This window comes from Oreochromis aureus, linkage group 5 (assembly GCF_013358895.1).
Source record: "Oreochromis aureus strain Israel breed Guangdong linkage group 5, ZZ_aureus, whole genome shotgun sequence".
Lineage (NCBI taxonomy): Eukaryota > Metazoa > Chordata > Actinopteri > Cichliformes > Cichlidae > Oreochromis > Oreochromis aureus.
Window position 1 is genome coordinate 9,498,956 of NC_052946.1, and position 60,948 is coordinate 9,559,903.

At 40.9% G+C, this 60,948-nt stretch overlaps 2 protein-coding genes across 4 annotated transcripts; both read left to right on the forward strand.

Moving 5' to 3' along the window:
- The first annotated feature begins 26,532 nt into the window (after positions 1–26,532).
- On the forward strand, positions 26,533–40,155 carry lrrn1 (leucine rich repeat neuronal 1). Of its 3 annotated transcripts, none has more exons than XM_031731912.2 (2): positions 26,533–26,870; positions 37,037–40,155. In XM_031731912.2, exon 2 carries the CDS (start codon positions 37,179–37,181, stop codon positions 39,330–39,332), a length of 2,154 nt encoding a protein of 717 aa, XP_031587772.1. In that variant the 5' UTR covers positions 26,533–26,870; positions 37,037–37,178; the 3' UTR covers positions 39,333–40,155. The 3 variants fall into 3 exon arrangements, with proteins under 3 accessions (XP_031587772.1, XP_039468710.1, XP_039468711.1); XM_039612776.1 differs by lacking the exon at positions 26,533–26,870 and adding an exon at positions 27,470–27,606; XM_039612777.1 differs by lacking the exon at positions 26,533–26,870 and adding an exon at positions 35,906–36,041.
- Positions 40,156–53,365: 13,210 nt separating this feature from the next.
- Positions 53,366–58,045, forward strand: setmar (SET domain and mariner transposase fusion gene). The gene is made up of 2 exons (XM_031731780.2): positions 53,366–53,523; positions 55,736–58,045. Exons 1-2 carry the CDS (start codon positions 53,368–53,370, stop codon positions 56,531–56,533), a joined length of 954 nt encoding a protein of 317 aa, XP_031587640.2. The 5' UTR covers positions 53,366–53,367; the 3' UTR covers positions 56,534–58,045.
- The last annotated feature ends 2,903 nt before the right edge of the window (positions 58,046–60,948 follow it).

Genomic DNA, 60,948 nt, shown 5'->3' on the forward strand with positions numbered 1-60,948 from the left:
AATTTTGTTCGATACACCATTAAAGGCAGAATGAAGAATGTGAAAAAGTGCCACAGGCCTTCATAAATCATATCATTATTATGAGCGTGGGCATTTTAAAGAAGATAACAAAGGCAGAGTGGCTAAGGCTAAAGCTACCCAGACCTCAGACCCAGCCACAAGCCAGCAAGCTTGCTGCTGATCAAGGGATTAAAGCAGTTCTAAGGAAAATTATAGCGATAAGTGAGAAGGTAAAAGGGTGGATGCCCTGGAAAATTATTAAAATACCTATTAATTAATGTTATATATCTGTTACACTTTCTTCAGTTTCAGGTATTTGTACATACTTCCAGTAGCATTTCAATTTCAGCTATTTCAGAGACAGAAGAGCCTGTAAACTACTGCAGTTTGAAGCAGTCAAACTGGAATCAGCTGAGAAATTTTTAGTTTGTGGATCTCTTTCATTACTGACTTTAACACAAAACTGAAGAGGGCCTTTACTAAAAAGTGGAGGCTATGCAAAGTCCTCAAAAGAGGTGCTGAAGTGATGCCCTGTAGAAGTTCGGGACGTGGATTTCACATCACTTATGTGAGGTTAATTTAAAAGTAACAGCAGCGAGATTCCAAATCGCATCTCAGTTGCAATTCATCGCTCAGGTGTCTTAAACTCTGAGTGTTCACAAAGTGTTCTGTTTCTGTTGTAATAGCTATTCTTATATTTTTTCCTGTCACCCTTGTACTGTACTCAGAGTACACGATTCACAGATTCACAGAGCTACTAACGTGGGCGTACACGTGTAGCAGTGTAACAGCTGTCTCCTGTTTCAAGTATTACTAATATTTTCGATAAATGCCATTGTAGTCTTTCCACCCTACAACTGTAAAGCAGGCAGGTAGCTGACAATACTGTGTAAAAATATCAGTTACAAAAATAGACATTTTCCTATACATTTCAAAACCTGCAACTCTTCAAATATTATTTTGATGATCTATTTGCGTCTCTTTAGTTGGGAGCCATCATCTATTTTTGGGAGGAAGTTAATTTTATGTTTCTTTTCTCCTTCGGCTTGTGTTGGTCCCATCTCAGTTGCTCTCCTTTTATGAGAACTTTCAAAGCCATCAGTGGGGCACAAAGTGGAAGACATCATTTGAATTTCAAAGGCCTGACAGAACACATTGCCTCTATCGGCGGAGTAAAGGTCCTCTTGACAAGAAAGTGCCTTCAAAATTAATCATCCACGCTGAGAGTCCTCCTGGATGCTGCTTCCTGTGCCAGTGAGGCAAACAGCTAAAGAGATTTTTGGAGAGTACAGGAAGCAATAGCCAGACTTGATAAAAAATAGCTGAAACCCTCCCACCCTGATAGCTGCCATTCACACAGAGACTGAACATGTGTTTTTTTAAGGGGTGAGCAGCATGAGGTCAACTTGTTTTGTGAAGACGGGTCTTAAATTGTGTCATTTTCAATCCACCCCAGAGAGAAGTAAAATGACCCATGAAAACACAAAGCTGGAGCTTCTCCTTCGCCTCCAGAGCTCCTCTTTAGGAGACATACGGCACCAGCGAGCAGCAGACGGCCTCCAGTCATCATTGCTATGAGCTAATTAGCCATCACTAATGTGAAGCAGCTTCCATTTTTACTCACATTGATTTACAGAGCCTGTCTCCATTACATCACCATGGAGACAATGCAGTCTCTATAGAGTGTTGTGGGCTCTGCACACTAAATAAAACCAATGAAAGAGCTCTTATGGCTGCTTAGGAAAGTTACCTGTTGGAGAATGTCCTCATCACCAGGAAGACCTTGTTGTGAGGGTTTGTTTTGAGGACCTTGTCATATAGGTGGGTCCATAAGTATGATGCAATTTTTGTAATCTTCCATGTATACAGCAGTGCAATGGATTTGTTGGATCATCTTTTTTAATAACAAGAAAAACTTATTCTCTGATAAGGAGAACCACCGGTGAATTCTAAATATAAATAATGAGCCATTTTTGTAGCCCATCTTCAGGATGTTGTAGTTTGACCACAGTAACCAACATGAACCGTCATATTATTAAGTGCTGTCGGATCCTCGCTCAAAGCTTCTCCCTTCTCATCTTCTCCAGAACTCATTGTGTTTTTTTAGCTGAAGGAAAAGTGATTAAGGAAAGGAGGTTGGACGTGTATTTTTTTTTATATCTGACTGTGAAGTCACATGCCTATTGGCTAACAACTTGTGGTTAAAATCTCATTAACCAATGAGAATACCCTGGATAATCTTCATTTCTGATTAATAATGACAATCCCGAAACAAGGGAATAAAGCTAAAGGACAATTTCCAAAAGACAGAACTGGAAGTGTGTTTACAACCACAGGGGTCACCTCCTGCTGGCCATTAAAATATAATTCTCTTTGCAGTAACTGTCTGTGGTGTGTTTGCCAGCCACAAATGTGAAGTAACATTTGTGGCTGGCAAAGGGTCTCTTAAGACTGTGGGTAAGTTGTGGGAACTGTTCTTATCAGTGATTTATATTTAGGAAATTTTGGAAAACAGTTTAACTTATTTTTAATTCCCTCCTTCTTCTATAAATATTAGAATTTATAATAAAACTAAAATTTAACTAACAAATGACAATACATGAATGTATTCCTGACACAATTCTGAAACTATCACATGAGACTCAGACTTATAAAACACAAATCCAGCACTAGTGAACACAAAACAGATGCTACCACTCTTGCAGTGCTATTAGTAAGCTTGGATTTGTGCAGATATGCTGTAGGAAGACTTTATAACCTGCTTCAACTTAAGGCTAGCTGGAAGTGTTTAGGGAGAGGGTATAGGGCAGGAGAGGCAGAAATGTTTCTCAGTGAGCCACACTGAGTTAGATACAGTAAGTGGTAGTAAAAACTGACACAAGTCGTGATGAAATATGCTAAAATCCGTCAGTTTAGGGCCATAGCAGATTATTTTAAGAGTAAAGCCTTGTTAATAATAATCATGTATACTTTATTGATTCCCATGCGGAAATTACTCTCTCTGCATTTAACCCATTCACTCAGTGAAGCAGTGGGCAGCCGCAAATCAGGCGCCCGGGGAGCAGGGTGTAGGGACGGTACCTTGCTCAGGGGTACCTCAGGGTAGCTGTTCAGTGGATTCCAACCCCAGACCTTCCGATCATGGGGCGACCCTGCCCCTGGATACCCAAGAATGGCACGATGGTTTTACTAGTGAGCTATCCCCACACTCTTATTTTGAAATTGGCTGAAGACGATATAAGAGGCCGACGTAGCTACCATCACGTCACACACTGGTTTTCATTCTGAAGCCTCGAGATTAGCGATTTCACCATTGGCATCTTGGTTGCAAAAAAACAGGATGTGACAAGGAAGGGTCTGACTGTGAAACTTCTGATTGGCTAATGGCATCTGATTGACAACCTCTTAGCCAATGAGCATGTAGTTTCAAACCACAAATATTATATCCATTTTTAAACATTTTATGAACACGATTTTCAAAATAGACTTTCATTTTTTTATTCAGTTTGACCAAAAATGAATGACTGAGCCCATAAAGTCAGCAGGAAGGCGTTTACGGGGGTCAGGTCAAAAGGCTGTTTTCCCATTGACTTAGAAGTGTTTTTGCAACTACAGCTATCGCCATCTGGTGGCCTTCAGATGGAATACAGGTTTAAGACACTTCACCACTGGTTGCATTTATCCAACCTGGAAACTACATCAATATTTATATTATATAGCCTATTTATATTGATGTCAGGCACACAGACTGTCTTTAAAACATTAGAAATGCGCTTACAGTTTTTAGTGGTGCTGACTAATCTATGAAGCTAATCGTATGTATATGCATCCATTTTGTTCTGCTAATCATCAATTAACCTAACCCCACTTATTAACAGACTTGTTAAGAGGAAGCCAGAATACTGGGAGAGAACCCGCACAGAAAACCTCTGGCCAATAATGGATTTGAACCCAGGACCTTCTTGATGTGAGGCAACAGTCCTGTCAAAAGGTCACCTAATGGGGAATGTGTAAAAATGGCTATCTGAAGTGTAGCTGTCCATTGTATACAACAGCCTCAAAATTAAATTACTGGCCTTTATTTTGAAGCACGCTTAATCAAAACACCACAACTTTTCATGTGTAAAAAACAAACTTCATAACACATCAGTTTAGGAACTTTTTAGTTATTCCTACTTATATGTGCACAACATGCAGATTTCAATGCGCAAATTCCTCCAACTCTAAACTGACTCAGCTTCCTTCAGCTGAATCCATGGCATGTCTGGGGGGGAGGGGAATCAATCTACAGGGTCAGGGAAGGGGAGGAATGACACAGCACCCATCGCTCACCCACGCAGCATCGCTCTGCTTGTGACAGTAAACCCTGCGATGATGGGAGGAGTGTGTGACAGAATGGGGAAGAAAAGCGATAGGGTCTCTCCATCACAGCCAGGGCCCTGTCAGCACGTCTCAACTGTTTTTTTATACTCAACTTCAACTTTCTGAAATCAAGCCCCTCCCCCAGCAAAAAATAAACTACCCATTGTAAATCAGCCACGTCATCTTCTGTCTCTCTCCACCTGCAGATGTCCGTGCTAATGAGAAAGTATTTACTGTGGTAATCATTTCCACGGATAAACCTGGGCTGTCTGGTGAGATCTCACGGTGGAAGGTAAGAGAACAACGAAGAGCTGATAATTCAGACAAGCTGGAATTCTTTCTCACTGCAGCCCTCATCACCCTATCCTAAATCTAATCTAATTTCAATGAATTTTGCATTCTCACAAGTAGTGTAACTCATCTAATATGTGCAGCACCCTCTCTTTTGGGGGAGAGCAGATAATCATTTTAGAAGCACCATCATTTCATCTCTCACTTTTTCCACCCTAGTGACTTTGAGCAATATTTCAAGAATCTTAAATGCGTGGACGTGAGGGGACTCCCTATTTCAAGTGTGAACCTTTGCTTCTGCTGTTAGAACAACTTATTTTCCGCACTCTGCCAGTCAGTAGAAAAGCTGGTCTTCAACAGCAGCATCATTTTTGATATTGTGAGCCAAGGTGGATCCTTAAATTGTGATTTTAAAAAAATCATGTGAAGCACCCTGCTTAGTACGATGCAAGTGATCAGAGAGCAGTCTTTGCTTCTTAGCACTTCTCTGTTTATGGGCAGCAATCCATAAGCCCCAGCTGAATACTAAGTGGTTATCAGAGATGGTGGCAGGCTAAGGACCAGAAAGAAGCACAAGTAGCAGCTGTGTTGTGCTCTATCACGTCTCAATGAGTCACAGAGCCACTAGCTTTGACCACAAACCCAGCACTATTGGATCAGAGCGCAGTGTCTGGACATAATAATTTATTGGCCTTAACAAAGAACTATAGCTACAGTAATTAATAACACTTAAAAAGAAGTGGCTAGAATGAGCCAAACCTTAAACTACAGTTGAAATGTGACTGAATATGGGAACCTAATCATATACATTTAATCCAGATATTTTAAAACCGTTAAATCAAGTAAGAATCAAATTTGAACTGATGGTGTGAAGTCCAAATGAAAGTTATTTATATATATATATATATATATATATATATATATATATATATATATATATATATATATATATATATATATATATATATATATATATATATATATATATATATATATATATATATATATATATATATATATGTATGTAGTGCTGTCACTTTAATCTCATTAAAATGACATTAACGCTATAACCACATTAACGCGGCAAATCTCCGTTAGTGAGTTAACGCGGATCACCCCGTGCGAGGGGCTGCACGGCGCTAACAAGCTGAATTTTGTAGGACATTTGTCCCACCGTTCTTTACAATGTTGCTTCAGTTCATTGAGGTTTACTGACATTCATTTATGCACAGCCCTCTTAATTTTCCACCACAGCAGTCAAGTCCAGCTGAGGTCTGGACTTTGATCACGTTGAGTCTTTTATTTTTTCAGCCATTCTGTTAGATGAATTCATGGTCAACTCAATGCCTGCAAGATACCCGAGTACTGCAAAATAAGCCTAAATCATCACCCCTCCACCACCGTTCTTCAAATTCTGTATGAGGTGCTCGTGCTAATATGCACAGCATGGTGCTGTTTCATCTCTCCAAATGAGATTGTTCCAGAAGTCTTGTGGTTTGTTCAGATGCAACTTTGAAAACCTCAGCTCTGCTGCCATGTCCGTTTTGTCTTTTTCTAATGGTACCATCCTGATTTTTAACATTCAACATGCTAACTGAGGTCTGTAGAGTGTGAAGCGCTTGTTTGTTTTTTTACAATTTCTATGAGCGCTGGATGGTTTGAGCTTGAGGTGAATTTGTTGGGACGTCCTCTACTGGGAAGATTGTGGGGTTGTGTTAACACATACCTGAATGCTCCAGACCAACATATTGCCAAACCTCCAGCTTTTGTAGAGGTGCTCACACTTGCTGATGATCAGTTAATTAAGTGCTTTTGAACAGCAGCTCCTGGCTGCTACTTAAGGTCTTACTTCCCAATTCATTTTATTCTTTTTCACATGACTGGAAACGTCATTAGCATCTGATATTTTTAAGTTTTTCTTGACTCATTATCAACAGTCAAAATAAAATGTGACAAGAGTCTTCAATGTAACAAAATGAAATGTACGAGTGAACATGGTATCACAACAAAGACAAGAAATATGTGAAAGGTCAACAGTGAATCAAGGAACAAGATGAAATCTAAAATTGCTCAGCATATAGTGTATGTCCCATCTTTATTATATAAATCTACTCAGCACAGTTTATAGGCTTCATTCATATCTGATTGCCCATCATTAGTAGAAACCCATTTCAAATGCAAATGCATTTGATATTAGAATTCAAAAGAGTCGGTATAGTCTTACATGTCGTATGCAGATTTATTCATTTATGCTGTTTGGCTGGTGAATAGATAGATAGATAATGTATCCTTTCAAAGCAGATAACGCAACATCAGCATTACATTGGTTGCTAGGAGGAAAGTATGTGAATAGTTGAAGCAAAGAGAAGACTAAGTGGATGTAAGGTGGATTTAGGTCTCTGGGGAAATATAGAGCCTCGGGTCATAGGCTGATGAAACTAGGCTCTAATACTGATGGTCTTAGTTTGAATGGGCACAGTATGTGTTTGCAATTGGTCTTACACTCCTTCTTGTACCCTTTAGGCTTAAAATTGCCAGGTTCATAAATTAATACATTAAAGGGAAAAAAATGAATTTCTAGTTCTGTATGTGTGTTGTAATTAAATGAATATAAAGACTTTTACAGAAACACGTGCTCAGATGTTCGAGTCAGTGGTGTTTTCTGTCCAAGCATCTAGTCACATGTAAGAAAATAGCAGTTAAAATAAAAATTACATGGTGAATATTGTTTTTGTTTTTTTAAGGGATAATGAAATAAGAAAACTTAATTGTATCCTTAATGAATCAGTGCCTTTTTCCCCAAAGATTTTTGTTTAATTTCAAAAAGAGTATCTGAGAGTATGTGACCCCAGTCTCAAGTGCCTCTAATATTTTTTAAGTAGCAGTTCTGGTTTTCTAAATTTGCAAGTGTGTTGTCATCATGTCAGCGGTCTGTAAGGATAAAGAATAAAGAAAATAATCTACAAGTATTTTAGATTTCAAATGGTTTCAAGTTGCTCCGGGGCAAGGTTGACATTAGAAAGTTCAGCCCTGATGCAGCCCATTTGATGCTAAATGACATGTCTCAGTACGGCAGGCCAGTATCACACACACTGGTGGGCAATAAATGGCTGCAAGAACCTACTTATGCTGAATATTAGTTTCTAAGGCCCAGGACGCACATTTTTCATATAAAATATTATATCCAATAATATTTTTATTGATTTTATTTTTGAAAATGCTTGTTTCTGGTGATTTAAAAAAAAAAAAAAAAATTTATTCCTTACTTTTAAAATCGTAAACAATATTGCGCCTAGCTACTTAACTGAACTCCTCAGCCTGTATACCCCTAGGAGAGCCCTAAGATCATTGGGCCAACTGCTCTTGGTGCAACCTAGGTCCCGGCTGAAGACCAGAGGTGACCGTGCCTTTGCTGCACCCAACCTCTGGAACAATCTTCCAGCTGACATCTATTCAATCTTTTAAACTACAATTGAAAACTTATTTATTTAATCTAGAATTCTCGGCTAGTTAGTGTTTTATCAGGTAGTATTCTTTGTACTTTGCAATGGCACCTATATGTAATTTTAACTTATATTATTGTATTACTGCAATAATCTTCCAGTTGATAATCGCGTGTCTGAATTTATTCAATCTTTTAAATTGCGATCAATAACTTATTTATTTAACTTAGCATTGCCAATTAATTAGTGCTCTGTTTCATCTGGCAGTGCATTTTGCACTTTGCCATCAAATCCTTATGTAATTTTAAATTTATTTAAAACTGTATTATTGAGAAGCACTTTGGTGTACCTCTGGTCTTTAAATGTGCTATATAAATAAATTTGTATTGTATTGTTATATTGTATGTTGTTAAAGGAAGTTCAAATATTACCTTATTTAACGTTCACTGTATTTATCATGACTATATGTTTCCTGCACTGTTTCTACTGTGATCTGTTCACAGAGAAGAGAGAATATGAAACACATCTACTGATGTTTGCAAAATGCTCTATGATCTCTCCAGGACCACCTGTACTGATGATGCTATTTGCATTTCTTACGCTCATTTTTTATGCGATTGTGGAAGCACATGGGCCCGACATCTTGGCACCTGCCTGGAAAGCATGAGAGAAGACAGTGAATTTGCAGTGGTTTAGAATGAAGCAAACTCACACTTATGCTAAAGGGAAAAGGCAGCTGGGATTTCCCAAAAAGTAGAAACCCCAATGCTTCAATGGACCCCAGCCCAAGCTCAGATGACTTCACCAGTCAGAACACCAGTCCTTCCTGCAGGAAAAACACTGACTTTGGATTAAGAAAGTAGGACGGTCGACAGATGGGCAGCAGTTACAATATGTCCTTCCTGGAGGTAAGAAGGAGCTGACAGTGATATTATTGATTATCTTTGAGCTTACCTAGCTTCTCTCTTTGATAGAATAATTGCTATCCTGGCAGGCCTCCAGTCTGCATGGTGTCCCTGGACTGTACTGTCATTAAATACTGTATATGCCCCTTGTATGACTTTGTAACCCTGATAAGCATATGTGCGAGCAATAACTGCTCATATAACTGAGCTGCAAATCTACAGTAAGTCACTCAGCATATACTCAACGCTCCAAGCCTACTGTTTTTTTTTTGTTTTTGTTTTTTTTAACCTGTCCCGTTTGGTTCTTTTGCCATCAGAATTATTGTCTAAAGGCGAAGAAAGATGCCCAACGGATTTACTTTACCAAATTGACCATCCCAGCCTTACCGTAATGGTCCATTTGATTCACCTTTTATTGTTTATTTTATTTTCACTTGCTGAATACGGGACAGACTTAACTGGGGAAAGAAAGGGAGAAAGAAAGAGGGAAAGAAAAACAGCGGGAAGAGGGACGGGGAAAAAGGGCAAAAACCAAAACCAACAGAATAAGCAGACAAAAAAATACATATATCGATCATCTGGATCACCTGTTGAGAAAGAAAGAGAAAGCAAGCAGAAGAAAACGAGAGTAATAAACAACATCACAATGATCTATGGGAATATGACAGTAAATACTAAATATTAAACATTATTGTGCAGCACGTAAGATCGACAGCGCACAGTGTGCTTTGAGGTAAGAGCCAAAAAGGGTGTAGTTTGTGTGTGTGATCACCTGTGTGTACACCTGTGAGCTTGGACGCGCTTGGTTTTTTTTTTTTTTTTTTTTGTTTTGTTTGTTTGTTTGTTTGTTTGTTTTTAAAAGTTCCTTCATGTAATGATCTGCTAGAGGGTGTGGGGGGCCACTGCCCCGTCCTCCAGGGCATGATGCAGGTATGGAGGAGATCAAAACTCCAGACATCCAGAGGCCCCCAGAACACAAGAGACCAAGGAAGACCAACAGAGGGGCAGCCGCGCCACTATCCCAGAAAGAGCTGAGGAGAGTCCCAGATGAGGGGTCACTCAGCAGCCGCGGAGCAGAAGCCAGGGGGGGTTGCAGTGACGTGCCCGTGAGCTCCGCCGGCAGCCAGCTGTGCCTGAGTGACCGAGCCCCGGCCAAGAGGCCGAGGGCACCCGCCTCCAGTGGCCCGAGCGAGCCCCAGGCTCCAGGCCCCGATAAGCAGCCGCCAAGGAGTGAGCCGGTGTGTACCTGGGCGCCCACCCCCGGACACAGAGAACCACCAACGCACCGATGTCTGAGGGCGTCCACCACCGGCAGGGGAAGTGGTGGGGGGAGATAGGCCTCCAAACCTTGGAGGGCCTGAGATGTCCCCAGAGAGGTGGCGTCTGATACCCAACCTGACATATAGACACAGACATACAGGCACACACAGATACAAACATCCATTCCCACCCTCATGCTCTCATAGGCAATTATTCCACACTCAACCAACGTTGAGACAGACATAAAGAGACACTGTACACACAATCACTCTCCCCAAGCGTACTCTAAGAACCGGGTCTGGGTACCCTTGCCCCTGGAGGTGGAAACTGCACCCAGACCCAGGTGGTGTTACCCTTTTCCCTGCGGTGGGGAGAAGCAGACCGCCCCGACTCCGCAGCAGCAGGAGGCCCCACATTCCAGACCCCAGCCGGACGGCCAACTCCTCCTCCTAGCCCCCGCTCCAGCAGGCCGCAGAGAACGGGGTGTGTGAAGACTCCAAACCTCCCTCCACCCGCTCATATGTAGTGTTGATGTATGTGTGTTCTAAGGTGCATTTAAAACCCAGGAGGGCATGGAGCTACCTGCCAGAGCAGCAGGTAAGCGCATAGCCCCTCCTGCTAGCCCTCAATGTCTACGTGTATTTAAAATTGAGAGGTGGGCAACGACGCCAGGGGTGAGGTGTACACCCTGATGGTAATTTGGATTCTGTGTGGCGTGCCCACCCCCAAGATCCTATATGTATGTGTAATGAGAGTGTGAGTAATGTGAATCTTTGATAGAATAATTGCTATCCTGGCAGGTCTCCAGTCTGCATGGTGTCCCTGGACTGTACTGTCATTAAATACTGTATATGCCCCTTGTATGACTTTGTAACCCTGATAAGCATATGTGCGAGCAATAACTGCTCATATAACTGAGCTGCAAATCTACAGTAAGTCACTCAGCATATACTCAACGCTCCAAGCCTACTGTTTTTTTAAGCACCAGTACACAAAGATTGATTTAAAAAATAGTTCATTTATTTTAATGCAGCCAGAGTTTAGAATCTAGTCTCTGAGTTCATTACTTCCCACTAACATGATGCTTATATAATTGGGGAGTAATAAGTAAATATTCCCACCTGTAGGAGGATGTTGGGTTGATGGATGGGTTGAAAGAGAAGGTAGTGATACGGGAAATGACACATCTCAAATAGGCCACCAAATTATGAGAGTGTGATTTGTATATGATTTGAGTAGCGTGATGAAAGTTGCATTCACGATGCAGAGACACACGTATCCAAAATGTCTTTACTTCAGTAGTTTGATGGAAAAAAGAGGCGAAGCTGAGTTATAACTGAGTTCAAAGTTGCCATTAGTAACAGCTTTTCTGGATTAACAAGTTAAAGGTAGTTTCATTCTTTGAGCCTTGAGTCTGCTCAAGTCATTTAACTTTATATCTTCTATGGTGTGTTTGATTTACAAAAAGGGATTTTTTATAGCACATAACCTTAAATAAACAACAATTTAGTCATTAGTCCTGTGATAAACAAGCTGTCTGTCTAAGTCTTAGCTTGCCTCTTACACCTATTTTATGCTGGGATGGCTTCACCTCCCTGTGACTTCACACAGCATACATTTAATAGATGGAATAGCTTGGAGCTTTAACTGCTATTGCCCTGGAAAATACCCTCTTCCACACTTAACCTGCACAGTCTGGGTCTCACTATTTATGACTGCTGCGATGCCATCTCAAGATTACTGTGGTGCTGGTATTAAACTGTGACAGGTAAAGCCTTTAGACGATGTATTTATGCAAGCGAAAAATACCAGTAGCACAGCTTTTAATTTTCTTATTAGATTATAATTTGTTCATTATGGCAAGACACCTGAGATACTGGAGACACATTAACTAAAGAAAGCAGAGTCCTGCGGGCTGTGGTGACAACAGCAGCTTGATGAGACTGAGCCACGGCGACTGCAGAGAGAGGGGAGCGCACATGTACAGATATTCAGACCTCCTGCTGCATGCAGACAGTGAAAATCCTATTTGTCACAGAATTGTGTGGAGGCTTTAATTAATAAGGCTTGTGCTGCTAGAAAATTGAATTAGGTGATTACGGTAAATAATGTGGCGGTAATTCAAGGAATGGAATCGTAATCTGGGATGCAAGGAGATCGCCAGCTATGCAGGAAAAAGCCACACAGTACTCGGAGACTCTGACATGACAAAGAGTTCAACCAGTTCACACTGAACCCTTCACTAGCACCTGGTTAAGATGTCTGCGATCTGACTGAAACCCTAAACACATGACAGCATCTTACAAAGACTCACAACAAAGATAAAGTTGTTACATATATGCAGCTCGTGATGGGCTGCTCATTGTCGTCATAGATTTGGCACACAAGCCCGGATGCACTAATATGACACGTCAGCACAGTTTATCTTACAGAAATAACAAATCTTTACATTAATCCGATTTCACCTGGCTTCATGTAAGATAAGTAAGGCCCTTGGTCTCTTTTCTTATTATTCTAATGTCACTACATCAGACCAAGAAACATTTATGTATCACCGAGGTTATTATAGTTAACTAAAACTAAACTAAAACAAAAAATAAAATATAAACTAATAAGATATAAAACCTCCTTTGCTCTCGTGCCTCTGAGAACCTTAACCTGGTCACATACCTGGTAAGTTGTCTAAGGAGCTTGGAAAGCAAAGTGTCGGGACTTCTTTGAGTTGCTTGAAGACGTTTCACCTCTCATCCGAGAAGCTTCTTCAGTGTTAAGGTCAAATGGTGGAGAGTCCCAGACTTAAGTCCAAGGGGAGTGTCCCCCAAGAGGGTCATGAACTGTTGGTCCTCTACCTAATCACAGGTGTAGGTCACAATCAGCCAAGGTTTCGGGTGAACCCGCTGTGAAACCTAGCCCCACCCTATCATGTGATTTCATGAGTGGCCCAGGATGTGAGTGGGAGTTAAGACGTCTGGGAAAGGATCTCAAAACTGGATTATAGATGGCAGACAGTTGGTGGGGTAAGCCACCGCCTCTGTTCAAAGATGGTCGTTCACGGTGGACATCGATGGCTTCTTTTACTCCTCTTTCAAACCGTCTGTCTTCTCTGTCCAAAATGTGAACATTGGCATCCTCAAAGGAGTGACCTTTGTCCTTTAGATGCAGATGGACCACCGAGTCTTGTCCCGTCAAGGTGGCTGTTCTATGCTGTGCCATGCGTTTATGAAGTGGCTGTTTGGTCTCTCCAATATAGAGGTCTGGTTTAGACCTCTAGGACTTAAATCTGGGACTCTCCACCACTTGACCTTAACACTGAAGAAGCTTCTCGGATAAGAGGTGAAACGTCTTCAAGCAACTCAAAGAGGTCCAGACGCTTTGCTTTCCAAGCTCCTTAGACTACGATGACCTGGATGACTGAGAACCTTCACAGACATACCTGATAAGTGACACTCACTAACTAAGTTCTTCTTAAAGTCATTCTGTCTGTGAAAAAGATTAAAGGTGGTTCAGTGTACTCCTTCTAATATACCTACATGTTACTGTCTCTTCATGTTGGAAGTGTAAATTCACTCCCCATGTCCCCCTCCTCTCTCCTCATGTGTGTAAGGCTGCTGGTCTGAGTCACCACACAATTAGCAGTTAGCGTTTGGAGATAAGTAACGAAAACATGTGCAACATTAAATTGTACCACAAAGCTACGTGCTACGCAGCAGGTGCTGTACATTTGTTGGCTGAACTCTTTGACGCCTCACACAGCATCATAACCCAGCTTGTATTTGCTGTCTCTTTATTCTGCTTACTTCAGCAACATTCTCAAGGAGACACACTCTGGTTCTCTCTCTCTCTCTCTCTCTGCGGAGAACTTCTCCCCTATACTCACTGCCATGCAAACAGTCTCATTTTGGTGTGCATGCCCTCGTTTTCCCAACCAGCTCTCCTCTGCAGGAGGATTTCCGAGCAGGAATACTCGCTTCCTCCACATGGGAATCCCTCTGTTACAGTGACAAATGTGTTGTCGGTGTCTGAGCTGGGAATACTGACAAATAGGTGTGCTCAAAATAGTGATATACTGCAGCGGTTAAATAAAGTTAAGTTTATGAATCAGACAGGGAGCTTCTATGCTTTATGTTGCATCACTCTGAGATAAGTTATAGGTCTTCATTAATCACCACGGAGCTCTGTAGTGATATAAAGAATATGTATAATCCTGATGGATAAGCAGGTTCATTGTGTGCTTATTTACCTTTTGCTGAGAGATATAGGTCTGGATTGGTCTAGGTAGTAATTCCTGGTTTCTCTTCATAATTTAAAACCTTACCCAGCTGCAAATTTACACAACATGAAATTTAGCCGGATGCAGTCACACAGGGACTGCAGCAATCAGCAGCTGTCTTTAATAATCCTGTAACTGTTGGGTAGCTAGCATATTTCCCACTCTGAATTCAAAACAAAAAGGCAAAATTAAATGGAAAAAATAACAAAAACCACTGTGGGGAAGTGTCTGCCTTCCTTTTAATGACAAGCTTTCTTTCACGTTAATAATACCATTGAGTACATTTTGTGAATTGTAATAGTAACAAAGAAAGCTCATGCTCGTTGGGCTAATGACTTGCCAGTCACAAATCTGTCGCCTGTATGAGCGAGTGCTTTCACAGAGACGCCCCCCCCCTCCCTTCACCCTTTTGTTCATAATATCCAGTTTCAGCACAAAGATGGCATCGAGACAGTTATGACATTATAGTGGCTTCATTTAGTGAATAACTTGATGCTGAGTTTGAAGAAAGATGAACACAATTCATGTCACGACACCAGGTGCGTCAGTTCCATGTCTCCGGGATGTTAATGTTTTGTCATCAGCTGACACGTTTTGATAGATATCATTAATTTCTCTGGCATGTCGTTACAAAATGGCATGTCATTGTGTTTCCATCTGTTTTTTTATGCAAAGGTCACCTACATTGGCATTCTGAGGCAGAATTAAATTCCCATCACTGAGAGAGAGAAATCAGTTTTCGCACAAGGGACCAAACAGGGCCAAGACGGCCCTGTGAAAAGTTCATTTAAATTATGGATTGCAGTCATTCCTGTAGCATTTTTCAACATGATTGTTTTGAGTTTCCCTGGAACAGAGTAAAGGTTAATTGTATAATTAAATAGCTGTTACTGCCATTGCTATTGTCGGTATACCAAATGGGAAAGCACTGCATTGCTGTTCGATTTCAAATAAATGATGATGGGAGAGATATGAACCTACATCACATTTTTACACCTGTTAAAATATTTGGAGTGGATGAACTTACCGATTTAACAATTATTGGGAACTTCTAGGCACATCCATTTGAGAAAAGCCAAAAAAGTGTTTTTTTGTTTTTTCCCCAGCGTCCACCCCTCTCTGAAAGCCGTTCTCTTTTCCAAGGCATCTGCCTGAGATACAGAAGTGTCTTTGTGACATTTTCACATGTCTCCTCCTCCCATACATCATTTACTAACATTGCATGCACCAAGGCAGGTGTTGGGGAGAGGATAGGCATTCCTCCACAGGCTCAGGCCCAGCCTGGAATACTGGAGTCACTTTTCCCACCCAAGGAATAAAGCCTTACCATCGCAGCTCAGACTGGTCCCATTCTCTTCCATTGAGTCTCAAGGTCACAATCCCATAGCAAGGGGTCAAGGTGATAGGCTGGCAGCCGTATGCCTCATGCATATGGATGGCAGATGCTCCATCTGCTCTGCTGGAGAATGCAAATTTGCAAGCCTCTTTCTCTGCTCTCTTTTTCTGCCTCAAAGGGCAACCCTGCCAGACCTTACATGGCATCAGTTCCACTTGTTGGTCGCAGAGTGACGATTTATGCAAAACTGTAATAGAAATGCAAGTCATCGCCCCACGCCAAGTCCTCCAACCCTCCCACTATAGCTCCTTCGCAGGCAACTCTTATTCATTTCTTCCCGACAGTGTGTATTGTCGCTTCAGAAAATTAAATCTAGGTTGTTTTATTCTATTGCTGCACTTATTCTGGGGAAAAAGAAAAGACTGTTGTTCAGTAACAGTCATCTGATATTGATTTGTAGTCTGGGCATGAATCAGACATATTAGAAAGAATAATGTTTCTCTTTGCCTTGACATATTCTACCAAGAAACATTAATCACAGCTCTTGACCCTGGCGCGCTATCTGTTCTTCTTTGTGTTTTAAAGAATGAGATGGTGAATTAGAACAAGCACCCTTTGTCAGGAATACTCCACTGTTTACAATTTCACATTTAGAAACTCTCAAGGTCAAAAGTACTTTTCTCTGGTTTCTACCTCGTACCTAAACTGGACTAGTTAGAAGTGGCTTCCTCTCTGATGAGACTGTGGCTGCTCACAGGGAACTTTGAACAAGTATCTGCTGAAGAACATAAAGAAATAAAATGCAGCAAAAGCAGCATCATGTTTTGTGCAGTCAGGTTATTTCTAAAACAATCCATAGCAGCACTTTTGAGCTCCAGATGGGAATGAGCATGCTCAAAGCTGAGGTTTGTGGGCACAGTGTTCTGTTGCTTTGTCACTAAAGCAGCTGATTGGTGCACCATTTGGCCGATTGCCTTCAAGGGGTCAACACTGTGATTATTTCCATGCAAAGCTCATTGCGGACTGTGGGCACAGGGCAGTGGTTCAAAGGTGATATCTAGAGGTCACTGCGTGTTGAGGCCTTTGTTCAGGCTGCCCTCGTGCCACACGAGCGCTCATGGACAAAAACGTCACAAGAAGTGGGGCGTGTGTCTTTAAAATGCAATACGTCAATAACCAAGATGGGCTTCAGTGGTGAGATGTCATGGTGTTAGCCAAGCTGCCGCTTGGTCCACGGATTCTTGATCCCCATGTGTTTTGTCTTTAAGCTCCTTCTTACTGGGTGGATGGGGAGGGGGCGTGCTGAGGATTGGCTGGTGAGCATCGGCTCAATCCTCTTTTGCAGTTGTCACCCTGATGTGTTTAAGAGGACTGCATTGTCTCATTCCTACCAAAGGCCAGCTGGTGTAGGCTTTTGTGAAGCATTTTCAGCAGAGCTTTGCTATTCATCTAATACAACATCCAAACTGAGACTTTCATGAATGCCTCCCTGCCTGCGTGTTTTCATAAAAAGCCGAGCAAGTAAATGCGTCTTCTGGTTTTTGTTTTCTTGTTCTGCTGGCTGTTGATGGGGAGGAGTCACGAGTAGGGATTTTATAAACAATCCCATCGTCTCTTTTCCAGAAACCCTCTCATCCAAGCTGATGTTCTACGATGGCTGAGTGTACAAGCAAAATGTTCACTGGAGGAGAAAATGACAATAAAGATGCCATGTTGACTCTAAATGAAAGTCATCTGCAGTCAGGTGATAATAATAGGCTCAGGACAGTGAGATCCAGGCCCTGCGAAGGACAAAAATCCCAGGAGTGAGGGTAGATAAAGGCAGATGAGAAGATAAAATGTCCTTTTCCCTTTGGTTTAGTAAGTGTTATTGAAAGTGAATATTCATGATCATGAGAACATCTCAATATCACTTTGTAACTTTAGCCTGCTGAGACAAAGTTGGTCATTTTCTCTTACAGTTAATTTCATGATGCAGACTATGTGTGCTGCAGTGTGGCTAACACTCTGTTTTATCCCTGGGCTTGAATCTTACTGTGGAGAGTTTGCATGCTTTCCCTGTGCTTGTGTGGGCACCTCTCCAGGTAATCCGACTACCTCAAACAGTACAAGATACACATTTGTGAATCTAAACTCATCATGGATGTGAGGTAGATCAAGTGCTTGAAGTGTATAGAATAAAATACTGCATGAGGTGTGGTTAAAATGTAACTTGTAGTTTAAAGCTCTTTGACAATAAAGACGGCCCAAAAAAAAAAATGTGAGTACATTGATCTATTTATCTCGCCTACCTCGCACTTAGTATGTCCACCAGTAAAAATGTGTCTGCAGAGGACTATTTCCTGTTGTTGGCCACGTTCGGTAAATTTCCTGTGTTAAAGTTCCTGTGTAGAACCCAATTTTTCCAGAGCCAATAGTCTAATAACTAAGCCTAATATCTTTTGAGTGAGCCATATACCCCAACAATCTGAGTACAGAAGATAACAATTTCTGTCTGTGGAATATGCATCAAATGTTTTTCTCTCTCTGTTTTAGCTCTGACAACCAATCCAGGCGCACCTTACAGTGGGATAGACTCCAGAATACCCATGACCTTTAAGTGGATAAGCAACTAAGAAGATGGATGGATGGATGGATGGATGGAGGGAGGATGGATGGATGGATGGATGGATGGATGGATGGATGGATGATTATAGCAGATACTTCACTCTTGATCGTTTAATTTACCTGAGTACAGGAGATTCTATACATATTATTGAGCACTAAAGCTGAAATAGATTAGACTTGAATTCACCTTTAAACATTTACTTTGCTGAATCATATTTTCATTAACTACCCTGTTTTTTCTTTTAAAACAGCCACAGGTTGATGAATAATACAGTATGTGCACACAATAACAGCACATGACTCTGCCAGAAGTTTTAACATGCACTAACATCAAACAAAGCAACACTTACAACTGGAGTCTCGAGAGAAGCTGATGAGATTATTTGGATTAAGGGCATGCTGGTGGGACATTTGTATGCAAACACTATGACTGAAGCATGTATAAACACTGAAGACTATTTTTGCCTGAGAATCCCTATTGGGGTTTTTTCTCCCAGAGAGTACGCCAAGAGAATAAAATGTGAGAAGTTTGAGAGTCAGAAAGAAAGATGGCTGTCATATCTAGCATGAAGGTTACACAGGCAAGCAGAAAAATAAAGCTGTTTAGCTGTTTTGAGTGGGAACACTTTTCAAGCTGGGAAGAGTTCCTCATGGATTTTTTTTTTTTTGTCTCTAAACCAGCAACTGAAATCACCTCCGAGCTCTCGGGCTGCTGGAACCTGATTATGAATCTTCGCAGTGATTCCCGCCAGAGTGTCCCGGGAAATGAATCCATCCATTCGCAAATCAGTTTCACTCCCAGCTTTACCCTGCAGGTGCTCAGTGGCCACAGGAGGTTATCCACCACTGTACTTACCAAGAAATGGCAGAGAAGGCCAGAGCAGATTTTTGATCCGTCTTTGATGTCCCCCTACCCACATCCCCAAACTCTCCACCTCTCAGTGTTCCCGCCATAAATCCTTCCATTTGACTGAACAGCTGACCTCTCTCTCAAACTTGGGCAAAAGCTGGAGAGGATTCCACGGAGAGCTCATGCTTGGTTACTAGGCAGATATCATTAATATTTAAAGACTGTGTTCTTGTGCGTGTTGTGGTGTAAATTCATTTCTTTAGTGGTGCAAAAGCTGCATGCTCTCTTGGGATAAAATAGGGAGACTCCTCGGGATGTGAGATTGCTCCTCTGAAATTGTCATACACAGCTGACAGAATACAGAGGAACCCACTTACTCTGTGTTTGCTTATTCATATCCCGAAGCCAAAAACCTTTGAGCACATACACAAAGACACTCTGCAGCCTGTGGTGCATACAGGTAGACTTGGAAAGGCCAATAGGCATGTGTCCTATTGTTGGGATGCATGACTGAAGACGGTGAAGGAGGACCGGGCGTAATGAAACACCTCCCAAATCTGTTACACTGGAAGAAGGCAGTTACACGGGGAGAGAAGGAGGTGGAAAAAAGACAAAGAGGAAACAGAACAAAAAAAGAACATGTGAGAAAGTGATCAGGGTGTGTGAGCAAGAAAACACTGCCAAATCTGCCCAGCAACCACTTTTAGTTTAGCAACCACCAGCTGACTGACTAAGAGCTTTGTTGCTCCATTTGACCTTTTCAACCTGTAATGTCAGTGTTGCTGGTAAAAGCTGAGCTGCTGCATTAGCTCCAGGAGCTGACTTTAGACTGTCATGTCACACACACACACACACACACACAAATATATGTATATATATCGATATATATAGTTACAGAGCTCAATTCCAGAACAGGCCCAAGCACGCACATCCTGGTTGCTGATTATTGACTGCAAATAGGTGCAGTCAATGAGGTAAATAGATCAGGAAGCGACCTCTGAGTTGTCAGGGAAGCATATGCACACATGCACACACACAAATATACAGGAACACTGTCTTAACAGGCTGTCAGAAAGAAGAGAGTGTCCAAGGAGCACTGAATGATGAGTAATTACTGTCACTGTATTAAGAGAGAAAACTTCAGCATCACACTGTACATTGCTACACTGCCTGACAGGACAGGGAAAATGAAAAGGGAATATATATTTTCTTTATCATTTGAGATCTGGAATAATATTTCACCTGTAATGAAAAACTCTACAGATGAAAAGTAGCCTTTTTGGCTAATTACGCAGCCATGGATTGTTTTGTCTTCTGCTCTTAAACACAAATTTCCCCATATTTAGCTACTCTGCAGATCAGTTTTCTATAGTCTGTTTCTTGTTTTTTGGCCACTAACTTGGGCTACACCTGTGTCTAATAGCCTAAAATGAAGCTTTATTAAAGTTTCTTCTGTGTTATCAACGGGAGATGAAAGTAAAACTGATTTGCAGCAGCACCACAGCCCTCAGGTGGCACGTTAGAAGACAGATTGGTCCCTGCATCCTTTAGTGGCTCAGGCTTCTTGTGCTGGACAATGCCCCCTCACTCTGAAAATATAGTCAAAGCTCAGAAAGAAAAACAAATGGATAGTTTGCTTTGTGGGAGGAAAGAGGGACGTGAGATCTGAGACTAACAGGAGATAGACAGAAGTAGGGAAGGAGGAAGGGCAGGGCAGACTGCGTGAAAGGTTGGGCAAAGGATGGAGAACCCGTCCTCTCGAGGCAGATGGTTTATAAAAAGAATTTGGTTCTGGGAGCATGATTTGGCAAAAGGTTTGATGCAGCGCTAAACAGTGCTGGAAAAAAAGCACCTTGGATTAAACACCTCACCTTTTTGCTTTATCGGCTGGGTGCAAAGTGGGCTTACAAATCTGTTTTCTTCATCATAGCAGGCGACTCGCACTTTAACGAGAGTTGGGAGTTTGGTTCGCAGTGGCTCTGGCCAGCCAGCGCCTCGGCCTGCTCCCTGCAGCATCACTTGGCTCGTGCTCAGCTGACTGTCAGTTGTCCTGACAGCCTGACCTCCCGGAGGCTCGCACAGCCAAATGCCACATCACACCAGGCTCGGCTCCGGCCTTCAATCATTTTCACACATACACACACACACACACACACACACACACACACACACACACACACACACACACACACACACACACACACACACACACACACACACACACACACTCCCCCAACCCCCTGCTATTGACAATACCTGGAAATGAGAGCTATTTGATTGTTTATCTGTGTTGCTGCAGTGTACTGAGAGTAGAAAGAATAAAATGTTATCATTTCACACACTGCCTCCACCGGGAGATCATAAGTATTTGTTCTATAAATCTGTCTTGAAACAAGCACTCCTACAGCTGCACATTCCTATGACAAGAGCTAATTTCAGTGATGCTTACTTGTCTCTAATTCTCTGTACAACTGATCTGTCGTTGGATTACACCTGGCAGTCTTCAGAGCAAAAGTTTTTTTTGTTCCGTCCAGCTGCTGAGACATTAAAGTTTGGGTTTGTTGCTTTACCTCGCAGCCTGTTTTGAAGCTGGTTGTGTTATCTAGAGCTCAGCAGATGCAGTGTTTCATTCTGTGATGAGATGACAAGCCCTGATAAACTGCAGTGTTTACTGCACAAGTTAACAGAGCCGATCAATAGCAGCACTCAATACCTTGAATACAGAACGGCTGAAGTAAGAGTATATCATCACCTGGGGTAATGAGAAGAAGGGGAGGTCTTTAAAGAATACATTATTATGATAAACAAGAATAAAAGAAAGAAAACATTAAACTTTTTTTCTCTCCATCAAGTGCTATGATTTTAACAGGTTACCACTGGAATCAGACCAGAAGCACAAATGATGCAAAAAGAAGGAGAAGGACATGAAGGCACAACATCATGTGGTAAAAAACACACTGTAAGGAAAAAAGCATGAACAGAGGCATCAACTAGTTCAGGCCATCAACCCAAGCTAAATTGCATCACACAGAGGTGACATGCCTCAGTCACCTCAAGTCATGTGCAAATACACGTTATTTAAGCAACAAAACCTCTCATCTCTTCCTCTGACATGTCAGCACAGCTGCTGCCCAGGACCCTCAGCCCACCTGCAGACTCTGGGGAGATATTTACTCACACTTACCCTTCCACAGTTTTATATACAATATGTTTCCTGAGAATGAAGGATAGTTCACCACTCTATCACATTGCTAATGTGGAAAAGCAGAGAGTTCCCAGGACGTAAAACATGAGGTATCCAAAAACAAACAAACAAAAAAAACAACTGCCAATGCCAAAGTGGAGATTTGATTGTGGATAATAGCGAAATGTGATGGACATATGTTTTTATACTATTTCTATCATGTACTTTCTATTTTGAGTATAATAACCATTCTATTATTTTTAAGTGCACTTTACACAGCGTCCCAGCTGTTTTTTCACACTTGCCTGGCCACAGACAAAAATAAGCGCAGACAGATGTGGCACAGACAGAATGTGTTTTTTAGCTGCTGCACTTGGAACCCTTCACACCTCTGTCATGATATAAGTGTGCATTCCAACACCACCTTTTGGGGGCTTAATGGAGTCGAGTGCATTAAGGTACAAGTGCAGTATCGAGGCTTCTTAAAAACTTGGGCCAATGCAGGAGGACTTTCTGGCACTCTGGAGTTGTAATATGAGCACTTGATGAGCAGATCAAACATGAGGAGGAGTGAGAAAAGATGAAGCAGTGTTTGGTGGACTTCCAGGATGCAGGCCTTGGAGGCTCTGTACTGTAGCCTGGATGCAAATATTCTGCGAAACAGCATGTGGTAGAGCTGATTAGCATGAATTTAAGAAAGCAGAGTGAAATATTTTCCAATGAGTGAATTATTCTCTTGTCACTGGTAAATCCAAACAAACATCTCACATTAAGCATGCCAGTGCTTTCAGTATATCTCTGTCTCATCTGTGGCTCTTGGCCCATAAGAGGGAAATCGAATTCTTCACAAGCCGGTTCTGTTTTTGTTTTGTTTTTGTAAAGCTAGATGTGTCGTTTTTATCAACCGGGAGAAATGAGGCATCTATATTTAACTTTGGAGAGCTATTGAGCAGGATGGTGCATGCGGGACTGACTCAAAATAAACTAGAATGACTGTGTTTGTGCCAGAGGAGGAACGTGTCACACTGTGCAACAGTATTTCTCATTAATGCGTTTTTAATAGCTTTTGGAAACAATGCACTTTTGCTTCCAAAAGCCACAATGTGGGAGGAATCCAGGCTGCAGTGGTCAGATTTTTCAACACATTGTTTTACATATGCAAACCGAAGCTTTACAGAGAGACATAAACAAAGGCTACGCACTCATCGGATTAGCCATGATTAAAAAAAAGGTGAGGGATTTTATTGTGAGTCTACTGTTGGGGAGCCACTGTCTGTGAGCTCTCTGTGGTGCTGAAGTCACTGCTGCTCAATAAAGAAACTTTGATCTGTAGACACTTGGAGGTCCTGGTTTCATTTAGGACCTAACACACGTTTAAACAACGATTTATTTAGTTATTTAGTTAGTTATATATTTATTTTAAATGGTAGAGTGGTACATTGAGCCTTTTAGAAGTGCAGAGGTTTTCTTTGGCTGCAATGACCTGACTCGAAGATAACTTAAATCAGATGATTTGACGCCTTAGAGTAGAAAGTTGCAAAAACCCACCTTTTCTTGTGCGCATCCAACATGCAGACATCCTTGTATTTCCCTCCATCTTCATTAAGCGACTTGGAGTGTGTGGGTCCAGCAACACAACCCATCTGTCTCCATCTGTCTACGAGGACCAGAAAAGACATATAGGCCTGCAGATAAGCCCTCTTCTTCCTGCCTGCCTATCTACCTCCTAATTTTCTCTACATGTCACCAAAGGTGGCTTTGATGATAGACGCTCCTACTCAGCCTGCAGCACAGTATGAGTCCTGGTAGACATCTACAGCTGCTTTGAAAATCAAACTAACAAGGTGCTTGTGCAGCTCCTTATGTGCTTTGCGCTCATGTGATTTCTACCTTGTTGGAAATTAGCATTTGGCTAATGTGTCGTGTAATGTATGAACAGATCTCATGTTTCTTGCTGTTATTGCCACAAAAGTCACATCTAGAATAAGTGTAAAAATGAGTGCCTAGCATGAGTGCTTGCACTTGCCTCCCAAGCACCCAGCTCTCTCGTGTGAAGCCCTGCATTAAGATGTTGGTGCTTCAAAGTGAAGGACACTCGTGGAGCAAATTGATTCCAGAGTACAGTGCTCGAAGCCTTCCAACAAAGACTTTTCCAACTAGTGAAAGCGAGCAATCGCTAGGAATGTGCTTTGACCGCACATGTTTAGGGCATATTTAATCGGAGATTGCAACACCGTTGCGGTGGATTTAAGGGAAACTTGAGGTGTTACCACTCTCTGCACGAAGCCTTGTGGAAAGTAGTCATTTTTCATTTAGGGTCTCCTCTTCAACCCCTTTACATCTCTCTCTTTTTTTTTTTCTTTGATGCAGTTGCCATGCACTCTGAGACATGACAACAGGCCTGAGTGGGAGCGGGAGCAGCACGCTGAGCTGCTGCACGTAACGCTGGCTCCATAATCTCCTTGTCTTGCTGCAACCGTGAGCAAATGGATTCTGGAAATGCTAATGCTTCATCATACACGGTCGCACAGATGCTAATGGAGCCAATGTGCTTTCCAGCCTGCAAGCCAGTTTAATGATTCTGCATCCAGCTAAATTTATATTTAAAGGTCGCAGCATGAGATTACTCCTGCCCTTTGCACATTCTTCCTGTGTGTTCCCGATGTCATTATTTCACATGGGTGATGTAGGGTCGGTTTGGAATATTGCATCAATTAGGCCTCAGTGACCGGTAATTGTTAAAGAAGAGCATGGGGCCAGTGTGGTGATATTTGGTAAGTTTGTTTTCAATTTTCTCTTATCCTGTACTTTTAGAGCGCTGGCTGGAACTGATTATCTTATAGAATTCTCTTAATGGAGGTGTGGAAAGCTTGGAAGAAGAGCAAGTGCCAACATTATTATAGTTAAGAGTCTGAAAGGGAAAACTGGCAAAGTACTTTCAAAGCAAGCAAGAGAAGCAGACCCATCTCTAAAGCCAGAAGGAGACCATGAGTGACTTTCACCGGTGCTGGTATGTGCTCCTGACTGAAACTATTGGACCATTCCTTTGTCTTACGATCAGGCATTTCATCCGCAAAAACTTGTTTTGTTTTGTTTTGTTTTAATGAAGGGTGAGTGGGTCATACATAATTGATACATGATTGTAACAATGGAAACATCCATTGCATTTGGGTTACTACCTCCCTATAACCAAGCCTGTATGATGTCCACTTGTGCCAAGAGAGTAGTGCAGATTATAGTGAGGTTAAAGCAAACCAGTTGGCATCATGTGTGCTGCATTGTTTAGTTGTTTAGGTTTTTGTATGGTATCATGGATTCCCCAATTTGCTTATTCTTGGTGTAACTCTTTCATAGCCATCTTACTATCTCAGAATGAACAAAAATAGTTTTATCAGCACTGTTTGTCTATATCACAGTATGCGTTACATTATGTTTTGCAAGCCATGATGACATTTTTCATGATGACAAGGCTCTCATCTTAATTTCTTCAATCCACTGAAATTGAAATATTCCTGAGTTTTTATTAATATCTGTATCATAACTTATTTTAGGAACTTTAGAATCCTTTTTAGAATCGAACATTCAACTCAGGAGTCGATGTTTGGCTTTAGAACATAATAATAATAATAAGAAGAAGAAGAAGAAGAAGAAGAAGAAGAATTCTCCCGTGTCCAGTAACACATTATATTGTCTCCTTTAGATGAGGTTTGCATCTAAAGGAGGCTAAAAGGGGAAATTGTTGTATTCAGCAGTAATGCCATGTAGGTCCACCACTTCACCCCAAAACCCCCAACCCACACACATCCTCCCCCCGTGCCCCACGCCCCATGCTCCGCCACCCCGCCGCCCTCTCCTGCCTTTGTTCTCATCAGAAGCCTGGAGCAGATGGTGCTCTGCTTTGCTTTGGCCGGCGGTGACAGACAGGCGCTCTCAGCCAATAGCCTGCTGGGTAATCAGCTGAGCGGTCTGGACAGCGCCAGGTGTTTTTATAATTTTTCTTCTCCCATCCGTAGGAGGAGGAGGAGGTGCAGGCTGTGGCGGTGGTGATAGTGGTTGTGGCAGAGCGGAGGAATATCGGAGTGACAACGCAGTCGGTGGTGGGTTGCAGCAGGTTCAAGATCTCTGTGCAGACCACACCATGCCTCTCTCCGAGGCGCCCTGGGACTGATCGGATACTCGGAGCGACAAATCGCTGTAAACAGCCGCCAGCTGAACCCACCGGGATACCGGAATATGTGTTAGGACGCTGTTTGATGAGCCCCGTTCACTTGGCACCGGTGGCGTTTATTGTTGTGTGCTGACGCGTGTGTCTGGATAAAGGACCCCGTGCGCTCGGGAACATCAGACTGGAATGCCAACAAGGTGAGACTCGACAGGAGGAGGGGAAGGAGAGGTTCCCTCTGCTTTATCGCGTTAGTTTCCTCTCGTGAACTGCAATTTCTATGAGAAAGAAATGAAAACGAAGATGCCAGAAACAGATTAGTGATGTTTGATGTGTGTAGTGATTCACAGAGTGTGGATATCAGTCTCCCCTGCAAGAGACACACAACGAGTTTGGGTATATTTAGGATGCAGACGCACTCAAGGGCATTTTTTTATGCATGCAGTCTGGTTTCAGCCCATCAGTTCAGGTTTGCAGTCTGCTCTGAACACACGTGAGAGCGTTTAACCTTACAGTGCACGACACGTTTCGACTCTTTTTTACGCCTCGAATCTTATTCCACCGAAAACAAACTTTGATCTCGTTGCGGCACTTGCCGTGCCAGCGGGGGCTACGTGCGGCGTGCTCGGCGCTGCGCGTGGATGTGATTTGCATATTAATGTTAAAGTGTGTCGGCAGATGTCTCGATCCCTCCGGTCTAAGCGACAGAAGAAAAAAAATAGTCGCCAGAGTCTCCTTATGAGGGAGGGGAGGGGGCCCACTGCGAAAGATGCTGTGCTGAGAATGGGGTTGCATTAGCGGGGGGTCCATTGTGGCTCACAAACGCTGCTTGTGTCGCTGCAGCTGTTGCGCTTTTGTGACGGGAGACTGCTGCCGCTGCCTTGCATCACTCAACGAAACTTCAGGCAGACGTGGGGTTCACTGTAGAGAGTTCAGGTTTGTTTTTGAGTGCGTTTTAATGCATGGAGTCTTGTCTAATCGCCTCACTTTTTCTTTATTATTATTATTATTATTTATTTATTTATCTTTCTTCTGTCTATGGCCTCTTCCGAAATCCAAAGCGCCCAGAGTCATGTTTCCTCGCAGAGAGCTGTGGGTCAAATTAAAGTGTCGCCTCAACACTAGAGGCTTCTCTGTGCAGTTTTTTTCAGTAGAGTTAATAGTGTTTAAAGGTTGGACATTCGCTTGGCGTTCTTTAGTTGATTCTTTCACTCAGATTTGCAAAGCAAACAGAAGGTCAAATCGTTCATCACAACCGAGTGAGCTGGACGAGGCAGGATCACCTGATTGATTTTCTTTTTCATGCCAAGGGAGCATCTGGTCTCACATGGACAAAGTGCGCACACACCACCAGGCTCTCTCTCTTACACACACACACACACACACACACACACACACACATTGTCTCCTACTGTGTATATGTTGTAGGTGTCTTTCTCTACATCTATCTCTGTGTAGGGTTTTTAGGAGACATCAGAACTCATGGGAGGGAGGTAAAAGCCCCCCCCCAGCACCGACAGTTAGGTCACGAGGGTATAAATCAGGGTGGAGAGGAGGGAGCTGGGTTACTCATCATTATTCCTGTAAGAAGAGCTGAGGCGTTGAAGCTTTGTCTTCCACAGACACTTTGGTAAAGACATTAGTATACAGGCTGCGTGCATGGTATGGTGGGAGGGCTTAAGTGCTTGGTGGTAGTGTGTTATTAAAGCCTTGGTGTGGAGAACAGACGAGTGATAACAGAAGTATAAGTTGTTTGGAGTGAAGGGAAACTGAGTGCGAATCACAGTGAAAACTATCTGCGACAGCTGTTTTTGGTCTTCAGTGTCTCTCTTTCTTTTTTAAACTTATTTCGTCCTCTTGTTGTTCCCTTTCTTCCAGCGCTCCTCTCTGACCAGTCAGGGGCTTAACAGGAAAGAGTCTATTTGCTTACATAACACTTAACTGTCATTCACCTAACATCATCTTTTGAAATAATTTAACTCCAAGTGCTGCAGGTTAGGTGTCACAGGTGCAGTTTAAGCTTTTAACTAGGCAGATTTGCCAACTTGGTGAAAGTAGGATCTTCATGGCAGGAAGCTCTGGAATTGCTTTCCAAATTCTAAAATAGCTTTGCTGGAGAGCATCTGTAAAATTAACAAAAGCATAAAAGGTTGTATTTACTAGAATATCTGCCTTGCACCCAGTGCAGTTAAGGGAATTGGTGTAAAAATTGATGGCAGAAAATGACTCTTCTGTTAACCTTCAGTCTCAGTATAAATCAACGCTTAAACCACAGATCCTGCTTTTCCCAGAATGTAGCTTGATATCAGGGATTTTTTTGTTTGTCACATTTCCCCAGCTAAGTAAAGCTTTTTGTGTCCATAAACTGTCGTCGGTGTGTAAAATTGATGGCGCGCACCTTTAATCAGCTCAATGTTTTTGGTAACTATTAAACATATTTTATGTTTGCACGCATTGATCATTTATGCTCTTATCACTTCCTCTTTGACCGGATAAATGGCACGTATTCCCACATGTAAGAGTTTAATAAAACATTTGTGCATCTGGTGTGATCACAGTTGAAGAAGAAGTCTTTAGGATTATAGAGGAAGACCTGAAAAAAAAACATCTTTAACAAAACAATGCATGAAAAAGGTAAAAAATAAATAAATAAATAAAAGTTCTTCTCACAAAAAAACCCTGGAAATTTTCAGGACAGTCAGGCTTTGATGTTATCCACTGATTTCCTTTATGACACGTAGAACACAGCAGGAAGCAGCCCGCATAAGACGTGTGTAGTTTTGGCGAAGTTGCCAGGAGTTGCCAGGCTAGAGCGTGCAGAAGGCAGCAATCCAACATCACACAGTCTTCGTATCAGGGACGTGGCTGATTAAAAGCTGATCCAACAGCACTGGACACTGTGTTCTCTCATACACCTGTCGGGTGATATTTAGAAAATTTGTAGGAAGGTGTGTCACTGTGACTTTTGTGGAAATTAAATGAAAAGTTCAGTCCTTTTTGTACTTTTTTCAGTCAGCACTTTGAGATCTTTAACAAACACATTGCTGCTGCTGCAGTAACTTATAGGAACATCATCCTGTTATAACAGTTCATCAGTCGTTGGTGAATTGCTTTTAGTCTCCCCATAAATAGATACATATGTAGAGGTGAGAAAAAAGTAGACAAAAGTGACATCAGTAAGTCCACAAAGATCATCATTAAAAATAATTATCAGCATTAATGTCCTTGCTGCTTTACTGTCACTCTTTACTGCTTCAAAGTTGATATCTGTCATTCTGTTTGCTATTAAAAAGCCCATAAACAGGCTCAAATTTAATTCGGTCCATGGAGACGTTTTATTTTTAAAATTTCTTCCCTATTATTTTTCTCATAGGCTGTTTTAAAAGTCAGGCGAAAAAGCCGGTTTACAAAGTGGCAATTATCGTTTTCCATCCTCAGAGGTGACATTGCTGATAATCCCATTTTCAGAAGACACTCCAAAACCCAAATATATTCAGTTAGCTAAGATTTACATCATCACTTTGGAGACAGTTTCTGGTTAATTTTCTTTTGATTGACTATTCATTTGACTGTTTAGTCATTTCAGCTTTTGTCTGGGTAATTTATCCTGTAGTGGGGTTTTGGGGTTTTTTTGGCTCAGTGGCAAGTTCAAACTGCCTGTTTTGTGCCATTTCAACGTCTGCATGTCTCGCTCACTGTAAGATCTCACTCACCGTTGTTCCTCCGAGACACTGTTGTGTAATTCAGACTTGCAGTGTGCATCAAATGCACTAAATGAAGATTTCTACACACTGGAAATTGTGGGCTTTCTGGCTGAAGGTGAAACAATTTTAAGAAGTGCAGAAATGAAGCTGTTGTAAAATAAATGATGCGTACATCCCTGGTGATGAAGTAGCCCTGTCATTTCCAGCCAGGGAAACCCTAAAGTGAGTCATCTGCTGTGAAACCACTCAAGCCCTCACACTTGCTCATATGTTAATATATGGCAGAAATCCAGCATGGTGACTAATTTGTCACAGTACTCTCCGATGCCGACCTATTGCCGCCATTGCGTGCAATAGGTCGGCAGCCTTGTGAAATTTCCCCTTGTGGGACTAATAAAGGTATATCAAATCAAATCAAATCAAATCAAAATACATGAACGTGTATAGATACGTAGCACCGGCTATTTGAGACCCTTCAAGGAAGGCAAGTGAAAAGTGCGGATTACCTCATCATCCTAATAATAACAATAATAATAATAATAATAATAATAATAAAAAGTTTACATCACAAGAGCCGCCGAGGAAGGTTTAACCATTATTATTATTACATCATACAATATTATTATAATATATAATTATCATTATTTTGTTAACTGACATTTTAAGTAGATTATATTTTTCATTTCGACCTCTTGTTGTGTTATTTGTACAACATATCGCTTCCCGTCACTCAGGTTCTCTCATCTAATTCAGGAGTGTTTTTGTCACCTCATTTTGGTTCCCTTTGTGTCATGATGTGTTTATAGCCTCCCTGGGGTTGTTTATCTCACCTGCTCCGCCTGTAATTTGTTTTCCCTCATTTCTGTTTTATCTGTTTTATCTGTTTTGCTTTTTAGTCCGTGCACACTAATAAGGTAAACCTTACAAGGTAAAACTGGACCAGAAGGGAGAGTTCTATTTCAGGCTCCCAAGAGAGCCCTAATGCAAAACTCTTGTTATCCGTTTATTAAATCTCCTTTTCATATTTCGCATGTCACTCTCAGTTGATGTTACATTTAAGGGAAAAAAATGCAATCAGACAGACATCATAATTTAGAAGCTTGAACTTTTTCAGAGAGAGACCTTTTGTACTTTGACATATTCCACTGCACACACAGGAACCACGATTAAGTGCTCATCACAGACATGTTCTACAGATACTGATGCAGGGAAACTGGATGCTGTCATTATCAAACACAGTATTAGCATATCAGCCAGGTCGTGACCTGTAAATAGACTGTGGCTCACCAGTTCCTGCAGACAAATGTGATATTTTTAGAGATATTTGAGGTCAGATGTAAATGCCATGTGTCCCGGTTCCCATTAGAGTGTGAAATTTCAGTATTGCATCAAAAGTTTTTAAACTGACCGGGGTCTGCTTTTACAGCATGACATGAAACTGAGCATTGCATGGCTCTCTCGGTTGAACTGACAGACTCCGTACCTGCTGCTATCCATGCTAAGTGGATGAGCTTTGAAGTTAGCCAAATAAATGGGATCCATCATAATAACAATGGGGAAATTATTCGTTAAAATATTGTTGAGTGAGAGCATAAGAAACAAATGAAATGCACATTTGTATTTACTTTTTTCCTTTTGCCCCTCTCTCATCCCTTTTCAAAAAATTAAACTGCCTGTTGGTTTCAGCTTTTCTTTTGTATGTTTTTTTTAATCTTTGAGAGCTTTTATTGAAGCACACACGTGCAGCTGGTGAAAACGAGCTGTCTTTGTCTTTTGCCTTTATTAAAAAGTGACAAGACAGGAAAGAAGACAGGAAGGTGAGAAAACAGAGTTACAAAAAAACATGATTTGGCACCTGTGTGTACTTATTAATTTAATTATGCATTGTAACAATTTCACTTTTTCACATTCTATGTCATCTGTGAGCTCTGTCGTGATGCTTGAGTATCCACTGAGGTATCAGTGGATTGAGGGCTAACCAGACAGCGGGGTCAGCTCACTCTTTTTGAGTCTCAAACCCTCTAAAGGAAGCTGAGTAACCATGAGATACTGTGATGCAAAAGATGGATGAGCTTTGCAATAGACACAGCTTAAATAACCAACAAATGCCTAAATTTCATCTTAATAATGTCGTGTCTTTGTGATGTGTCTCACCAGAGCATTGCACAGCAGAAATCATAATGTCTTCCATAGATAATGTGCAGCTGTTTTCACAGGTGTCCGTTTGTGCCCACCCGGGGTAATTAAGTTAATTTCTTTTGGCACTATGAAAAAGTTCTGCCCTACCACGAGATGAGCTTAATGCATTTTGTCAAATCCCAGGAAATGAATCATTAAAGGACACTGCCAAGATCTGAAATTTAGAAAGCAAGCCACAATCCCCCATTAGCGTTAATAGGTGCATCTGGCTTCACTCTAAGGGCTGCTGTGATTACCATAAGATCACTTTGCTAACTGCGTAGATATTGTATTAATAGACTTAACCCACTAATGATGAAGGTGGCAGAGAAAATCATTCAGTTTCCTGTGGAAGGAATTGTGAAACTGATCTTTTTTTTTTTCTTTTTTGCTGTCATTGCATTGAAACCTATCTGAAGTGTGCCTGTGTGGGTAAAATGTGTAATTATACAGTAAAGGTAGTCATGAGAGCTGAAATGAAAAAGAGTCAAGCAGACTAATGAAAAATAAATGTGTCTGTCGAAGAGTTGAGAAGTTTTGCAGTTCAGGTTACCGATGCATCTCTGTGAGCTGTGATGTTAAAACACCTACCCATCGGTGTAACGAGGAGGTGACACAAAACACTTCATAACAAAGTGCTATTAATGTCTGAGGTGACAGAACTTAAATCTCAAGCTGTGGCGTTTGGTTCAAGTGTCCCATTCACAGGTTCAGAGGTACCTGCGGTTAAAACCTGGTTTTTCCTCTTTCCTGCCTTTGCTGTTGTGTTGTTGATTTTTCTTCCACCTCCTGGGTTCTTTAAGCTTTCCTGTGTATTTGTGCTCACAACTGACTTGTGCAACCTTTATCAGTTTTGGCCCCAGACATCTTTCACTCTGTGTTTGGAAAAAAAATCAGGATTCTGACATTTATGTAGTTTCACCTTTTACCTGGTTGTAGATATATCAAAATAGCATTTAAAGTATGAGTCATGCTTTATGTACACTATCAAAAGGGATAAGAAACTTCTTAATCTTACATCGTATAAAGAGGACAAAGCTGTCAGCATTCAGCAGGAGGGAGAATCTAAGATTAACCCCATTTGTGTTAAATACAGGAGGGCAGACAATAATATATTCCTACATCTGCCTTATAATGCTGATGCGCGGCATATTTTAAACATGTTTTGCGGTCGTATGTCGTGGATATGGATTTAAACACTGCTTTGAAACACGTCATTTCATTTACAGTGTCAGACTGGATCTATATCATTAATTGTGCTCTTTTAATTTCAGTATTTACAGAACAAGTTTAAAAAGTTTACACATACTGTCATCATCTTTATCCATGTTTCTGAAGATATTCCCATGAACTCAGCTAAATCATTTTAAATACTGTATAACAACAGAACATTTAGTCATTGACCAAATGACAAACAAGCACTTAAACAATTCTTTCTGTAATGAGATTATCCGTGCATTAACGCTGCTAGTCTTAGATTCCACTGATGTGCTGCTATTAATTAAAGTGCCAAGTGACCTGTTTCTCTCCTCTGGGTCTGATTCCAGTACACTACACCCAGCTAATCTGCACTTCAGCATCTCCATCTGCCAAACCCCGACTGCGTACGCAGCAATCCTCACAAAATACCGGCCTTTAGCTTAAAAACAAGATCTGTCTCACCAATGCTCCGCCCTGTCCCACGGGGAATCCCTGGCATAGGAGGAACAGAGTCGCGTTGCTGTCTCCTTGGCGCTGTTGCCAGGCAGTTTGCATTCAGATGTATTACTCAGCTTTCTTGCTCGAAAGCCTCTTAAGCGGTATCTTCTTAAGCTGGTGTTGACCACAAAGAAGGTGGAACCACTGTGGAGGCTGCTGTGTGGCTCTACACTGGGTGGGTGGGTGGAGTCCTAAATAGACCTAATTAACTTAGGAGATAGCTTAAGTGTCTCTGTAGTTTACTGAAAAAGCACTGAGGACAACCTAATATTGCTAATTAGCATTATTAAAGATACAGCAGTGACAACAGTTATTAAGTGGGAGAAATGCATGTGTGCTGTGAAGATGTCAACAAATCAAAAATAGAAGAAAGGCTGTTGAATGTAAAGCTGCACAGCATCGCTTTAGCCAAGAGCTAAAGTTAATGTGCTTACATTAATAACAGAGACAATGATAATGTAGTATTATCATGGCTATCATATTGGTAAGCCTTCCCATATCTTAGTTTAGCTTTTAAGTATGTTAGCATTTGCTAACAGGCAGTAAGCACAGCTGAAGCTGATGGGAATTTCTTTACCTTTGTATCTGATATTGAGAGAAAATACTCAACAAATAAATGAATAAAAAAAACAGCGTTAGATTTTAAAAAGTCTTTAAAAATCTTACATTTTATCTCCAGAGGCAAAAGGGCAAGTTAGATATATTTTATTGGCAGTGCATCCAATGATTATTGAGACAATTCACTCAAAACAGCAACCGTGGGTGCACTAAAAGAACTGCCTGGAGCATCACCAACATAATCTGAATTCATCCAGTGGAAAAGTCAAGGAGTCAGAGTAAAGTTTCTGTATGGTAGCTACAATATTGAAGTCCACACCAAAGTCAGCATTATCAGTCCAAGATAAAAATGTAAGGACTGTATTTCACTTGCTGTCATGCACAGTGAGGGGTCTAAAACGTGGCAGTGCTTTCAAGTAAAAGCTGCCAGATTTAATGCTCTATCTTCCAGCTCCGTGAAGTAGGTGTTACTGCCATATGGGCTAGCAGATGCCCATCACACCACTTAAAGCTCCTACTCCTTAAACAAAGTGACTGCATGGCCAGATCAAGGTTTCTCTTCTTCTCACAACTAACAACCCACTCCTTGAATTTGTAGTCTTAAGCCTTGTTAGAGCTGAAAAAATAAACTTTTGACATTCTTCTTTCTATATTCAGCTATTTGTGAAAAAAAAATCCTAGGCCTGCTGAAATTTTTTTTCATGTTTGCCCCAAATTCTGAATGCTGAAGACACTGCATTAAAAATTAAGCTGTGCATCTTTTTTTTGTTGTTTTCTTTGAGGCATGGCATGTACCAATATCTCACAGGGTGTAATGATGTTCGGAGAAGCTAATGATCGAGTCCTTATGGGCCTGTTGGAGAGATGAAAGCCCTCGATGGAATATGAGCTGTTTCCAAGTAGTTCAGAGCAGTGTTTTGTGCATGCATTGTAATGAGCTGAAATTGCATTTTCTCAAAACTGTTGATGCTGCACATAACGACAAGTCTCACAAGGATAGTGGAGAAGCAGTTGTTCTTACTTAATCTTCTGTCTTGTGTAATTGCTGCATTTACGAGAGACATTAACGATTTTTGATATTTCATTAATTCCTACAGATAACAAGATTAAGCAGAGGATACATCCATGTCGGGGTAACTGTGAGGTGTACTGTGACACAGTAGCGCTTTGACCTAAATGCTGATATCAGCATACTAACATGCCCACGGCAGCAACAATACTGATCTTTAGCAGGTATAATCTTTACCATGTACCGTGTTATAATATTGCAGATTAGCATACTGATTTGTTACTAAAGAGGCGGTATGTACTACATTTAAAAAAAAAAAAAAAACAGGCTCACTGAAGATTGAACATAAATGTATGTATCATGTTTCATCCAATCATGAGTGAGATACAAAAAGACAGTCAGAGAGGCACAAAAGTCATTAAGGATATACTAGGCTGGGCTCAGTTGCGCCTGTACCTTGCCCAAGCACCGTTGCTATCCCCCCCCTGGTCTGTGCTCACACTGCACCTAATGATTCTGGCCTGAGCACACTTAACTTTGTCTCAGCATTTCAACCCATTCTCTCCCACGCACATTTATACTTTTGAGAAGTGCTCTTGCAGAGCATAAGGAAGTTTCTGATTTTCTTTTAACATTTTGTGCCTTAATTGAGGGGATATTTGGAAGCAGTGACACACTTTCCTCTTACATGCCTTGTAGATTTGTTAATTACTTAGCAATCATTTTTACAAGGGCAGCTGTCATTGAGGCATTGAGGTTCTGTGTTTGGTTACATCAGCAATCACACTACGTGTATACTGTGCTCAAGTCCAACTGAACACCATCTGGGCCAACATCTTCAAGGACTCTTCAATTCAATTCAATTCAATTTTATTTATATAGCGCCAAATCACAACAATTCAATTCAATCTTTGTACTGGACTCTTGAGTCCAGTACAAAGATCAGAGGTGCTTGGACACAGGGTGTATCCCCACTGTATCTACTAAGATTCATCTTCTGGGCAACAAAGATATTTGTAAAGCTTGAATTAGCACCAGTGTCTGGATATGGAAATAGTTGATATTTCAGTCTGGACAACAAACCGGTACTGGTATTGTCTTTTCAAATCTTAGGGCCAAGGTAACAAGCTAGTTAAGAACTATCAACCCCTTATATTCTAAAAATGAGATGGAGATTATTTTCAGTATAATGACATACATGTTTTCTTCTTCTTTTCAGACTCAAACTCAAAGATCCTGCTGTGAATTTCCTGAGAATTTGATTTCATGGGCTTAAGGACATAATCTGTGGAAAGACTGGTTGATGACTGTAACACACCGTTTTCCCAAGTCACTGGACCCACCTGCTGTCCCTCTCCATCATGGCTAGATGGAGGTTAGACTGCCTTTTTCTGGGCCAAGTGTTTATTGGCCTGATCCTGGTATCAGCAGGGTTATCTTTTGTCCAGAGCAATGAGTGCCCCCAGCTGTGCGTGTGTGAGATCCGACCCTGGTTTACCCCCCAGTCCACGTACAGAGAAGCCATCACAGTAGACTGCAATGATCTTCGTTTGACACGCATTCCAGGAAATCTTTCCAGTGACACTCAGGTTCTCCTCTTACAGAGCAACTATATTGCCAGGACCAGTGAGGAGCTAGAGCAGCTGTTTAACCTAACTGAGTTGGACCTATCCCAGAACAATTTCAGTAGCATTCGAGATGTTGGTCTTACCAATATGTCCCAGCTCACCACACTTCACCTGGAGGAGAACCAGATCACTGAAATGCCCGATTACTGTCTGCAGGACCTCAGCAACCTGCAGGAACTCTACATCAACCATAATCAGATCAACACGATCTCTGCCAATGCCTTCTCTGGGCTCCATAATCTGCTCAGGCTTCACCTCAACTCCAACAAACTCAAGACCATCAACAGCCAGTGGTTTGAATCTACACCCAATCTAGAGATCCTAATGATTGGGGAGAATCCTGTTGTTGGAATAATGGACTTTAATTTCAAACCACTGGGCAACCTGAGAAGCTTGGTATTGGCAGGAATGGATTTGACAGACATTCCTGGAAATGCTTTAGTAGGACTTGACAATCTTGAGAGTCTCTCGTTCTATGATAACAAGCTTGTCCGAGTTCCTCAGAGAGCACTTCAGAAACTACCTAACCTTAAGTTCTTGGATTTGAACAAAAACCCAGTGCACAAGATCCAAGAAGGAGATTTCAAGAACATGCTGAGACTGAAGGAGCTTGGTATAAACAACATGGGAGAGCTAGTTTCAATTGACCGTTATGCTTTGGATAATCTTCCTGAACTCACTAAGTTGGAGGCTACAAACAACCCTAAATTCTCTTACATCCACCGCCAGGCCTTTCGTGATGTTCCAGCTTTGGAGAGCCTTATGCTGAACAATAATGCTCTGAATGCCCTCTATCAGTCCACAGTGGACTCACTGCCCAACTTGCGAGAGATCAGCATCCATAGCAACCCTTTGCGCTGTGACTGTGTCATCCAGTGGATGAGCTCCAACAAAACAACAGTCCGCTTTATGGAACCTCTTTCCATGTTTTGTGCCATGCCAACAGAGTTCAGGGGTATGCATGTGCGTGAAGTTTTGCAGAATAACTTAGCAAACCAGTGCTTGCCCATGATTTCTCACGATACCTTCCCCAGCCAACTCAATTTGGACATTGGAATGACCGTGGACTTGGACTGCAGAGCCATGTCCCAGCCAGAGCCTGAAATCTACTGGGTGACGCCCATGGGAAACAAGATATCCATCGACACCATATCTGACAAGTACAGCCTCAGTAGTGAAGGTACACTGAGAATTTCTCACATCCAAGTTGAAGACTCTGGCAGATATACCTGTGTGGCCGAAAACTCAGAGGGAGCTGACACTAGAGTGACTGCCATAAGGGTGAACGGCACCCTGTTAGACAGCACACAGCTTATGAAGATCAATGTCAAACAGACCGAATCTCACTCAATTCTTGTTGCCTGGAAAATAAACTCCAATGTAATGACCTCTAACCTCAAGTGGTCATCTGCAACCATGAAAATAGACAACCCACATATTACTTACACTGCCAGAGTACCTGTGGATGTTCATGAATACAACCTGACACATTTACAGCCAGCAACAGAGTATGAGGTGTGCCTCACTGTCTCAAACATCCACCAGCAAACGCAAAAGTCGTGCGTTAATGTGACGACAAAGCAGGCTACCTTCGCCGTGGAAATGTCGGATCAAGGAACCAACACTGCTCTTGCAGCAGTCATGGGATCAATGTTTGCAGTCATCACCCTGGCCTCCCTCGGTATCTACATTGCCAAGAGGTGGAAGAGGAAAAACTATCACCATTCCCTGAAAAAGTATATGCAGAAAACCTCATCAATACCGCTAAATGAGCTGTACCCTCCCCTTATCAATCTTTGGGAGGCAGACAGTGAGAAGGACAAAGAGGGTTCTTCTGAGACCAAGCCCAGCCAGGTGGACACCACACGCAGCTATTACATGTGGTGAGAGCAGCTTTCCGAGTGGGAGACTGTTTTAGGAGCACAAATATACATATTTGCTTCTTTGTGTAAAAGTGAACTGAGCATTTTTTTTTTTTCCTTTTCCTTTTTTTGTTTCTTGATTTATTTTTTTTGTTCTCTCAGACTGAAGCAGGCGATGAACCGCCATTTTCAAATCTCTAGTTTAGCATACTGCCTTTTTACCCAGTTTGACACACAACACGGCAGCTTTGTTTAGCTTCCTGGACTTAGTAGTCACTGTGCTTTACTTTTAGTACTCGTTTTGATGAACACAGCATGAGCATCGTCACGGATTCGGTACGCGTGAGCAAAGGAAAAAAAAACTGAAATCCAAGATGTTTTTTATTCGTTTCTCTGGCAAAACTGTTAGAGACTGTAATCTTTCTTTCTCTTGTAAAACAGTTTCACTGTTGACTGTTGTGCACTGAAATATATATATATACTAATTTGTCTATCAACTCAAATATAAGCTGACAAAGTATGTTTAGACTTGATATACTGTCTATTGAATAATGTTAGAAATTCTTCCGTAACGTTGTATCAGCTATGATTTAAGTTTCTTTTTGTACGTTAAAATAACCATATGTTTGATTTAGAATTTAAGTTTGCAGAGCCACTGCTGTAAGCCAGCAATAGAAATATGAATGTTATAAACTAGGTAAATAGATGTAAGGCTTTTTAAATTTCTTAAATACTTTGTTTCTTATTTTGCTATAATATGTCTACAATCACTGGTTTTGTTGTGGTTTACACACACCAACATGTTGTTCGTTGAGGAACAAGTTAAATAAAATCTTTTTTTCCTCATATTTTCTAAACCATGATTTCAACACCAAGCGTCTTTTTTTTACTGCAATACCATTCATTTACCATTGTGTGGTGCATGCAGCCATTGATTAATCGATGAATGACAGACCGAAGCAAAGGTTTAACAGCTGAAATTGTTCTTAAAGGGGAAAACTCATCATCTATTAATCTCCTATATTGGGTTTTATTAATATCAGTATGATGAGAATAGCTGTAGGTGTTAGGCTGTAACCCAAGTCTATCAACACTTAGGCTGTGGACTAAGTGTTGATGGAAAGAAAATTGAAGATAGCAGTTTCTTTCTGCAAAGCAATTATCATAGAACAATTTAAATTCTTGTCTCAGAAGACTATAATTACTGCACAATATGCCTTGGAGTACGTACAGTAACTTGAAAAACCAAGAATTTAGTCAATCAAACCCAAGACAGTGGATGTTTTTGTTGCCATAGCATTCCCAAGTCCGTAATAGAAGGAAAACACCCCAGGAAGTATAACATAATCGAGACAAACCAAAGGAAACGGGGATTGTGGATAATCAACTATTACAGTAAAGGCTGCAGCACTGTTTTCCACCAGACAACCTTTCTAATAATTACCCAACTGTCTCATATTCTCATTTTGTATGTTGTGCTTCATAAATTATACATCATTTCTCAGTCTGAAAATTATTAATCAGTGTGCCATGTTGGATTTTCATTTGCTGGAATATTATTAGCATCATCTCTTCTTCTCCGTCAGTAAAATTATACAGTGCCCTTTCTGCAAAAAACAAAACAAAAACAAAACAAAACACAGAGAAATTCATGTTGAGTAATGTGCAGCCCAGCACTGTGCTAGCAAGGTCCAGAACTACATCTGAAATGCGATGGCTCTGTGTCTAGAAAAAGTGTCTCTCCGGTGGGAGTCCTGAAGCTCTGTTTGTTTCTGATGTTGACTGACAGCTCTGGGCCTTGTGGTGCAATCAGACGATCTCCGTTTAGTCTCCCCTGACAACGTGTTCATTCTCCTGCGTGCTCTCTCCGCCCCTTTTCGCCTCAATTATTGCTGCAATGGAGACAAATCTCCTTCGCTGCAGGGGGAAAAACAATGGACAGTTCATCAGCCATTCATTACTTTATGTGTAGCAGCTGTTTCTCTGTCATCAATTATAGTTTTCAATGCACAGATATCGCTGCTATAACAACGGTATAGAGTGTAAGGATTCTGCATTGATTTAATAGCAGGGAAAACAGGCACAGTTTGGTAAGTTGTCTTTATTAGAAAAGATGTGATGTTGTGTGAATGCTAAATAGCAGGTGTAATGATTCGACAGGATGTGATACTATTCACCACAAAACAGTCTGGACAGAAACTCACAGGACACTTACACAATCATTATAGATTGTGCAAAGAAGTATCAGGAATGTTGTTCATGCTGCAAGAAGAAGACACCTCAGGAGTGGTCTGGCATTTGTTAAACCTGAGCATTGAAAGTGCTACTTTGAAACATCCGCTGCAGTCCTTTAATCTGCAGGAAATGGGCGAGCCTTTATACAGACTCAGCGGGTAGCCTAGTAACAGACCGGAAATCAGCTCATTGGGACAGCTATCAATGAAAGCTTTTCAAAGCGTGCGCCGGAGCCTGCACCGTGTCCCATCCCAGTGGCCGGTTTCCATGACAACTCCTCCCTTCATCCACCTGCAGGCTCTGGCAGCCAAGTGAGAGAAGTCCCCGGAGCCTGAAATACCACTGACAAGGTCAACACCCTGCAGGTGGGAAACCAGTAAAACATCATGTACGCTTTCAAAGGTGCGGAGCGAGAGAAGCTCAGTCTTTGCGCTGAAGGTGAAGCAAAATGACACAGGGGAGTCTATGGCTTCCTTTTTCTTTTGTTACACTCGAGGTGAACGATGTAAAACTCTGAAGTGAAAAGCTGAAGTGAATGAATACTGTATGAGAACCACAATGTCAATGTGCAAATATTTGTGCAGTTTCTAATTCTTTTGGGGGCCATTGGATGATCTCTGTTTCTTTGCTTGAAGAGGTTTTGTCTAATTTATTTTCCATATTATGTCAAGTATCATAAATGGGTCTATCTTAAATCAATGCACAGAAGTGAGCTTAGCTTTTGTTAAACATTTACAGACACTGTGATTTCACATTCAAGATTAAAAGAAACACATTTTTGATGGCTTCTAACCAATGTGTTTGGAAAATGTTGAACATATTTCACAGCATATACTAGCTGTGAGAAATGAGGGCATCGGAGCTACATATACTTACAACTGAAGACATATTTTTTTCTTATGTGAAATCTAATGCTAAATAGAAATCGCCACTCTACATGACTCCTGCTCATCTGGCAAATTAAATATGTTAGCATCATCCAGTAATGACCAAGTTTAGCCCCAACGAAGGCCACAGTTGAAAGCAAAGTACTAGCATATATTAAGAGCCCTTAAGATAAGTGCAGTAAGGCTCCTCACAACCCAGGCTTCTCTCTGCCTGTATATGAACGAAGTGATGAGCTCATAGGCATACATAACCACCATGGCTCCATGTTGGATATTTTCAGTGTTCTGGAGAGATTTTGGGTGTGACTTCACACCTCCTCTGGAAAGCGAGTGGCTCTCCTGCAGAGACAGCACCTGTGAGGGTTTTTTACTGCTATCCCCAAACTCTCAGACATGAAATTTTCACTACCAGTAAAGTGCTCCTTACCTAGATTGTATATGGCGAACAATGCTATCCAGCTGATAGACTGAAGCTAAGCTAATTAACAAAACTACATCTTTTATCCCTTATTACGACAGAACACAGGAGAGATGCTAATGGCAGTGAATTTAGGAGAGCTGAGGCAGGATTTGTAACAGTGTGGGGGCAGACATTTAAAATTCTTGTAGCTTGATAGTTAAGCTACAATTTCTCTCATATACTAGTTGCTGATTACATCCACCTTTTATCTCACATTCTGTATTGGGGCAACTCGGGGTTTAGTATTTTGCCCAAGGATACTTTCAGACATGCACAGAAGAAGCTGGGACTGATGGCCCACTCTACCACCTGAGCCACAGCTAATTACCCTGTGAGCTTTTAATAGTAAAATGAATGCACTAAACTAAGGTAAAGACACACACAGAACCTTAAGATCTCAGAACCTTTATAGAAGCCTATGCTATGATAGAATAAAGATCATACCCCCCCGATGACTGAACACAGTGAACTGTATGGGTTAAAAAATAGTTAATTTATCTTGTTTTCTATAATTGTTCTTAGAAATTAATCTACTGTGTGACGGTAAGGGATTTCTTGCCATGGACTTAATTAGTCATTCATTCCATCTGGATGTTTACTGTGTCATTCCTCCAGTCCTCCGCTCCCCCATTTTCCTCCTCCTGCACACAAACTGAAATCTGCTGATTGTAGCGCAAATAGTTTTTTCTTTCTTTCCGCCTGCCATGCAGATAACAGAAGAACAGAAAAACGTAGTGTAGCAAATTACTTTGTAACACAACACACTCGTGAGCATTGTTGTTATGAACCCCTCACCGATATGAGGGCTTTATAACACACTCCCAATTAAACATTACTGGTTTAAGGGTGCTGGTTTAGCTCAGATGGATGCACAGGCAACCATATGCCACATGGCTGAAAGCTGCCGGGCTCGGTTCAGGTCCAACCTGTGGCCCTTTGCCGCATGACTTTCCTGGCGATCTTTACTGTATCTATCCAATAAAGCCAGTTAAAAGGCCAAAAAATATATTTGAAACAAAAACCTTGCTGGTTTTGAAAGAGCAAGCTTTGGAATGGTGTATGGTAATAAATCCCTTATAGACCCCATCAGCTGTTTTTTGTCCTTGTTTCTCTTGGTGCTAACGTTAGCATGCTAACTGTATAGTGGTAAACATAGTAAACATAGCTGATGAACTTCATCATATTCACAATGTCCTTGCAAATTCATAGCATACATGCTCAGTATTATAGTTTCATCATTGGTGCACACCATTGAACCAACATGCTCTAAATTTCTATTTTTTTCTTCTACATTGAGTCACACAAAGCCTTTCCTTGTTAGGTAAACTCCAAAAAACATCCAGATCTATGTTTTCAGTGCAGCTTCTATTAGTTTTTTCTATCAGAATGCAAATGGCCTCTTCCACGAATGGTCACCGAACAGCAGAAATGAAAAACTGAAATTATGGTAAACAAATGCAGTCTCTGAAGTATTGGGGCAATGAGGCAATGAGCTCCACCAGTGTCAACACAATATGAATTTGCTCGTTGAACAGTGGTGAGAACATCGCTTCGCAGCCCGTACACTGATGTCATCATGTGATGTTAAACAAACTGAAATTCATAATGCAGAATACAATCAACAAGAAAGGAAGTGATTTGCTTCTCTTGTTCTTGTCGTGTACTTGTTGGACTCGACTGTGATGAGATTATTACTTCTGTACTGTCTGAATGATGGCACACAAAAACACAATAACAGCGTGGAACCGTAATGTATTTCAGTAATGTTAATCATCTGTTAAATGCATAATGAATTGTTGGATGGATTGTTCCACTGTTTTCTCTGAGCGCCCAATTAAAGAGCTACGCTTTTTGCCTGCAGTCTACTGTGAGCGTGAATGTGTGTTAAGTCTCGGGGCTCACACAGAGGATTCAAGCTCATTTCCATCTTCTTAGATGTAGCTCCTACTATTACAGTTGTATCTTAATTCAAACAGGCTCAGCAATGAAAGTCAGCATGTGAAAAATAGCCTTAAATAAGCACAGGAGGAAAGCAGAGACAGATGAAACTTTGAGGGTCATGAAGATGATGTGTATTTCATCAATGTACTGATTGCTTTGTTAAAACAACGTGAAATGTACTCATACTCATATTGATTGGTGTGTGGGAGTGGCCATTTTTATCTATGTATTAAAGTTAAACTAAAACAAAAAGCAGTGGATTTCCACCTTGGTTTACATCTGACCTTACACTGCTTCTGACTTTTCCTCCAGCACAACACTGACATTAGAAAGCAGGTTGGAAAAGGTCAGCCATCTGTTGACTAACACAAACCCAAATAGGTCTCACCTTTATGAAGCTCCTCCTTTACTTCAAATCCTGAATGGTAAAGCGTAGCGGAGGTGGGGGTTTGTTACTTTATCAGGGCGGCAGTTTCAAGTTCTCCTGTACAAAGACTAAAGGTTTACTTTTTATTGATAGGCATTTCTGTGCAAAGATTTATGAACACATTGGTCAGGCCTGATTATGTTGACGCTTACCTGACTATTCCCTCAGGAATGAAAAGTGTGAAACAAACTGCAGTTCCTCTAGTGGCCATTTGAGGCTCATCCCCAAATGTTAAAATGCCCAGTTTTGCAATAAAATTAGCAAATTTATCATCAGGTATCAAAAAAAGAATGTAGTAATCTTTTTTGGTAACACTTTATAACACCACCTGCGAATAATGCCTCTTTTTCAAATAACTCATCATGTGATCTGACACAGGCAGCTGTATCACCTGTTACCTGTGCCACAGTTGGTGTGGGAAATTTAAGCTACTCATCACTGATTAGCAGGGGTACCTGTGTTTGTGTGATAGTTTGCCAACAAAGCTGGCCAGTGTTAAAACTTCAATCCTTCATCCAACTATGGGCACGTTTGGATTTAAAAATATGGCAGCAGCCAAAAATGCTAAGCTAAGCTTGGTAAGAAAAAAGAAATAGATGGGCCATATATTATAATCTGTGGAGCCATTAGCACTGGTGGAGCAGCAGTATTAACACTACATATGAAGTAATCTAACAGCTTACTGTACTAAATTCAGTAATTACATGACACTGACAATTATATTGTTGCTTGCTTAAAAGCAGGGGGGCTTCAGTTATCTGCACCTTGAGCGGGTTAAAAGAGAAAAACTGAGCACAATGAACAGATTTCAGTTTGTGCGCAGGAGGTAAATAACAGAGTGGTCTACAGTGGCAATATGAACATTACTTTTAACCAACAAGAGCAGGGTGGTGAAATCCAAACTGCATCCAGGACTGTAGCCTACGATTTATGTTGCTCACCGAAAACTATAGGACAGTTCAGTTCAACTCAGTTGTACTTGCCATAAAGTGCCAAATCACAATAACCGTCGCTTTGTTGCTTTTATATCCTGTTGTAGTGCATTTCGGATCGTTTCAGTGAATAACGAAAAATTATTGTAACAATCAGTGTGATAAATGACTTTCTCAAGTAAATAATTAAATAATCTACTGCTGTTATGAAAAAGATTAACCTTTTTTTGAGCACTGGCCATTAGCACGTGAGAGTATCTGACTATTATGACTATGTTAAAAATCTTTGTATAGTCACAGTTTCCAAGTGACACAGCATGATGACCTCATGATTCACTGATTTCTTATTTATTTATTTATTTGCATTGTATATAGGAGGTTGGCAGCCATGGTTTTCCCTAAAATTAAAATTACTGTAAGAACTTTCCTCCAGGTCGAGGATCAGTTGGAAATGCTCTCATACCAACATGTTTATATACACAGTAAACAATACACCTGGGAGGTATACTATGAAGCATGTTTGACATAGACAAGCTTAAAACTTGAGCTTTGGATCAACAGTTATCATGATGGTGTTTGCCAGCTTTCATTTCGGACACACGCTTTCTGCTCCAGGTTATGTGCACTCTCACATAAAAGGGGGCGTTTGATGTGTCATTTGACAGTTCTACCGTACAAAATGGATTGATTGAGCACCGCTTACTCCAGTCGGAGACATTACCAGAGGAACAGGTGATAGAGATCTATAAAAAATGCAACCATCAGATACAACACTATAAATAAAACAGGAGCGCAGACCTAATGCTGCAGAAACTCAACTTCATTGGCAATTTGACCATCAAAAGTGTACACAGTGGTAAAATAAATATATCGATATCTTTATATTAGTGCTCACTGCACTTTTAGTGCTGCTTTTTATTTCTGAGATGAAGCTGCACATTAAAGCTGTGAAACTTTAAAAGGCATATACTTGAAAGGTAAAGGTTAGTCTGTGTGTTCAGCTCTGATACCGCCCCGTTGTCTCTAAAGGAGACACGGAAATCACTTTAGTCTGTCGCCAGCTCGAAGTTTAATGAATTTTATTGATTGAATAGGTATTCTTGGTGACAGCCTACAAATGTAATTGATCAGTTTGGTAATCTGGGTTCTAATAGCTGACGTTCCAGCAGTGTAACAAGAAAAGTGTTGGCAGCAGATTAGAACCAAAAATTTAAAAAAGAAAATTTTTTTATTTTTTATTTAAAAAAAACACATTTTCTGTATCACAGTCTGAGTGTGAATAAATGCAAATTCCAGTGACAAAGTGAAACACAGTTTGTGCTGTGGTAGTTTTGCAGTAGTAGTTTTTAGTTTTGTAGTTTCTAACCTCAACAGGTTGCACATATAATGCATTTCTTCAACAGAGAATCTACATTGCTCTATATTAGTCTATATTAATAAACCTGTCACTTCCACATGATTTTAAACTCTGAGCTTAAGATCAGGTTATGTCTGCAGTATGGGTTACTTTGGTGCTGAACACAAAAAGAGAGCTACACTTTCATAGTGGCCAACGCTCACAGTTAGCATTTAGCTTACATCATCATTCCACTTAATAACAGCTTTGCAGACATCGGCATGGCTCGAGAGAGGCGTGCAGTCATTCACCACTTTACGTTTTAACATCAAATTCCATTTTAACAGCAAATATTTGCTGAGAATCATATAATCTAGCTTCTTTTTTATTCAAGGAAACAAGGCTAGTTTGCAACTGTTTTTTCACTTGCTGTGACACAACATTAAAAAATATTCACTGCTTTGTATTGGATTCATTCTCTGCTTTGATTGGTGCAAGCTGACATCTCACAGACAGCCCATTTCATGCCCGTGTGCATGCGAAGACAGCATGCATATGGCTTTGAGAAATATGGAGCCCGTTTGGCTGCATGATAGTTACTGATGAAGGACTGAACATCAGCAGTGAACAGTGAGCGCACCCACTGTTTTATACTCTGACAGTTACAATATACAAGGAAGAGGCTGAAGAAACGCAACATGTGCATAGACATGAGCTCATGAGAAATCTGTGCCTTGGTATTGTTCTAATGATTTCTTTGAACTTAACACTGACACGTTCTAATTCCATGGACGTGAAGTGAACGGATACATTTAAGGGAACATGCTTTTAGACCCTTATTAATGTAGGTACCTGCCTAAACTTTTGACCGCACGGTGAACCTGTCTGTCAAAGAAGGCTAAATGCAAACAGATCGTCTTCAGCGAGAAATTCTTTCTTTTCTCTCCAGAGTAGAAGAGGTCCTGCTGAGAAAGTGTCCACTGGTTATTACACCCATTTAAAACACAGGCACTGACCCCATAGCAGGCTAAGTGGAAATTGACAAAGGGTATCGATTTGATTTAGAAGAATGGAACCTCTTGAGAGATTCAACATCTTTACAGGGATCATGCTTGGCTGACTTCATTTGTGAAAGCTGTGCATTGATTGCAGTGCTCTTATTCCCATTTTTACTCTGTAAAACACCGAAACACTTTTGTTACTGCGTGTTATCCTTGAGAGTGACAGGAATTTAATTATAGTCACTAAATGTGACTACAATACAGATCTGAGTTCATTATAATCATACATAAAAGTCAGATTTCACTCTTTTACCATCTTAGCAATGTATTATTTTTCCATTTCTTTTCCTGGAGTAATTATTGTTATTATTGCCTCCTGTTACCTTTGTAATCATATCTTACGTGACACTTTTGCTGGTCTGCTCAAACCAACATTGCACAGGATTAGAAAATGAAGAAGAATCATAAAGAAGTAAAATTAAAAAAAATTCTATGTCAATATACTGATACAGACTGGTGCAAAAGTCTTGAGTCAGCCCTCGTTTCTTTGTAGTTCGCTATCTGAAAGTCTTAAAGCTATTCTTTGGACTTTGCTTTTTCACTCATTTTTAGTCCAGTCTTTGTACCTGAGCCAAAGTCATCTAACACTGACCTATCAATCATTCAATTATAAAAAAAGACACCTCACTCAAAATTATTCAAGAAGTGTAGGATCATCTTGACATCTCAAATGCTCTTCATGAAACCCGGGAAACTATTCTTGAAGACTACCTATAGAAACGACAAGAAAGTCCAGGCTGTAATGATGAATAAAGGCGGTCATACCAAATATTCACTCTCAAGCTATATATAAGATATAATTCTAAAAACTCTGTTTTACCCTATATATTTTATTTCCACGTATGTTTGCAAGTTTCAATAATTCACGGGATCGGTTTCTAATCGTTCCAACAAAATATAAAGAAATGAGGGTTGGCATGAGATTTTAGTACAGTACTTTTTCCTTTTTTCATTACTTTACTAGGCCGACACATCTGGGATCACTTTGACTTTTATGTGGCTTATGAACTAAAATGAGTTTGACACCACTGCCTCATTAACAGATCCAGTCTTCTGTAAACAGAGAAAGTATTCAGTATTTAACTTAGACCAAGATTTTCTCTTATTTAATGCAGTTTTATTTACTTGTTAACTAGTTTTAATCATTTTGGCCTGCGGTAACCCCTCATTCTTAATATGGCAGGTGTTGACTGTAATGTAGGGTGACAGGAGCATCTTGTTTGTGCGTCTTTCAGGTACCTGCAAAAACAAAAAAGTTTTAATCAAAATCTGGAGCTCTGTCTAACTTATTGTCTTCTTGTAAACTTCTCGCTAACTTTATTCATTCTTCAAACTCGGAGTGAAGAGCTAAATATGAAGCTTGCCTCAGGAGGCTGATGAACCCCTCTGACTCCTTGCTTAATTGGTTTTGCAAAATCTTGCCATTTGAGTGAAACACATCCTAACTGCTGTTGCCTGGCAGCAGAGGAAGGCACATCGAAGTCTCGTGGGATTACAGCTAAAAGGTGCGTGAATGCGACCCGAAGTTACCTGTTTTCAACCACCCAAATCCGAAAACACAAACATGACTCTCCCAACCGCCTCTGCGACTGATCCAAACACGCCGCTTTCCCTGTTTGCTTCACTGCCTTTGATGGCCTCTGAGTAACTTGGAGGAGCAGTTGGAAGAAGCCCCTTTGAAACCTCTCGGGTCAGCTTGTCATAATCACGCCTACTCGCGCTGACACAGACAGATGAGGAAAACCTTTGAAAATTTCTTTGTTCTCCACTGTCAGAGCCGACAACAGGGCATCCAGCAGGCCAGGCCACGGCACAGCTTTCCTCGCAATCTGGAAGAAGGATCGCGGCCAATTTGAGGCCAAGTAAATCAGCACAGTATCAGAGGGAGTGCCTCACCGTGGTTGATAATCTCCCCGGAGAACATGCTCTGTTCATGCCTTTGGTTCATTAACTCTCGAACCAGTCCAGCCTCGGCTCCTTTGTGTTGGGACGCGTGTGTGTTCTCATTAAAATCAAAGGATCCCGAACAATGGCGCCCACCAAGGACCCCCATCAACCTGCCTCATCTGGAACAAGTGAAGCTGTTTCACTCCTTTATACACCAGCACAAGTACAACCACAATGCCAAGTCATATTATGTCCTCCTCTGGATGTGAGAGAGAAAAAATACCACATTCATATTTAATTATTTAAAAGCAACATTTTTCAAATGTAAGCTTGGAGATATACAGCTTGTAGTTTAATTAGGGTATCGGACTATGTGCCCTATATACACTGCTCAAAAAAAATTAAAGGGACATTTTGAGAACACAAGAACAAAAATCATGCTGGATATCTGTACTGGTTGGGACTGGGTAGTGTGTTAGGAATGAATGGATGCCACAGTGTGTAAGCAGAGTTGAAAACTATCAACCTACAAAGTGAAAAAAAAAAGTGATCACATAATTCGGCCATCATTGATGCTGACATCTACCCTTCACCAAATGAAAAACTGGTGAAATACAGTCAAAAAGTTCCTCAGAGGACGAATTATGACTTTGTAATTCCCTGATTTTGACTTTTTTTCTTGACCTTTGCATTATTTAAACAACAACAAGCCAACAGTTGTGCCACTTAAAATGAACTGTAAGAGCGTTCTCATCACAACCTTGAGCTTTTATTTAGAACATTAGATCAATACTGTCTAACTTACTTTATAAATTTTACTGTTCTGATTATTTTATTTTATTTCATTTTATTTAATCTAACTGAATGAACCGTACAAGAATTGTAATATACGATTGTGCCTGTGCAAATGGTACCTAAGTCTCCTCAATCCCTAAATCAAAGTACCTGTAAAACTTTAACCCACCTTATACTGGCCACATCCCCTCTAACCTCCTAGCACTGCTCTGATCCACTGCACTGTGGCCTGTTCAGAATCTCTTTTAGTGTCAAACACAAAGGTGTTTGTAGCAAATCCTATAAGTCCTGTAAGTTGCAAGCTGGGGTCTTTGTGGATCAAACTTGCTTTTCTAGCATATCCAAGCAGTGGGGAATATGGAGGATAATAAACACTCTTAGAGCTCTTAGTCATGTTCTTCAGACTATCCCAGAACAGCATCCACAGTGCAGCCTAGCAGATTATCCTGCAGCAAGACACCCCTTCCATAAGACAGTAGCATTGACAAGAGAGGCATTCATGGTCTGTAAAAATGTTTATGTTCACAGTAGGTATCAAGATAATATACAAAAATCTCCCAGCAGAATATTGCACTGAGTCTTATTCTTGAAATACACCCTGTTGCCACTGCTTTCATGTACTCCTGTTCTGTGGGCCTTTAACAATGGAAAGAGGTCAGTGTGGACACTTGACTGGTATTTGTCTGCAGTCCCATATGCTTCAAGCTGCTCTGTTTTTACAACTTTTCCACAGTCTTGGCTTTCCTTGGACCACATTTGGTACATCATACCAAAATAAGTGTTATACTACGGCATCTATCAGTGAGGTTTTTTTAAACCACAACCATTCATTTATACTCCACAATTTATGCTTACCCACCACTGAAAATGCAAAAGGGCCTCTTTGGTTTTGTTTGTCTGCTCTTGGGTACTTGAGAAACATCGCAGTGCAACACAGTCGACTAAAAGAAGAGAACCTGTTCCCTCCTTAGAAAGTAAGGTAAGAGTAACACAGGGATTCTCATTCTCAGGTGATTAGAATCTAATAAAAATTTCACTGAATATTGAATTAATTTTCTGCCAATATATCCTTCTAAATTCTGCACACTGGACCAAAATAGCAATTGCCATTGCATGACCTCATAGACAGCAAATGGATGAAAACTCATATATTGTGGATAATTAAGGGGAATTCTAAATCTGTTCAATAGAACTGATCAAATTGACAGATTTTACAATTTGCACAAATAAACAGACAAAAGAGATCTCATGGTACTGTATACGTAGAGTAATCTTGAATTTCAAAAGCTTTAATATTTGTCAGTCCCTGATGTTGTCCACTTAGTCACTTTTTCAATAAGTTTATTGTCAAAAGCTTGCATTTCACTTCAGCTGATTGAATATGCAGTCCCAACTCTTGATGCAGGCTTACTGACAGCACTAATTTCGCCCAAGGACAAAGATGAAGGCTGGTTCTCAAAGGAAAATCCTCGGTCACTTGTGTGCACCATGGAAATGCCAGCTGACAATGTGACCTCCCTCCATCTGCTTCTGATAACCACCACAGAATAAAGCACTGCATATCAATTACACATGCCAGTGTAACACCACAGAAAGGTTAAACATGGATTCTCTGCATGGTTGAAGAGATGGAAGATGAGGATGAAGATGAAAAGTCTCATCACAGAAAACAGAAGTTATAGCACATTAAGGACATAGAGTTGTTCACCACTTTAAATGCACTTTAAAATGTTTGGTTTCTGATAAAAACAAGTGCTTTCCTCTCTTGCTAATGTGCTGGCGATGAGGACTCAAAAGACTCATACTCGAGTTTTCCCGATGAAATACTGCCATCTGCAGGCAATACTGGAAGCAACTGTAGGATGAAGTGCAAAGGATGCAAGAACAACTGAAGACCAAAGACGAAAAGAAGGGGTTTTTTTCTCAGTAATAAGATAAAATAATAATAATAATAATAATGTCATAAAAATGATTGATTTTGTGTTTGCACTCTTCATTTTCACGTGGAAAAATAAGTGTCCCTGTCCAGCTGGTCAATAATGGCCATCAGGCTTTAATTACTGTGGTGTAATGCCACCACTAGAGGGCGAAGGTTGCTAATGAAGCCACCGGAAGTTGGTTTGTTGACATCTGTAGCAGATTCGCTTCAGGCAGCTGCAGGAATGAATGTGACTGACGCGCACGGCGGTGATCTGAGTCGAGGTCTGGAGGATGTTCCCGTTTTATTTGAAGGACTGGCATTTCATACTTTTCAGGTAACGATACTTTAACTCGCTTTTCTCTCTATTTGAACACGTTTGAGCATTTCAAAAAACTGCACCGATATTTTAGCCGCTATGCTAGCTAGCTTAGTAGTAGTTGTTGCCTTTTTATTAATGTGGTGGCACTAAAACTTTAATTAAACGTGTTGTAAGTTAAGACTTACAAACAGCAACGATACAGGCCAATTACTATTTTTCGTAGTGGTCTTTAGATTAATCATGTGACATCGTAATTTTTAATTAAACTTGGTGAGAACACAAAAAACACAACATAAAAAGCTTTTAAAAACATCTAAGATTAACTGTCCTGTGAATATGTAACTATAAATAAGTAGTACGTAGCTTTACAATATATGGACAAAACCAGTGGGCCAAAACCACTGGGCAACTTTTATACACTATGTGCCTCAGCACTTAGTGACGTGGTCTGTCACTTCATGGCTGAGTTAGTAAGTTCCTAAACATTTGCACTTTGCAGCAACACCACTTACAGTTGGTCATGGAATATCTTTAGAAGAAGAAATTTCAAGAACTGACGTGTTGCAACGATGGTATCCTGTTGCAATACCACACTGGAATTTATTGAGGTCTTTACAAAGACCCATTCATTCACAAATGTTTTTAACAGCAGACAGCATGGCTAGAAGCATGATTTTTATACACCTGTAGTCATGAGATTCAGAGATTAAGAGGTATTGTCCAATACTTTGGTCCGTATAATGTATTTTGGATAAGACACACACAAAAATATGCAAATATAATCAAAATGTGAGCACTAATATTCCCTCCATCCCTCCATTTCTCAGAAACTCGTCCTTTTAGTTTTACGTCAATGCGCGAGCCTTTGCCAGCTGTCATAAAGGCACAGGTACAACATGAGCGCATAAAATAGTGTTTTTAGTTTGCTGTGACAGGTAACCACACACCATTATCTAAAAGTAGTCATTAGCAATTTTAATCATTAATGCTGCCATCAGCTGTTTATCGGGTGGTTAATATTTTAACACCTTGCAATTATAACACTTAATTTAAGCCTGGACACAAATGAAAAACTAACTGTCAGTGTGCCCTGTTTAAGCTGGAACTGCTGGAACTACATATTTTTTAATAATAAATAAAGGGCCAGTAATTACCAGGAGTGGGAAAAAAGTGTTTTGGTCAAATGTAATGATTAAGCCATCATTAACGTTAGCTTTCACAGTCAAGTTACCTTCAAGCTTCATATTCACCACCCATCATGCTAACAGTTGTATTCAGTCAACATGAGTGTTTTTATTTGTTCTAATCATCAGAAAGCTCACAAGATGCCCGAGTGAAGTGCCAATCACCGTATGTGTAGTTTGTATTATTACATATTTATATAGTGTAGATGCTTATTAGATGGAATTTGAATACTTTTGTATTACACTGGAATTACTTCTACAATTCCCCTCCCCTAATATTGACTTTGTGGCCGTGGCCTCGATGACAGCTCAAACTGAGATCACAAATTAAAACTGGCGTGCAGAGAGAGTGGACTTTGAATCACAGCTCCTCTCTCTACCTTCTGTTCACGCCCTGTGCAAACATGGACATAAAGTAGATGCATGCCAAAGAGGTGTATGGTGGTGCTGCTGCAGGTCACCAGTGTAATTCTCATTTATATTATTTTGAGCGTTGATACCAATGTTATGTTATTTTAGAGTTTCAAAAAAGACTATAATGCTGTGTAAACTGATCAACCAAACAAACAGAAACAATGCTGTAACTCATTTATGCCATTTAGAAGATGAATATAAAAGTAACCAAGCGATCTAGAAAACCCTCTGTGTCAAAAACCTAAAATTCTGGAGGTTTTTAACACTTTTAAATGCAACACATTGCTTTACCAACAGATGGCAGCAAATCATCACAGCCACATTACCGACACGCAGTACAAGAAATAACTGCCACCTAAACTTCAACTCCTTACTCATGATGCTCCAGAGGACAGTCATGACTGTATTATGGTTGTATGTGTGGATGTTGTTGTGAATGGAGATTGACAGCTTTCAAATACTTAAAAGTCTTGTATGCTTTAACAAATTGTCCAAAAAACAAAAGAATTTGAATACTATCTGTGGATTGTTTTCTTGATCTGCTGTATTGTTTTACACAATTTCCACAAGTTGTTGGTTTTTTGTTTTTTTAATTGCAACGCTCATTGTATCTTTATGTTGTCTTTCAGTACTCTCCAGAGAACGTTCAGGGGCCAGGATCCGCTGTAGACCCCAGTGAAGTTACCCTTCCTGGATGCTCCTGCCTTTCCCACTCGTGCTCCATTGACAGCTGTTCCTGCCTGCAGACCCATGGTCAGACGTATGACAGCACAGGCACGCTGCTCAACCTCAACAGAACAGACTCGAGTTTCTGCTCACCTGTATTTGAGTGTAATGCCCTTTGCACCTGCAGTGACGATTGCTCTAACCGGGTGGTGCAGAGAGGGCTGCGGTTCAGGTTGCAAGTGAACAAAACCCAGGACAGGGGCTGGGGAGTCCGGACACTAGAGAAAATCTCACACGGGACATTTGTATGCGAGTATGCAGGGGAGGTGATCAGTTTTGAGGAGGCCAGGCGCCGACAGCTTGCCCAGAGGTCTGAGGAAAATAATTACATTATCGCTGTAAGGGAGCACGCGGGCACGGGCTCCGTCACTGAGACATTTGTGGACCCAGCCCAGGTGGGAAACGTGGGTCGCTTTCTCAACCACTCCTGCATGCCTAATCTGGTCATGGTGCCAGTGCGTGTGCACTCTGTAATTCCCAGATTGGCGCTGTTTGCTGGACGGGACATTGAAGCTCAGGAGGAGCTGACATTCGACTACTCGGGAGGATACAGTAACCAGCATCCTGCAGAGCTGCTGCCCGTGCAAAGCGATGGCGCCGCACAGGCCAGGAGGACAGATGGACTCCAGAAGAAAGTCTGTCACTGTGGTTCCAACAACTGCACACAATTCCTTCCTCTGGATTTATCCATTCTCAGCTGAAACTATCATGAACATTGGGAAAAGATTACTGTAAAACACGATACCTTCAGCTTTTCTTTTCTTTTGTTCTGATGCTTATTTATTTATGTCTGTATTTTCCTAAAATCTTCATTAATTCAGCTGCTTGTTAGCACAAGACAATGCAGCATGTTGGTGTCTCCATGAACACAATGAGCTGGATGAGTCATGTCTGTGCCCATCTCTGCTTCCTTCCTGTTTGGTCCCCTGAGTGTCTGCTGACCTGCCACTGTCTTAATGCCGTCTCCCACTAACTGCGAGATGATGCAATGAAAACAAGAATAATTAGATTCTTGCTGACATTCTTATCTGTTCTTTCACTTGTATAATCTATTTCATGTATTAGGACAGGCTTGTTCCCAGGTGATTTACAGTCTTATAGTTATTGTCCTGTCCTGGCCCATTTCTCACACCATACACGATTCTGGAAGAAGTAGTGAAGTCATTTGCACTGGCAGGTGTGAAAGAATGATGTTTAATAGGTTTCCTTTTATAGCCACGTAGGATCAAGATTGGAACCTCTGGTAGAGCTCAGTGCAAGTAAAGACGTGAGATGTTTTATTCCAAAAAGACAAACTCACATAAAAGGTGATAATTGTCATATGTCTCCATCTACTTGACATTGTTGTCGTTGTGCTACGCGGCCACCTCTCGTAGATATTCTCAGCTTCTCATCGCACTCAAACCTCAAGAGAAGTGGGACCAATTAAAAAGAGCCACGGGGTATAGTTTATATAGAAACAGACCTTATTCCCCTGTCGTGGAGGGGGGGCAAGGTGTCCCACTTAAGCGTGACCATTCTGAAATCAGAACCTTCTCTCAATCTGCCCCATTTCTAGTCTAGACCTGCTTTCATCTTATTAATATCCACATCTGGGTTAATTAGGATGGAGACCATGTTTCATCCAGAAATGGGACCAGTACTCCAGCCACAGTGGGGCTGAGAAAGACTAGCGGTGGTGGTGGTGGAGGGAGTGGCAGCCTTCTGTTAATTGGAGACCACTGTCAAGTTGATTGGTTTCCATGTCACCCAGTGGAGAAGCAAAGTGTCGTATCAACCTATATTTCTTCTTCTCTTAGGGTTACCTGGGATTCTTTCTGTTTGTTGAGCCTAATCTGATCCACATTCGAACTTAAAGGGATCATTTGGAATTCTAATATTTTTTTTTCCAAAGAGTTGGATGAGAAGATCCTTTGCATCGGTCTGGACACCCCAGCTTTAAAGCATTTTTAAAATGTGCTAAATTAAACTTTGGGTATTATAAAAAAAATACACAACATGTCTGATACCTCCTCTGTCTGACTCCAGTAACAGACAGTACAAATGTGCAGTGTTATACAGCAGATACTAACATGTAGCACGCAATCAGAAATAGCCAGGCAAAGTGTCTGCATGCTGCTGAGCCTGTGGCCTTGGACTAAACACTAACAGAGAAATGCAGAAATGGAATAATTGTGCATATTTAACATAAAAGAGAAGAATGTACAAAGTTATACATCGTATTATGTGTCATTTATATAACTCGTGTGTGTGTGTGTGTGTGTGTGTGTGTGTGTGTGTGTGTGTGTGTGTGTGTGTGTGTGTGTGTGTAGCATCTGCTATGTCTTATGTTTAAGGTCAAATCCTTAGAATTCTTGTGGTCTTTTCTTTGTTTTGCCTTTGTGAAAAATTAGATTCCACTGTCAGTACAAAAAAAAAAAAAAAAACAACAAAAAAGAACCGAGTGTAAGAAGAAAAACAGTCATTCTTCAAAATCATGACTCATGTCATTTTTTTTGAGTCAAATGTCCCTGGAATCCCCATGGCAACCGGCTGTGTGTACAGGCGGTGGTTTGGACAGCAGCGGTTGGTTCGGAGGTGCATGATGGATGAGCTCAAATCCTGGCTGCTACATGTATGGCTCCTTTCCAGGGTTGTCACCTAGCAACCAGCAGTTAATCACATGAGGTGAACTTCCCTACCAGCCCCCTCCACCAGTCAGGGGAAAAAAAAAAGCCAAACATGCCAAAGATGCTTTACAATGCCATGTCACTGTGGGACTGGATTTTGACCGTAGACTGCGGTCATTGTTTCTGCATGTGTGTGGTAGCGGCTTGAATCCGTGTTCAGGGCAAAACAAGAAACTGGAATGTCCAAAAAATTCCACAATGGGATGATGTGCTGTTTCATACCAGTGTGACTAAAATGTACTGTTTTGGATCTTTTCGAGAATTTTTGGTATTTATTTTATGAAATGTTATTTGGATATCTGCATAAAGAACTTCTGCTAACAACTTCAAAGTGAGACTGCAACCATTGAAAGTACACATTCTTTTTTGTAGGGGGTCATTCATAAATTCCATAGCTCTGAATACTAAAAACATGCACTACAGCTCTATATTTGGTTTCTATGTAGTGTCAGAATCCTAAATAGGGAAATTTAAGAACATGTCAAAACACAGCATTCACGTTATTGCTATGTAACTGAAATTAGTTAACCGACTCCAAGAATTTATTGCTGCGTTAGCGTGGTGCAGATAAACATGTCATGGGTTATCGCTGAAGTAAATCAAAAAGCAAACACTGTAGCTGGGTAGATGGCATGTTTGTGCCTTCCTGTTCATGATCTTTGTTATCTCAGAGTGCCTCATGATGATGGATTTAGTAACAGTTAATTCATCATCAAAATAAGTTTCATGTCTTTTCTGTAGAAAGTTCAGTGACAATTTTAACACTGTCTCTTTTGCAAAAGGTGAACAAGCAGTCACCTTACTTAGCATTAAGACAGAAAATGGCTTCCCGTAATGCACTATTTCTTCTTCACTCATCTCTTTGTCACTCTGTGTTTATACACAACTCTGCACTTAATCATTAGTTATGTTTAATCCTTCACTCCCTTCTTCCACAAGTCTTTTATCCTGTCTCTCTCCCCTCACCCCCAACCGTTCCCAGCAGATGGTTGCCCCTCCCTGACCCTGGTTCTGCTGGAGGGTCTTCCTGTTAAAAGTGAGTTTTTCCTTCCCGCTGCTGCCAAGTGCTTGTCTATATGTTGGGGTTTTCTCTCTGTTATTGTAGGGTCTCCACCTTACAGTATAAAGCAGCTTGAGGTGACTATTGTTGTGATTTGGCGCTATATAAATAGACTAGAATTGAACTCAGAGATGAATAGAAGAGTACAGTGCTGTCAGAGCACTCAGTCTTCCTTTAAGAACAATTCTTCATTCTTCGATATAATAGTGTTTGTTTTCATCATGACACTTCTGCTTCACTGCCCCCACTTTGATTTGGTCTGATAGGCTTTACCTAAATATTTTGCCTGGTGTAGCTTGAAAGGACAAAAGATAAGGTACACCTTGATGCTTATGTGAGCAATGCATCACATTGATAAAAGAGCGAGACACTATTTCAGGGTGAATGACCAGTGGAGAAATTACAACTGGCAGTCCATTTGTTGAGAAGTGGGGCACCTCTCTGATGAGGGAGCAGATGTCCTTGTCTTGAATCCCGCAGCCAAATCAAGGGGAAAAGAAAACACGACAGATATCTGCGGGGCCTCATATGGCAAAGGCATTTCAAAGTCCAGTTTGGAACACATTTTAAAACTCTTGACTTTGTTGTTTCAGTGTTAAGAGAGGAAATATTTTAATCTGCAGTCTCTTTCAACAACACGTCATTAATTCCAATATGTTTTAAAGAACTTGACAATACCTGACTAGCTATGCTCTCTCAGGTTGTTACAGAACACATAAAACATTGGCCTTTGTGCTGACATAACTGTTGAATGTGTAAAATAAGTTGTTTTTTGTTCTCATTGTAGCCATCAGAGCAAAGTATCTCAACGTTCAATAGAACTGCTGGCTGCTCTTCTAAGGAGTCACAGTAGGTTTTTTTTTCCTTTCCTCCCCCTGTCGTGCTCTGATCTTGTGGGGTAAATTGCAATTTGCAGTTTCACTTCAGTGTTAAAGGAAGGTAGCGTTAAAGAGGGTTTTCAACGTGGCTCCTCCCTTCACAGATGTGAAGTTAAATTTGGCCCAGGGCACCTGCAGCAAGCTCAGCAGGAAGTTCTGGAGCCCAAGAAGCGCCCGCCTCCACAGCTGCACTCAGTACTGATCAGAACAGCACATATGTGCATTTTTCTACTCTTACATACAATAAATTGTTAACCAGACCTGTCCTTTGGAGTGTATTATTACTTTAGGAAATGCTTCAGTGAAACATCACACCATTATTAGTGTGACTTAAATTTAAGGGAAACTCTTGAAAGGATGGATATCAGTTTTAGAGAACCTGAAAATAACCGGTTTAATCATAACCTCACTTATGCCAAGGATTTCCACTGATATAATCACTGTCATTATTTCCCACTGCAATCACAAGCTTTGCTTAATGACCCGCTGTTTCACGGGTTTAAACGCTT

What these genes read in the sequence shown, in the direction of transcription:
- lrrn1 (XM_031731912.2), top strand. Translation starts at nt 37,179, where the DNA reads ATGGCTAGATGGAGGTTAGACTGCCTTTTTCTGGGCCAAGTGTTTATT.
- setmar (XM_031731780.2), top strand. Translation starts at nt 53,368, where the DNA reads ATGAAGCCACCGGAAGTTGGTTTGTTGACATCTGTAGCAGATTCGCTT. An exon ending in TGGCATTTCATACTTTTCAG is followed by an intron (nt 53,524 to 55,735) that starts GTAACGATACTT and finishes GTTGTCTTTCAG; the next exon opens with TACTCTCCAGAGAACGTTCA.